This window comes from Erythranthe guttata, chromosome 10 (assembly GCF_056151865.1).
Source record: "Erythranthe guttata isolate IM_541 chromosome 10, IM_541, whole genome shotgun sequence".
NCBI lineage: Eukaryota > Viridiplantae > Streptophyta > Magnoliopsida > Lamiales > Phrymaceae > Erythranthe > Erythranthe guttata.
This window is the reverse complement of record NC_142542.1, coordinates 8324524-8396612: the sequence shown is the minus strand read 5'-3', so window position 1 is coordinate 8396612 and position 72089 is coordinate 8324524. Positions and strand designations below refer to the sequence as shown.

General features: G+C 35.3%; 3 protein-coding genes and 1 non-coding gene across 5 annotated transcripts; 1 reads left to right on the top strand and 3 right to left on the bottom strand.

Annotated features, from left to right (window-relative positions):
- Window positions 1-19380: 19380 nt before the first annotated feature.
- LOC105969261 (uncharacterized) lies at window positions 19381-24431 on the bottom strand. The gene is made up of 7 exons (XM_088824790.1): window positions 24163-24431; window positions 21839-21949; window positions 21635-21733; window positions 21407-21517; window positions 20460-21312; window positions 20231-20370; window positions 19381-20147 (listed from the first exon to the last, which is right to left on the bottom strand). The coding sequence occupies exons 1-7, from the start codon at window positions 24307-24309 to the stop codon at window positions 19602-19604; spliced, it is 2007 nt and encodes a 668-aa protein (XP_088680916.1). The 5' UTR covers window positions 24310-24431; the 3' UTR covers window positions 19381-19601.
- A 3685-nt stretch (window positions 24432-28116) lies between these two features.
- LOC148767434 (uncharacterized) lies at window positions 28117-29573 on the bottom strand. Of its 2 annotated transcripts, XM_088824279.1 has the most exons (3): window positions 29494-29573; window positions 29029-29381; window positions 28117-28658 (listed from the first exon to the last, which is right to left on the bottom strand). In XM_088824279.1, the coding sequence occupies exons 2-3, from the start codon at window positions 29374-29376 to the stop codon at window positions 28269-28271; spliced, it is 738 nt and encodes a 245-aa protein (XP_088680405.1). In that variant the 5' UTR covers window positions 29377-29381; window positions 29494-29573; the 3' UTR covers window positions 28117-28268. The 2 variants fall into 2 exon arrangements, with proteins under 2 accessions (XP_088680405.1, XP_088680406.1); XM_088824280.1 differs by lacking the exon at window positions 29494-29573 and having other exon boundaries at window positions 29029-29484.
- Window positions 29574-33091: 3518 nt separating this feature from the next.
- LOC148767433 (protein ANTAGONIST OF LIKE HETEROCHROMATIN PROTEIN 1-like) lies at window positions 33092-39971 on the bottom strand. Its single transcript, XM_088823855.1, has 4 exons — window positions 39669-39971; window positions 39428-39579; window positions 33662-33738; window positions 33092-33549 (listed from the first exon to the last, which is right to left on the bottom strand). Exons 1-4 carry the CDS (start codon window positions 39954-39956, stop codon window positions 33092-33094), a joined length of 975 nt encoding a protein of 324 aa, XP_088679981.1. The 5' UTR covers window positions 39957-39971.
- Window positions 39972-63421: 23450 nt separating this feature from the next.
- Window positions 63422-67282, top strand: LOC105969289 (uncharacterized). The gene is made up of 7 exons (XR_016033802.1): window positions 63422-63732; window positions 65124-65234; window positions 65339-65437; window positions 65538-65648; window positions 65732-66395; window positions 66493-66632; window positions 66722-67282. It is a non-coding gene; the product is annotated as an uncharacterized LOC105969289 (transcript).
- The last annotated feature ends 4807 nt before the right edge of the window (window positions 67283-72089 follow it).

The following is a 72089-nucleotide window of genomic DNA, read 5'->3' as shown; positions in this document are numbered from 1 at the left end:
GAACTTCAACATGAACAAGCTCGATCCACCATTGGATGAGTTGTTGAACATGTTGGTCAGCTATGAGTCCACAATCAAGAAGGAGAAATTTGTTCTCCTAGTTGCTCCTTCTGTGAAGAAAGGTTCTTTGCAGAAGAAAAGGAAAGAAAGAAGTTTCGGCCCGAGCAAGAAATTTGAGAAGGGCGAGTCGAGCGGAGTAAAGAATGACAAGGTCATCAAGCAAGTTGATGACGCTTGCCATCATTGTGGAAAGAAGGGACATTGGCGACGCAACTGCAAGGCTTACCTCGATCAGAAACGTTCTGAAAAGGGTACGTATTTAGTTGAAGTTAACTTGTCCGTTAAATCTTCTGCTTGGGTATTGGATACTGGTTGTGGCTCACATCTTTGTAATGATTTGCAGCTCATGACAAGAAGTAGGAGGCTTAATGTGGGTGAGACCTACCTAAGAATGGGCAACGGAGCAAGAGTTGCTGCTGAAGCCATTGGGACAATTTATCTTTCTGTTTTGGATTCTAGTTTTTCCATTGTTTTGAACAATTGTTTATTTGTTCCGTCACTTATTCGAAACCTTATTTCTATTCCTGTTTTGGATAATGAAGGTTTTACTTTTGTTTTTGGAAATTCGATTTGCATTATACAAAAGGAACAAAATATGATTTGTAAGGGACAACTTATAAACAACTTATATGAACTGAATCCAAGTGAAATACCTATTAACATTATATCAGCAAAACGAAAAGATATAAGTCTTAACCCCGCACAACTTTGGCACGCTCGACTAGGTCACATTTCCTTGAGAAGGATGAACAAGTTTGTTAGTGAAGGAATGTTCTCTTTGGAGGACGTTAAATCACTTCAAACTTGTGTATCCTGCCTTAAAGGAAAAATGACCAAGACTCCCTTCAAAGGGAAGATGGAGCGGGCCGAGGGTCTTTTGGGTTTGATTCATTCAGACGTGTGTGGTCCACTAAGCGTTAGTGCTAGGGGTGGTTTTAACTACTTCGTTACCTTTACCGATGATTATTCTAGGTATGGTTTCGTGTACTTAATGAAGTATAAGTCTGAAACTTTTGAAAAGTTCAAAGATTTTAGACACCAAGTAGAAAACCAACTCGGTAGACGTATTAAGAAACTACGATCCGATCGTGGTGGCGAATACTTGAATACTGAGTTTATAGACTATCTTAAAGAGAATGGGATTCTGTCTCAATGGACTCCTCCTGGAACTCCTCAACTTAATGGAGTTTCCGAACGTCGGAATCGAACACTGTTAGACATGGTTCGATCTATGATGGGGTTCACCGAGCTACCGGCATACCTGTGGGGTCATGCACTCCTAACTGCCGTGTATTTGCTGAATAGGGTTAATACCAAAGCAGTTAACTCCACACCTTATGAACTTTGGCACTCCAAGAAACCCACGTTTAAACATATTAGGATATGGGGTTGTCCCGCTTACGTGAAGCGGCTAGTGGGAGATAAGTTGGATACAAAATCCGACCTATGCTATTTTGTGGGGTATCCCGAGGATTCCATGGGATACGAATTCTACTATGTTTCCGAGGCAAAGGTGTTTGTCTCGAGAAATGCCGTGTTCCTTGAGAAGGAATTTCTATCGGATAGAAAGGGCAGTGTAGTTGATCTCGAAGAAGTTCAAGAACCACAATCTGAAGTTCAAGCACAACAATCAGATAATGAACCAATTCAACAAACCACTAACATACCTCCTGAACCGTCGCTGCGTAGATCCGAAAGAGTTCGGAGAGCGCCCGATAGGTTATTCCTCGTTGATGAAGTTGACCAAAGATGTGATCCTAGAACTTTCAACGAAGCTGTATCGGATACAGACAAGGGACATTGGCTAAATGCCATGAAATCCGAAATGGACTCTATGTACTCCAACAAGGTATGGACCTTGGTAGATCCACCCGAGGGAATCGTTCCCATAGGCTGCAAGTGGATCTATAAGAAGAAAATTGGAGTAGATGGAAAGGTATCGACCTACAAGGCTAGATTGGTAGCGAAGGGTTATACTCAAAAGCAAGGAGTTGACTATGAGGAAACCTTCTCTCCAGTTGCTATGCTTAAGTCCATTAGGATTTTGCTGGCCATCTCTGCGTGGTATGACTACGAGATATGGCAAATGGATGTGAAGACCGCTTTCCTTAATGGGGACATTGAGGAAGAAATTTACATGGCGCAGCCGGAAGGCTTCATATCTTCTAGAGATGAGCAAAAGGTTTGCAAACTCCAGCGATCCATTTATGGATTGAAACAAGCATCCCGTAGTTGGAACAAAAGGTTCGACACAACTATCAAAGAGTTTGAATTTGTGAAAAACCCGGAGGAACCTTGTGTCTACAAGAAGGTTAGTGGGAGTGCAGTGACTTTTCTTGTACTTTATGTTGATGACATACTACTCATTGGGAATGATGTAGGGATGTTGCAGTCGACTAAAGTATGGTTATCCACACGTTTCTCGATGAAGGATTTGGGAGAAGCATCCTACGTATTGGGAATACATATCTATAGAGATAGATCGAGGAGATTGCTTGGCTTGTCCCAATCCATGTACATAGACACCGTTCTTAAACGGTTTAGCATGGAAGAATCCAAGAAGGGATTCTTGCCAATGTCCCATGGGGTTCGTCTCTCGAAATCCATGCGTCCTCAAACGCAAATGGAAATCGAGGAGATGAAAAGGACACCTTATGCATCCGCTATAGGAAGCATAATGTATGGCATGCTGTGTACACGACCTGATATTGCGTATGCTGTGAGCGTCACAAGCAGATATCAGTCTGACCCCGGCCCAGCCCATTGGAAGGCTGTGAAGGACATTCTCAAGTACTTGCGAAGAACTCGAGATTTGTTTTTGGTCTATGGGGATACCGAGTTGAAATTAGAAGGCTTCACGGATTCTAGTTTTCAATCGGACGTGGATGACTCGAAGTCAAACTCGGGGTATATATTCAAAGTCAACGGAGGTGCCGTGTGTTGGAAGAGTTCCAAACAAGGCACGACGGCTGATTCCACCACCGAGGCTGAATATATTGCAGCATCAGATGCTTCAAAGGAAGGGTCATGGATTAGGAAATTCATCCAAGAGTTGGGTGTATTTCCGAACGCTAGCGATCCAGTACGGCTGTACTGCGATAACAACGGAGCCGTAGCGCAAGCTAAGGAACCAAGAGCTCATCAGAAGTCGAAGCACGTGTTGAGAAAATACCATGTGATCCGAGAGATCATAGAGAGAGGTGAAGTCAAGCTAGACAGAGTCACCTCGGAGGACAATATTGCAGATCCCTTCACCAAGCCATTGTCAGGATCAGTCCACGAGAAACATCGAGAGTTGATGGGACTTAGATTTATGAGTAGTTGGCTTTAGGTCAAGTGGGAGATTGTTAGAGTAGGTGACCGGCAAGCCAACTTGTGGCTGTGGTCTTTCTCTTTTCTTTGTAATAAAACAATCGTTTTTCGTTCGTAATAATAAAATATCTTATTTGGCATTCTATATCTGTTATCCCATGCAAGCAGCATAGATATAGTCCTAACGAGTTACTCTATTACTGTGAGTTGATCTGGTAGAATCGTGAGATAACTCAGCAATGTAATGTAACTGTTAAACCTTGTTCCTAGTCGATGGGTTACGCCAATAATGAGGATACCGGCCTTTCCCTTTTGAGACTAGCACTTAGTGTATGTGTACTGCGTCTCATCAGTCCTCGGTGTTGTGACATCGGCATAGTTGAGTGGGTGCTCATACTGGATGAGTTCACTGAACTCCCTCGCCCTAGAAATCTATAAGTGGTTCTCATTCATCGAGTAATAGGTTTCTAAGATATAGTTGTACACCATTAGTCCTTAAGACCCAGACATCACCGTGACTTCACTAGAGGACCGATTGTATCGTGACCTGTCCCTGAGTCCCACCGCGGACCGCTCCAAGGGCCAACGTTCGTGCAATCCGAAATCTAGTGTGAAGTCTGTGCATTGTAGTAGGGGATTCGAGCGCTTGAGTAGTCATGGATGTCCTGTGTGTTCTGACGGTTTATAATCCATGGAATCTCTGGCCAGAGTTGATAGTGGGGTGATTAGGGAAATGTGTTTCCCTAAGTCGCACACGAACGGATTTATAATACCTAGAACGTTCGCACGGTTATTGAACTTTATAAGAGGTCTCGGTGAACCAATGCCTCTAGTTCAATCGGGACATGTGCTACGAAGGGATCGTACTGTACGCTAACTATATCATAAGGTTCTTGCAGGCACTTCATTTGTATCTAGGGAATCATGATGCGTAGTTGCTAGACGCCAATCTTGATTCGTTGGGCACCGATTTGATCGGGATTAGGTAAAATGAGTTCTACTCTAATCGGGACTCTTGGGAGGAGTTCGTATAAGAACAATGTGTTGTTCGAATCACAAAGAGTTGTGAGCCCACGGCTAGCATACACCTGAACCATTGAGGGTCACACTTCTCGTGTAATATAGATCCTTGATAACAACAAGCATAGATTAATGTGTTAATCTTTGAACGATTGGATGTCGATATGATTGAATCCAAGATTCGTAATTGTGAATTGCGAATTGGAATAAACGTGGAGAAAAGGAGAAATGCGGAATTTAGTGAACTTTCTAAATTGGGAAGTTTCCCGATTTAGCAAGTCCACTGAATTGGAAGTTTCCAATTTTGGAAATTGGAAATTTCGAAGAGGCACTCGTATCGACGAGGACTTTGAGCTCGTCACAAATATAATTTTGTTATAATTTTGTGGACGATCGTTTATTAGAAACGAGGCCGTAAAGGGAATGGACTTAATGCATCAGTGGGTCAAGCCCAATGACTTAAGCCCGCTAGGGTTGAAAACCCTAGATATAAATAGACCTCAAAAGGAGTTTTGAGATCAGATTTTTCAGCACCAAAACCCTAGCCGCTCAGCCCCTCCTCTCGGCCGTTGCATCTCCGCCGCGCCACCGCCGGTCTTCGCCGGAAACCGCCGGTTTTCTCCCGTTTATTCCTTCTTTTATTCTTGTTGTTTATCTAACTCGTTTACATCTAGTGCTGTAGTTCGAGTGGGTCAAAATATACGAGGTGAAACCTAATTGGAGAGGAGCTGCTGCCCCGACGAATCCGCGCACCGCCGCACGCGCCGCACCGCCGCTCAAGCGCCGCCGCTGCCGCTGCCACGCGCCGCCGCTGCTGCTGCCGTTCGTTGCCATTCGCCGCTTGCTGGATCAGCTTATTCCAGCCGTGAATTGCAGCCCGTGGATTGGTAATTTGCAGCTTGTACGTGACTCGTTTTAGGATTTCGATTCGTCGAAATCTCACGCTACAAGAGGTAATAAATCGGAACTTTCGTAATTCGATTCGAACATGTTTGTATGATTATTAATTTGCAAGCATGAGTAATACGTGATTACATGTTTCGATTTTGTGAAATTAAAAATAAGCATGTTTCGTAATTTTCGGTTTTACGCGTTTTTCAATTAAATCGATAATTACCATATGTATGGCGGAAGCGTTAAGGTACGTTGACTATGTGATTAGTTTTGCATGTAATCGAAACTAGTTCGATATAAAATTTTTAAATTCCGCTGCGTATACATGCACGATCCCCAACAGTGGTATCAGAGCCACGGGTTAATCGTTTATTTGTCAACGTGTTTATCGTTTTCGAAAGCATGCTTCGATATGTTGAATTGTTGAATTTTTGGTGTTATCAAATTGGGTGGTTTAATATTAATTAAATATTTTGAATATTTCAGAAAATATAAAAATTTTTAATTTTTGAAAAAACTCGTTTTTCTGCTGTTTTTCCCCAGCTGACCGAACCGGTCCGGTCGGACCGGTCCGACCGGTCCGGTCAGCACAAACAAAAAAAAAAAAAAAAAAAAAATTTTATTTGATTTTCTGAGAATTAATATTAAAATTAATTGATTTTTAATTTTTGAAATTATTTATCAATTAAACCCAATTAGATAATTGATCCATTAATTTAATTTGAATTCAAAAATAGTGTTGGATTAATTATTTAATTTAATCGTTAAATTAGTTTAATTAATGGAACACAAATTAGATGGCAAACAATTAATGGACTTCATTCTTATTTGAATGATTTATGAATGAAAGGAGCGTGAGGTAGGAGCGTTTAGCACGTCGAGATTGCTACGGAAACCAATCCGTACAATCGGGGCAGCAGCGGTGCAGCGGCAGCAGCGGCGCGTAAGGTCACGGCGGCGCGTGAGTTTCACGCGCGGACTTCCGGGGCGGCGCGTGGGGCAGCGTGCGGCTTCGGCTCGTGCGTTGCTCCTCGATTCTTCGATCTACAGTCTTCCTTCTCTCGGATTTCACCTCGTATACTTCGATCTACTACAACGTGGCACTAGACACGAAGTAGTTAGAATAAAACGGAAGAAAAAGAGAAGGAAAAACAATACCGAACCAATTGACCAATGAATGGCCGATTCCGGTGGAGCTCCGGCGACGGCGGCGCGGTGGCCGAGGAGAGAGGGGGCCGAGAGAGAGAGAGGTTGAGCGGCTAGGGTTAGGGTTTGTTGTGTATTTGTGCAAGGCCTATAAATCATGTATTTATAGTCCCTTGCATAAAACCCTAGCGGGCTTAAGTTGGACTGGGCCCAACAGCTTAAGCTCGTTAGTTCCTTTACTTGCTCGTCTCTCTCAATTCAATGACCGAAAAATTGCAACGATTGCATTTTCGGAATCATCATAACTTCCTCGTCATTACGAGTGCCATCTCTTATTTTCCAACTTTCCAAAAGTGGAAACCCTAGTTCAGTGGACTTTCTAAATTTGGAAACTTCCCGATTTAGAAAGTTCACTAACACGTTCGCCTATTCTTTTCCTTTTCTGATTCTCATTCATAATTCCAAATTACGAATGTTGGACTCAATCATATTGACTTCCAATCATGCAAAGATAAACTATTTTATCTCTGACCGTTTACTCAAAGATCTCATGTGCACGAGCAGTGTGACCCTCGATGGTTCAGGTGTAAGCTAGCCGTGGGCCCACAACCCTTTGTGGTCAAAACTCGTCCCCTTCGAGTTACGATTAAGATGAAGCTCGTTTCACCTTAATCACCCAACGAATCAAGATTGGCGTCTAGCAACTACGCGTCATGATTCCCTAGATACAAATGAAGTGCCTGCAAGAACCTTCAGATATAGTTAACGTACAGTACGGTCCCTTCGATTCATATGTCCCGATCGAACTAGAGGCATTGGTTCATCGAGACCTCTTTATATGTTCGATGACGGTGCGATCGTTCTAAGTGTTGTAATCGTCACGTGCATGACTTAGAGAATCGAATTCTCTAATCATCACTTAGTCAGCTCTGGCCAGAGACTTAGAATGATTACAAACTTTCAGAACACACAGGACATCCAAGACTATTCTAGCGATCGAATCCCCGACTACAATGCACAGACCTCCCACTAGATTTCGGACTGCACGAACACTGGCCCTTGGGATGGTCCTCGGTGGAACTCAGGGACAGGTCACGATACAGCTGGTCCTCTAGTGAAGTCACGGTGATGTCTAGGTCATAAGGACTAATGGTGTACAACTATACCATAGATATCTCTACTCGATTATTGGGAACCACTTAGAGATTTCTAGGGTGAGGGAGTTCAGTGAACTCGTCAACTTACGAGCACCCACTTATGCATGCCGATATCACAATACCGTATACTGATGAGATGCAGTACACATACACTAAGTGCTAGTCTTAATGGGAAAGGCCGATATCCTCATTAGTGGCGTAACCCTTCGACTAGGAACACGTTTAACAGTTATAATACTTAAGTAAATATCTCATGATCCTAACGATCAATTACTAGTACTTGTAATAACTGTAAGGACTATATCTATGCTTGTGACAAAGGGACAAAGATATAGAATGCCAAGGTGTTTTATCATTAATACGAATAAAGGTTCGTTTATTACAATAATAAATACGAAAGACCACAGCCACAGGTTGGCTTGTTGGTCACCTACTCTAACAATCTCCCACTTGACCTAAAGCCAACTACCCATGAATCGCAATCCCATCGACTCTCGATGTTTCTCATGGACCGATCTTGGTAAAGGCTTCGTGAAGGGGTCTGCAACGTTCTCTTCCGAGGTGACTCGTTCAACCTTAACTTCACCTCTATCAATGATCTCTCGGATCACGTGATACTTCCTCAGAATATGCTTCGACTTCTGATGAGATCGTGGCTCCTTAGCTTGCACCACGGCTCCGGTGTTATCACAGTACAACGGTACTGGATCACTAGCATCAGGAATGACACCCAACTCTTGGATGAATTTCCTTATCCAAGTCCCTTCTTTTGCAGCTTCAGACGCTGCAATGTATTCCGCTACGGTAGTGGAATCGGCCGTCGTGCTTTGCTTGGAACTCTTCCAACACACGGCACCACCATTAAGCGTGAATATAAATCCAGAATTCGACTTTGAGTCGTCCACGTCCGATTGAAAACTAGAGTCAGTGAAACCCTCTAATTTCAACTCGGCACCCCCATAGACCAAAAATATATCCTTAGTCCTTCGCAAGTACTTGAGGATATCTTTCACGGCTTTCCAGTGAGCCGGGCCGGGGTTAGACTGATATCTGCTTGTGACACTCACAGCATACGCAATATCGGGTCTCGTACATAGCATGCCATACATTATGCTTCCTATTGCAGAAGCATAAGGCGTCCTTTTCATCTCCTCGATTTCACTAGGTGTTTGGGGACACATAGATTTCGAGAGACGAACCCCATGGGACATTGGCAAGAATCCTTTCTTGGATTCTTCCATGCTAAACCGTTTCATAACGGTGTCTATGTACAGGCTTTGGGATAAACCAAGCATCTTTCTTGCTCTATCTCTATAGATGCGTATTCCTAATACATAAGATGCTTCTCCCAAATCCTTCATTGAGAAACGTGTGGACAACCATGCTTTCGTTTGCTGTAACATTCCTACGTCATTCCCAATGAGTAGAATGTCATCAACGTAAAGCACTAAAAATATCACTGCCCTCCCACTAACCTTCTTGTATACACAAGGTTCCTCCGGATTCTTCTCAAAATCAAACTCTTTGATAGTTGAGTCGAACCTAATGTTCCAACTTCGGGATGCTTGTTTCAATCCATAAATGGATCGCTGGAGCTTGCAAACCTTTTGCTCACTTCCAGAAGATATGAAGCCTTCCGGCTGCGCCATGTAAATTTCTTCCTCAATATCTCCATTAAGGAAAGCGGTCTTCACATCCATTTGCCATATCTCGTAGTCATACCACGCAGCTATGGCCAGCAAAATCCTAATGGACTTCAGCATCGCGACTGGTGAAAAGGTTTCCTCATAGTCAACGCCTTGCCTTTGAGTGTACCCTTTTGCTACCAATCTAGCTTTATAGGTCGACACCTTTCCATCCACTCCAATTTTCTTCTTATAGATCCACTTGCAGCCTATAGGAACAATTCCCTTAGGTGGATCTACTAAGGTCCACACCTTGTTGGAGTACATGGAGTCCATTTCGGATTTCATGGCAGTTAGCCAATGTCCCATGTCCGCATCCGATACGGCCTCGTTGTATGTTCTTGGATCTCGTCCAAGATCAACATGATCTTCATCATTTTCGAGGAGGAATAACCTATCCGGCATTTTCCGAACTCTTTCGGATCTACGTACCGTAGGTCCAGGAGGTATATTAGTGGTTTGTTGTATTGGTTCGATTGCTTGTTCTTGTGTTTGAACTTCACTTTGTGGTTCTTGAACTACTTCAAGTTCTATCATGCTGCCCTTTCTATCGGATAGAAACTCCCTTTCCAAAAAGGTGGCATTTCTCGAAACAAACGTCTTTGCTTCTTTGACATAGTAGAACTCGTATCCCATCGAGTCTTCGGGATACCCCACAAAATAGCACAAGTCGGATTTACTATCCAACTTATCTCCCACTAATCGCTTCACATAAGCGGGACAACCCCATATCCTAATATGTTTGTAGTTGGGTTTCCGGGAATGCCAAAGTTCATACGGTGTGGATTTAACTGCTTTGGTGTTAACTCTATTCAGCAAATACGCGGCAGTACGAAGTGCATGACCCCATAAGTATGCCGGTAAGTTTGTGAACCCCATCATTGATCGAACCATATCCAATAAAGTTCGATTCCGACGTTCGGATACTCCATTAAGTTGAGGAGTTCCCGGTGGAGTCCATTGGGACTGTATCCCATTTTCTTTTAGATAGTCAATGAACTCGATGCTCAAGTATTCTCCACCACGATCGGATCGCAGCTTCTTAATACTTCGTCCGAGTTGCTTTTCTACTTCATGTCTAAAATCTTTGAACCTTTCAAATGTTTCAGACTTGTACTTCATCAAGTACACATACCCATACCTAGAATAATCGTCGGTAAAGGTGGCGAAGTAGTTATATCCACCCTTCGCACTAACACTAGTGGACCACATACGTTTGTATGGATCAAATCCAAAAGACCCTCGGCTCGTTCCATTTTCCCTTTGTAGGGTGACTTGGTCATTTTCCCTTTAAGGCAAGATTCACAAGTTTGTAGTGATTTCATGTCCTCCAAAGAGAACAATCCTTCACTAACAAAATCGTTCATCCTTCTTAAAGAGACATGACCTAATCTAGCGTGCCAAAGTTGTGCGGGGTTTTGATCTATCTCCTTACGTTTTGCTGATATAACATTAATAGGTATTTCATTTGGATTTAGTTCATACAAGTTGTTTAATAGTCGTCCTTTGCAAATTAAATTCTCATTCTTTTGTATAATGCAAATCGAATTTCCAAAAACAAAAGTAAAACCTTCAATATCTAATACAGGAATAGAAATAAGGTTTCTAATGAGCGACGAAACAAATAAAAAATCGTTCAAAACAATAGGAAAACTAGAATCCAAAACATTTAGGTAAATTGTGCCAATGGCTTCAGCAGCAACTCTTGCTCCATTCCCCATCCTTAGGTAGGTCTCACCCGCTCTAAGTCTTCGACTTCTTGTCATTAGCTGCAAATCATTGCACAAATGTGAGCCACAGCCCGTATCCAATACCCAAGAAGAAGAGTTGACAGACAAATTTACGTCAATGAAATACGTACCCTTTTCAGAACCTTTCTGCTTCAGGTAAGCCTTGCAGTTGCGGCGCCAATGTCCTTTCTTTCCACAGTGATGGCAAGCATCATCAACTTGTTTGCTAACCTTTGCTTTGGGGCCCCCACTACCTTCACCCACTTCGAACTTGCTGTTAGGGAAAAGAACTCTTTCCTTTCTCTTCTTTTGGAAAGAACTCTTCTTTCCAGAAGTAGCAGCAACGAGAACAGACTTCTCTTTCTTAATGGTGGACTCGAAGCTGACCAACATGTTCATTAACTCATCCAAGGGAGGATCTAGTTTGTTCATGTTGAAGTTCACTATGAACGATTCATAGGAACTAGGAAGAGACAACAGGATCAAATCCAACGAGAGCTCGGCCGGGAGGGTGACATCAAGATTCACTAGCTTTTCAAGGAGAGTGATCATTTTGAGACAGTGCTCGTGGACCGAAGTCCCTTCGCGCAGTCTCGCTGTGATCAACTCCTTTGTAGCAGCGTACCTCGATGCCCTAATATTCTCACTATACATGCTATCGAGATGAGCCTTTATATCGAAAGCATGCAAGTGAGACTCATATTTCCTCGCTAGCGCGGGCTCCATGGCGGCTATCATATAGCACCTAGCATGGGTGTCATCTTTCTTCCAAACTTCATAAGTTTCCTTTTCAGCATCAGTCGCTGTGGCAGGTATAGTGGCGGGAAGCCTCTCGTTCAAAACATAGAGACGCCCCTCAACAGTTAGCACAAGCTTAAGACTACGCAACCAATCTAGGTAATTAGGGCCATTGAGTTTATTGTCGAGGATTGACATTATGGGATTCTTAGACATGATTATCTGAGACATATAGAGAAGAGGATTATTAGAGATTCGCGTTAAATGATTGTTACAATTAAATGTTTGGACTTGTGTTATTTAATTGTTCTCCCACTAATTTTATCGAGTTCCACTTCCCTCTAGTAGACAAACGAGAAAACTGATTTTTCTTAATGGGCTTTAGGTCCAATAGACAAATATAACCCGTAGTTAATCTAGCCCGATTATATTTGCCCAAAGGTAGATCACAATCAATCATATCCACAATATGACCCTAAATTAATTTTCCTCACACTTGATAATGACCTAAGTTAATCTCGCGAATATCAAAATCGTCGTGTGTCAAGTCTAACCTACCAATCAAAGATGCTCATAGAACTCGATTATGCCAAACTAATGCAGTCCCTAGTTAATCTAGCCGACCACGTTAATTCAACATAACCCTTTTCTATGGCTACCTTCATCATTATGTCAATTGAATTACAGCTTACTCTACCATAGCACTCCCCGCTAACACGGCTTACTGCACTATAGTAAAGGGCTACACATAATCCAACCGTTGGCAGAAGGAAAGAAATAACTCAACAGATTGGGTATTTCTTTATAGCTTGAAATGATTCTTAATTGAATTAAGAATGAGGGATTTTATTTAAAAGTTTTATCTCATCAGAAGGTTTTGGATTGGTCTATGTGATTCCTACATCTATGTTCTCTAAAGGTATATGGAAGCGCATATTGTCCTAAGAGGAACATACGACCTAATTACATAATTAATTACATTAATTAATTATCGAGTTTTTCAAAATAATTATAGAACCTCAACTAGCATAAATCATTCAAATAATGTTGAGGTACTACTAATTAAGTTGAATATATAATCAATATTATATATGTGTTCTATAAATTGAAATCAATTTAACAATTTAAATTAATTAATTAATCTAACACCTATTTACTAAAATAGATGATTGTCGATCCAATTATCTAATTGGGATTAATTGAAAATAATTTTCCAAATATTAAAATCAATTTGTTTTAAGTTTAATTTTAGAAATCTGAAATTTTTTTTTTTTTTTTTTTTTCAGTGGACCGGTTCGGCCCAACCGGTCTGACCGGTTCGGACCGAAGCGGTCCGGTTCTGCCCGGTCCAGCTGACCCAAATCAGTGGGCCGGGTCAGTCGGACCGAGAACCGGTCTGACCGACCCGAATCCACATGGATTCGGTCAACTAGATCGCACACAACCATCGAACCGGCCGGTTCGACCGGTTCGATCCGAACATTTAAAAACCGACATTTTTAAAACAATTTCAGATCCGATTTTCCAATTTTAAACAATTTTAAAGCTGGAAAAATTCTAAACAATATTTGAAAAATATTTTAAACTTACGAAAACTCCCAATTACATAATACGACAATCACTACTTTAATAAATCGAACATGCATAAAATCATATCATATAAATACGAACGCAATTAATTGCGCAACGAGCTCTGATACCACTGTTGGGTTTCGGGCACGCATACACAGCGGAAAACAAAAATTTATGCGAATTAAACGAGTTTAAAACGCACATAGTACATGCCCGATAATTTAAATCAATTAATCGCGTACCTTTGCGCTTCCAGCGAAATTAAAAACAACATACATGCTAATAAATTCAATCGAATTTAAATCAACTAACATGCTCGCGTTTAAACCAAATAACATGCTTACAATGATTTAATCGATTACACATAATCACATAAAATCATACGAAACAAACATGAAATAATAGTTTAAACATAATCGAATCGAAACTAGGGTTTCGCGTGTTTACCTCTTGAAGCGTGAGGTAGGAGCGTTTAGCACGTCGAGATTGCTACGGAAACCAATCCGTACAATCGGGGCAGCAGCGGTGCAGCGGCGCGTAAGGTCACGGCGGCGCGTGAGTTTCACGCGCGGACTTCCGGGGCGGCGCGTGGGGCAGCGTGCGGCTTCGGCTCGTGCGTTGCTCCTCGATTCTTCGATCTACAGTCTTCCTCCTCTCGGATTTCACCTCGTATACTTCGATCTACTACAACGTGGCACTAGACACGAAGTAGTTAGAATAAAACGGAAGAAAAAGAGAAGGAAAAACAATACCGAACCAATCGACCAATGAATGGCCGATTCCGGTGGAGCTCCGGCGACGGCGGCGCGGTGGCCGAGGAGAGAGGGGGCCGAGAGAGAGAGAGGTTGAGCGGCTAGGGTTAGGGTTTGTTGTGTATTTGTGCAAGGCCTATAAATCATGTATTTATAGTCCCTTGCATAAAACCCTAGCGGGCTTAAGTTGGACTGGGCCCAACAGCTTAAGCTCGTTAGTTCCTTTACTTGCTCGTCTCTCTCAATTCAATGACCGAAAAATTGCAACGATTGCATTTTCGGAATCATTATAACTTCCTCGTCATTACGAGTGCCATCTCTTATTTTCCAACTTTCCAAAAGTGGAAACCCTAGTTCAGTGGACTTTCTAAATTTGGAAACTTCCCGATTTAGAAAGTTCACTAACACGTTCGCCTATTCTTTTCCTTTTCTGATTCTCATTCATAATTCCAAATTACGAATGTTGGACTCAATCATATTGACTTCCAATCATGCAAAGATAAACTATTTTATCTCTGACCGTTTACTCAAAGATCTCATGTGCACGAGCAGTGTGACCCTCGATGGTTCAGGTGTAAGCTAGCCGTGGGCCCACAACCCTTTGTGGTCAAAACTCGTCCCCTTCGAGTTACGATTAAGATGAAGCTCGTTTCACCTTAATCACCCAACGAATCAAGATTGGCGTCTAGCAACTACGCGTCATGATTCCCTAGATACAAATGAAGTGCCTGCAAGAACCTTCAGATATAGTTAACGTACAGTACGGTCCCTTCGATTCATATGTCCCGATCGAACTAGAGGCATTGGTTCATCGAGACCTCTTTATATGTTCGAAGACGGTGCGATCGTTCTAAGTGTTGTAATCGTCACGTGCATGACTTAGAGAATCGAATTCTCTAATCATCACTTAGTCAGCTCTGGCCAGAGACTTAGAATGATTACAAACTTTCAGAACACACAGGACATCCAAGACTATTCTAGCGATCGAATCCCCGACTACAATGCACAGACCTCCCACTAGATTTCGGACTGCACGAACACTGGCCCTTGGGATGGTCCTCGGTGGAACTCAGGGACAGGTCACGATACAGCTGGTCCTCTAGTGAAGTCACGGTGATGTCTAGGTCATAAGGACTAATGGTGTACAACTATACCATAGATATCTCTACTCGATTATTGGGAACCACTTAGAGATTTCTAGGGTGAGGGAGTTCAGTGAACTCGTCAACTTACGAGCACCCACTTATGCATGCCGATATCACAATACCGTATACTGATGAGATGCAGTACACATACACTAAGTGCTAGTCTTAATGGGAAAGGCCGATATCCTCATTAGTGGCGTAACCCTTCGACTAGGAACACGTTTAACAGTTATAATACTTAACTAAATATCTCATGATCCTAACGATCAATTACTAGTACTTGTAATAACTGTAAGGACTATATCTATGCTTGTGACAAAGGGACAAAGATATAGAATGCCAAGGTGTTTTATCATTAATACGAATAAAGGTTCGTTTATTACAATAATAAATACGAAAGACCACAGCCACAGGTTGGCTTGTTGGTCACCTACTCTAACACAATATGCCGAGACGCCGCCGCAAAACCACCGACGCATGCGCCCAGGGGCGTACCCATGCCTATGGCTGGGGTGGCCCCCGTCCCCCCAAGATTTTTTTTAAGCTGTTTTTATTTTATTTATTTTTATTTTTTTTTGGTATTTGATGCATTAGTTAATGCACTTTCGCCCCCCCCCACAAACTTTTAATTTTGTACACTTTAGTCCTCAAAAACAAAAAAAAAATTATCTCTTAAACTACCCCTATATTTCAACCCCCCCCCCCCCCCCCCCCCCCCAAAAAAAACCCCCCTAGGTCCACCCCTGCATGCGCCCTCACGCGCCGCCCGGAGACAGCGCCTGAACTGCACGGATTGATTTTCGTGGCAGTTTGCTTCAATCCGAGAACTCGCCTCATGCTTCAAGAGGTAACTTTTCGGATCCGTTATGAATTAGGTTTTAATTTAAATAGATTAAATTAAACATTGAATGTTTTCATGAAATTGTTTATGTATGATTTTGCTAGATCGTTTTCGTGAAATCGTTTGTATGTGAATTATGATTTATTGCGAGCATGCTACATGTTTTAATTATCGATTTAATATGCATATTGTAATTTAAATTTTGACGGAAGCGTCAAGGTACGTAATTAATTGTTATCATCGAGTACGTGTTTATATGAATGAAATCGTTTTTCATATAATTTTTTTGTTTTCCGTTGCGTACACGTGCCCAATTCCCAACATCAAGTTACAGTTTTCAACAGACTATATACATTATTGTGCATTACTATGCATTACTATACATTACTAGTAACATGTAGTTACATATGCATATATTTGTGTATTTTCGATTTATATTTTATTGGTTATGAGGTGATTTATAACATAAATATTGAAATTTGTAAGTTTTTGTTGTTGGGATTTATGAATTTCTTTTGTATAAGCCAGTATTCGTGTGTGTAAATAATTGGTCGATTAAAAATATGGGGTAAAAAAAAAAAGAACTACGAATGACTATAGTTTACTACAGTTACATGTAGTTACATATGCATATATTTATGTATTTTCGATTTGTATTTTATTGGTTCCGATGTGATTTATAATATAAATATTGAAATTTGAAATTTTTTGTTGTTGGGGTTTATGAATTTCTTTTGTATAAACCAGTATTCGTGTGTGTACATAATTGATCGACTAAAAATATGGGGTAAAAAAAAAAGAACTACGAATGACTATAGTTTAATTATATGTAGTTATTTTCAGTACTGTAAACATGTTGATTTTCAGTACTGTTAAAAAAATTAAAAAAATAAATAAAATAAATTAAATTAAATAAAATTAAATAAAAATTAAATAAAAATTAAATAAAAAAATAATAGAAAAATATGTAAATTAAACAAATATTTTTAATAAAAAAATCAAAAAAAAATTAATAATAATAATAATAATAATAATAATAAATAAATCAGGGAAAATGATAAATGCAGGACCAGAAATTGTGAAAGCAGTTAGGCCGAAAATTGCATATGAGGGTAGTATAGTACTTTCCCCTCTCCAGAGGATATGTCAAAGGAAAAATCCTGTTTGGATTTATCCCTAGTTTAGTAGCCAGTTAGTGGGTATATAAAATAAGCCCTAATTTAAAATGTTTGAAGAATAAGAGGTTTTATGAGTTAGTCTCTACAAACGATCCATGTATGTATTTAAGAATGTGATATAATCACATTATTGAATACCTTGTTGATGGAAGGTATAACCATAATTATAGTGGTCTATATGAAAGACCCAATTAGTTTCGTGGAGACTCATGAATAGCTCACAAAGAGAATCAACTATTTGCTAAAATAGTTTGAGATGAAAATTCTTGAGAAGTAAATTTTGTCTCTAGTTGCAGATTGAATATTAATCAGATGGAACATGTATCCATTGGGTCAACTATTCAATCAAATGATTTTATATGATAAAGCTCATTCACTAACTGACCAATATTTGGTTATAAGATATATTTTCGACTTTTGAGAAGATAATGATAAAGTATATAATAGATACAGCTCAACACCAACACATACATTAGAATAGTGTTGACCATTGCAAATGTGGAGTTGGTTATTTCAAAGGTGGCAGAACATTACTAAAGTTTTTCTACGCTCTCAAGCTAAAGCGACAAGGCAATCTAGACATTCATTTGCTCCAATAAAATAACAAGCTCGCAACTTCATACATCGGAGCTTTTCCATTTACATCATTCAAAGGATGACCGAATTCAAAAGTCTCGTGTCGAAATCAATTGGGAGCATGATTACTAAATATAACACTGTACTATTTTTCATTTGTCCAAGTTTTTCTACCAATGAGTTTTACTTGGTAAGGTTTTAGCTAACAAGTCTTGTTTTTAGCTACATAGTTTTATTAATAAATTAATAAAATATTATATTATCATTTTATGAGTATCTGCACAAGGGTACTCAGTGCGTTTGATTAATTGTTTATCAATTAATTAAATACATAAGTCTAATATTCTAATAGTATTCGAAATGGTGTGCTACGGCGCACAAAAAGATCATTTTGAAAGTTCGCTTATAATATAAAATAAATGTTCACAATCTAGATGGAATTGGACGAACATTTGGTAAAAGATTGTAGCACAATAATTGAGTGATTAGTCTTGATCACGGCAAACAGAGAATAACTTTTGTATTTATTGTTTTAACTTATTGTACTAGCACACCCGACATGTGTTGAATCGGATAAAGTGAAATAATTGTTTCAGCATTGTTCAAAATGGAACTGTATTATTTATAACTGATATTCTAAAGATTCTTCCATATCCAATTTAGGGTGTACAGATCATGAACAATTCTATTTCCTTAGGATTGATTTCTTAGGAATCAAGTTAGGTTTAGGATGGTGAATTTCGTGCCTATATAAAGCCCTCAATCGCAGATGAGTCTCATGGACCTTTAATCGAAAAATCCCAGCATAAAGACTTTGAAAGGTGTAGCCTGTGCTGCAGCCTTGTCTGCACGTCTGGTATAGCAACAATACGAGTTTCTTCTACCAAACCGTAAAGAAGATCGGCGTTTCGGGAGAAGTGCTTAAAAGATCTCAGGAGAGGTCGATCGGCCGTCTGAAGGGAGTTCAGCATTGGAGGGAGTCCAAAAGTGCAGATGGAAGAACTGCTATGAAGAACAACAAGTGCGAGTCGTGTGCAAGAACGGCATATAACATAAAGAAGGAGTCTTTAGTGTTTTTATTAAGTCCAATATTGTACACTTTAATATGAACTAGTGAAATCTTGTTTGCAGGTCCTCGTGGGTGTAGGGCACATTTGTATCCGATCACATTAAATTCTTATATTTTTTATTATACTATAAGTAGTTTAATTCTGTATACACATAAGAATTATGTTGCAGACACCTAGTGTCTTAACTAGAAACTTGTTACAACTTAGAATAATTGATTTTTATAGGCATATAAATCAACACATACGCATGGTTGTCTGAGAGGAGTGATGTACAAAAAGATGGCAAAGTTCACCAGCTCAGCCAGTTACTGCTATATCCACACATATGTCAAGCATGGCCAATCTATTAGTACGAGGGGAACAAAACGAACAGGTTGCATCTGAAAGTACTTCAAACGTGACACCGAGGTGTAGGAACATAAACACTATATGAACAACCTATTCAACAATAATATCCAGGCAAACCAGACCCAAACGGTATGAGTAAATAATAGATTGATCAAATTGATGGAAAATAATGTATTAACTATCAAGTAGAAACAACAAACATAAATCCAAACTTAATCATAAGCATTAAAATCAAAATCAGAAAAGATAATTAAGAAAGAGAAAACTTATAGATGGATACGAACATGTCTCTTTTTACATAATAAACACCTGCATTGCTTCACACACAATCGAACATGTCTCCTTTTACGTCTTGATGTTCTTATATTCTTCCTATCTCAGTCGACATTCGCTTGTTGTGATAACATTTTAAGTCCAGCCTCCAAATCACTTGATGTGATTGTAAATAGTTCATCACCTTTAGAGTTAAAATTGAGCCTCGAATCCAGATTTTCCCTAGCATTATTTAGCATGTGATCCACCAGACCTCCGTTCATTTTATTGCGCAACTTCTCTGTGGAGTTATTCTCTATCACTTTGAGAACAATGTCATGGGTACACGAAGGATGCAGCTTAAATCCGTACAACGCGCTCTTCTCATTTTGCTTGGTCATCTTTATCATCAGCATCTCTGCAAGATCTTTGCATGTAAAATCTTCAAACTGAAAAAAGTGAGTCACTCTTCTGCAGAATCCTTGATTTGAAGAGAAAACACGCTTCATCGGCTCGGTATAGCCTGCAAAAATTACCACGATATTCCCATCTTCCAAAACAGACATGATCTCTTCCAATGCCTCCACGCCAAAGTCTTGGGAATCGTTCTTCTCAGGTACTAAACGATATGCTTCATCGACGAACAAAGTCCCCCCCATGGCCTCTTCGATCTTCACAAAAATTGATTTTCGGATATTATAACACGAAAAAAAAAACATTTGACGATAATTCAAGAGTCACATATTTTTCATACCTTTTTTCTAGTTTTCGGTCCAGTTTGTCCAGTATACTCTCCTACCAAATCTGTTCTTTGTACTTCAATTACCTTGTCTGAAGAGAGTACACCAACAGACTTAAGTAGTTTGCCTAAAATTCGCGCTACAGAGGTCTTACCTGCGCAATAAATACTCAAATCGAGTTAGAAGAAAAACTAAAAAATAAAAAAATTAATGAAAATAATGTGCCGTTCACAACGAAACTACCTGTCCCGGGGTTTCCAAGAAATGCCATGTGAGGTGCTTTTCTGGGTCCAAGATTTATCCCCGCTGCTCGGCGTTTCTCATCCATGAGCATTCCCTTTGCCCATTTTTTGAGCTGCAATTTAAGCTCATGCAATCCCACTATCTTCGCTAGTTCTTGATGGAACTCTTCCATCTTTTTTTCTATTCCAATTTCATCCTTCTTTGGATCTTCAATCTTTTGGAACCCATTAGGATGTCCAGTAAATGAGTGTCCTGGTGTATTTGACTGTCCCGTGATGATGTTTATCAGTTGTTCGTAATTTTCAAGCCCAGAGTTGCCTGTCGCATTAGTCATCATTTCCATGCATTGCTGCATGTATTCTTCGTAATTATTTCCAGGCCCTGATGAGCTGCCTGTTGTGTTATTCATTTCCATGACTTGTTTTAGGTAATCTTCATCGTCATTGTTTCCAGGCCATAATGAGCTGCCTGATGATGTATTATCCATTTCCATGAATTGTTTTACGTAATCTTCGTAATTGTTCCCGGGCGAGTTGCCTGATGATGTATTAATTACTTCCGTGAATTTTTTGAAGTATTGTTTGTAGTTTTCAGGCATTGAGCTGCCTGATGCACTGATTATTCCCATGATTTTGTTTATTTTTTCTTCGTAATTTCCAGGCCTTGAGTTTCCTGATGAATGAATCATTCCCATTATTTTGTTGATGTGATTTCCAGCCCTTGACTGGACCATTGGATTGTAGGCCAGTTTTGCAGAATCATCAGTTTGATCTGGAACATTAATTCTCAGAATTTTCACCAATTCTTCGTTTTGTAGGCCTATCGGGAGATAGTTGAAAGGAATCATACCCTCCTGCCCACATCCATGATAAATAAAAGTTCATTATCAATGACATCAATATTTATAAAAAAAAAATTGAATATGAATAGAAGAATATGAATTATACATGGTCTTTGGCGGAACAATCGGCATTATATTCTGATAACGTTTTCACAGTCGAGTTGTCTCCAGATCGAAGTGCATAACCAACTGCAAGATGTAATGGAGTCATCGAGTTCTGCAAGAAATTAATTCGGACAACAAAAACAATCGTAAAAATGGTTGTGAAATCCGGATACGACAAGTATACAATAAGAATCAAAAAGGAAAAAAAAAAATAAAAAAAATATTGTACGTTTGTTCTTGCTTCAATATTGACACCAGAGTCGAGAAGCAACTTGGCCGCCTCGTTGCATCCATTCTTAGCTGCAGTGTGCAATGGAGTCTCGCCGTACTGTGCATACAATGGTCAGCAAAATGGAGAAATATATAATATTAAGATGAAAATATAATTATGAAACCGTAATACATTAATTATTTGTTTCGTCGACATACGTACCACATTCTTAGCTTCTAACTCCACTTTCCCCGGTCCTTCCCAGTTAAGCAAATACTTCATTATCTCAATTTTATTGACACTAGCAGCAATATGCAATGGGGTTTGTACCATCTGCACCCAATAAAAATAACAACCCATATCATCAATATAGCAAGGATTATTGAATTTAGGTGATTAACTATAAGGACTCGAACTTTAGTTATACTTCAAAAGCATACGATGCATTCCTAATATATATAAAGTCGAACATGTTGATCAACGCATTTGTTATCCTACTATATGTTACATTTTGATATGTTTCTTTGTTTAGTACATGTTATATTTTACCCGTAACTTTTGCATACGAACTTCGATTGCACTAATTCAAGTTCAATAAAAATATTATGACAACTTCTACAACTTTTTTTTTTTTTTTTTTTTTTTTTTTTTTTTTGTACTTTATGATATTTTATTTACGTCTTTATGCTACATGTTTTGTTTGGGTCATTACTTTTTACATGTTCTTCTAGTTATTTTGTTTTTATCATAACTCTTGCTTACAAACTTCGATTTCCTTCATTCAAGTTGCATTACAAAGACGAAAATAATCTCTACACGTTTAATATTATTTGTTTGTGATATTTTATTTGGATAAGGTTTAAACATTGTTTTGGAGACTACAGTTCTAATCTTACTGTCGGGATTCGACATCGACCTGTTTTTTTGTATCATAACTTTCGTATACGAACTCTGATTTGTTGTGATTAAAGTTGCATTAGAAAGACGAGAATAAGTTCTACAACTTTCACATCTTATGTTTTATGAGATTTACTTTGAATCTTATGTTAATTAATCTTGTCTGTAGTATTTTACGCCACAACTTTCGCATTCTACGTACTGTGATTTGGCTGATTCTAATTTGGTTGTAAAATTGCCAAATACAACTACAACATTCATCTTTTCCAAATAGGGAGATTCAAATTAAAAATCACCGTACGTAATACGAATTTTGTAATTTATTTTGCTCGTAGTTTTCTCATACAAATTTCAATACTGGTTCAAATTGCGTTGGAAAGCCGACTTAAATATCTTCAACTTTGGGATTTGAAAATTTTCAAGATTCATCTTGTGTCATATTCTAAAATACACGAAGAATTTTAATAAACAATAAATAAAACGGATCTCATTTTTTGTGATTATTCACGTAAAAAAATAATGAATTTTGAGTGACTTGGATAAAATTATTTTAGAGAGAAGTTAGAGAGAATATGAGTAGAGAGAAAGAGAGAATTTCTTTTTTTAATTTATTTGTGGAATTTGGTAAATTTTAGTGTGGGGTTTAGCACGCCCCAACAATAATATATACATGTATGTATAATTAGGTGTTTATTGCATTTACCACCCTTGTTTTAATCCAATTATCGAAAAAACTATCTATATTACAAATATTAGCAAACACCCCTCTATGATTCAATTTTTTTTGGCAAACCACCCCTTATAAAATTCACCATCTAGGGGATGTGAGCTAAACAAATGTATGTACAATAAATGCAATCTGATAATTTTCTAATTTTATAATACGATTATAAGTTTTTTAGCAATCTCATAAACAGGGTATTAAATTAAGTGCAATAAACTTTATAGTTAATTGCATAACCAAGCCAAGAATGTCAAACACTTCTCCCAACTTATGTTGTTGGTGAATTACATACATTGATTTGGTATGTATATATACAGGGGCGGAACCAGAATCAAAATGTAGGGGGGGCTAACTAAAATTTCGGAGTTCGGGGCAGCGCCCCGAAAAAAAAAAAAGGTTCACAAGACATTGCCAAAATACGTTTATATTGATAATTTTTAATTAAAATAACATATTTATATTATAGTTTTATCATATTTTAAGCATGACAAAAAAATCTAAATTAATTCAAATTATTCTAATAATGTATTGCACTTAGTATTTTGGGTATTCATGGCATCGTCTCATATTATTTTTTAGAGTCATTGATAAAAGAAATTAAAAAATAAGTAAATATTCATAAATTTTATCTAAAAAAATGAAGAGTTAAAACACATATTTACAAAAACATTAGGAGGGCCAAAAGCAATATCCAAAAAATATACTACCAAAATACCAAAAAAAGATTTTTCTTTTTTTTATTCTTGGGGGGTCAACAGCCCCCCCATGCCCCTTAGAAGTTCCGCCCCTGTATATATACATATATACACACACAAAGTTATATATGTATATATAAGAGAGAGAGAGAGAGAGAGAGAGAGAGAGAGAGAGAGAGAGAGAGAGAGAGAGAGAGAGAGAGAGAGAGAGAGAGAGAGAGAGATCTTACAAAGGCAGCACTAGTTTGATTAAGAAGAGAAGGATTTTGGAGAAGTAATGTGTGCAAGGCAATGAGATTTCCGGCCTCTGCGCATTCATGAATGGTGATTTCTTTAGTAGACAACAACTTTGATTTCTTGTACTCATCAATCTTCATCTCTCCTCCCCAATCTAGATTACCGGCCTCTATCTCTTGTTAAAATTAGAAAAGAAAAAAAGACACTCAGAAAGTATGGGTATTTATGGAGTTTTTTTTATTTGGAGAAAACGTAGGTTGTACGTGCAAGATTCTTTTATGAGAATGAAGAATGAGTCTGTCGTCTCTGCTTTAGTCTTCGACTTTGCCCCCTGTCCTAACAGTTATAAGAAAATTGTTTGGAATTTTTTGGACTGCTTATCACGTTCATACATTTTGACATTTGTTGTATTATTGGCTATTGACATATGTATTTCATACTATCTATATATAATATAAAAAGAGGATCTATGCCCTCAATGATTGACATGTGGCGAATGATGATGTCATTTATCAAAATTGCTTAGTTGGAGTTCAATTGATGAGGTGGATTCTTCAATTGATTAGTTGACATTTTTATTTAGGTATGTTTTTAAGTTTTTTCCTATTTTACATTTACACAATCATTTAATAATTCCCACATATTTATATATAATATTTCATGAATTCAATATCCTATCATTTCTAAAAATATTATATTTTTTATAATTTTAATTTTTTAACTATATTTTTCGCCGGTTCTTTTTTAAAAATTCAGAACACTCGATTTTTTAACGAGTATTCGATTTTTTAAATCATAGTTTACACACTATTTTTTTTATAGTGAAATAATCATATTTATATTTAATTATTTATACACGGTTAATGAATTATTTTATCTCACGTTTTAATTTAATTTTCCGAAATATATTTTTTGAATGTCTTTTTTTTTTTTAAATAGAACACTCATTTTTTTATGATATATATTTTCGAATTTAGTTTTTTTAATTATAATATTCAAAAATAATAATAATACTTATAATTATTATTTTTACAAATTATTAATAATTCAAATGAATATACTAATAAATTAATTAATCACCATACATGGTTTTTTTTTTTTAAATATTTTGCCAACTTAATGTATATGTAATAATTTAATTTTATAAATATCAATAACTAAACAATATTTAAATTTTGAAATCTAAATTTTCGGATTCCAAATTTTGAATTTCAAATGTTTTTTTTACTATAAATTGTCGATCAATTCTCCAATTTTATGTCATATAATTTGATTTCTTACCTATTAAGTTGATTGGTTTTGATTCATATGGTTAATTCATGGAAAATATCTAATCAACAATAATTGGTTAACATTATAACATTAAATGTGTATTTCCATAATAACTTACTATTTACTTTTTTATAATATAAAACCCAAGTATAAATACCCCTCATTCCAATCAATTTCACTCACTCATACTCTCCACCCGAATTTTACACTCACATAAAACTAAAAAAATAGGTTATGCCCGAAATGTTAGTTTTACGTTTTATTTTGGTCCACTAATCTTTAATATAATTAATTAAATTGTGGGTGATTCAAATTATGGTATTAAGGTGATTTATGGTATTTACTTTGTAACGTAATAAGACAATAAAAGACAGGGATTTGTCTTCTGCTGTTACAAAGAATTGTGGCCCTCTTCTCTTGTCTATAAAAGCATCCACAACTCTTCTCCTCAATCCATCAGACGCAATTTGAGAATTCCATCAATTACAAAAATATTTAGTGAGTTGTGATATTAGAGAGATAGAGAGAAGAAGGTGTGCTACGAATAAAGTTCTCAAGGAGATTCGAAGGAGGCCTGGCTAGGCTCGGCTTGTAGATTGCTATCATCCTTGTTCATCGTCTCTATCGGAATCCATGGCGAACGGTATGTCGATAATCTCTATTACGTGATTATATTCTTAAGATGAATTTGATTTCAAGATTCTGTGATTAAGGTTTTCCGCATAAAATTAAATAAAAGTCTTTCAATTGGTATCAGAGCAGGGTTTTGAAATCGATTCATCTTAGACCTCAAATTTGTTATATGTTCATCTTACGGCTGTATGATTTCGTGGATTTAAATCTTGAGATAAAATAATTGTTTTGTTGTCTGATTATAAATTAATTAATAACACGATCTTTATTGATATACGTGTTTTGATAACCGATAAATTTTGTGTAGTTATCTGTACCCTTGGGGCCCTTTTGGTTCGATAGTTTGGATAGATAGCTATTGATGGGATACGTAATACGGGACTAAATTGTTGATTCACAGTGATTAATACTTCCTTTGGTTCGAGTTATACACATGAGACAAATAATCCCTGACAAAAAAAAAACATGTTTTGTTCGGCTGACTTTAGGGATTATTGTGTGTTAATTAGTTAAATTACTGCATTGCCCCTGAAATATCTTATTTTATATCATCTTCTTCACCTTCTTTACTTCAGAGAATTTCCCCCTTTTTTGAAAAACCGATGAATCTCTCTCCACACCTTATCTTCTGACTTGTTTTTTTTTTTTTTTTGCCATAAAGCTTGTTCATCGACTGTTTGTCGTTGTATTCTAGTTTGTTCTCATGAGCGCTGGGAGTACTACTTCGCGACGGAGTTCGACCGTTAAGAACGGGGGGGGGGGGGGGGGGGGGGGGGGTTCGATTCAACTGGGCAACAACGAGATCTATGTCAATGCGGAAACCAACTACGCATACACACTTCCTGGACCTCGGCTAACCCAGGGCGCCGTTTTAAATGTTGCGCAAACCGGGTATGAGCGGAGGGAGGTTCATGTAATTTGATTTTCTATTATTGTTTTTGGAGTCATCGTTCGTTGAACCGTTTGTTGATTTCGTTTGGATTTGTGTTTCTGAGTCTCAAGTGCATATTTACCCATTAATGTGTCGGACCAACGGTGTTAATGTTGACTGATTTTTTATCCAATTTCATAGTTTTTCTAATTTTACGATACTTCCCCCTGCAGATCGGACTTGAAAAATACATGTTCTTGCTGCAATTTAAATGCAATATAAAACTCTGTAAATGGGTCCATTGTTTTTCACCGATGTGCTGATGCAAACTGTTTTTCATCAATTGGTTTGGGTGGTTGAAATTTTGCATTTTTGTAAAACATGTAATAACTTAATGTGGGAATTTAGATGTATTGCAATTTCATGGTGTAGGTACATGGTTGCCAAGCTTTCTATTGGTATGATTCGGCAATGTGCGAGCGATCGAAAAGCATCATTCCTGGCTTGATCAGAAAAATTAATGCCCTTGAGTCCCAAATACCATTGGAGATTCCCGTGTTGGTACATAAAATAGCTGATTTGGAGAATCAATTGGCCTCAGGGGCAGGTGAAGCGAGGCGACCCTCAAACTCTTACCTGCGTTGTGGAATTAGTGTAGTTTCAGTTATTTTTATTGTTGTTGTGTTGTTTTTTTTGGTGTAGACAATGCTGCAATATGAGGTACTAAATTTGGATCTTTGTGAATTATTCGGTCCTTGTAACTTGTAACAATCTTCATATTTATTAACGTTGTTTTGGGCTGTAGATATTGTATGTTGCATTATTTGCTCGGTTCATTAATTAAATAAATCTTGGCAGTTGAGGAACGTAAGTTTGAAACAGTTGGAGACATGAAATATCTGTGGGGTTTATGCATACAAAATGTTTATGAAATAGGTATTTACGGAAACAATTGATACGAAATGTTAATGAAACAGGTATTTACGGAAACAATTGATGTCAACGTTCAATGAGGTGTAGTATTTTTTTAGTAATAGAGATTAAACAAATCCACATATAATCATAGTTATACACATAAGTAAACCAAATTGGGAACTTAGAAAATTAGGGAACACTGGCCCTTCAATATGTTCGAAACAACACCCGAAAGTAGTCACCAATACGAGTCTTTAAACATGAACACAATGACGTCAAACAACAAGACAAAACAACATTACACCACAATTACTGAACAAAACAAAACAAAACAACATACGAGTCTTTAAACAAAACATTGAACACAAACGAGTCTTTAAAACAGTACCGAAATGGACAAACAAACTTTCAAACACCGTCCGAGTCATTTGCTTCTTCAATGTCGTCACTGAAACTGACGGCTGGTTCGTTACCTTCATTCCCAGCCTCTTCATTTGCGTTGTTGTTGTTAGCAACGTTCCCACGACCTTCGTTTCGGATTCGATCGTAGAGATCGTCTAAGTAGATCGCATAGTGGGGATCCACAACTTGGGGTGGATTTGGCTGAGGAGCAACAACCTGAGGAGCAACAACTCCGTCATCAGCCACGTCATTACCGATGACGAGCGGAAGTTCTGGATCATATCCCACGAGCCCGCGAAAGTTGACTTCCGGGGCCTGTTTCACGTCAAACACGAAGTGGCAATCTTCGTATAATGGAAACCGGTTGATTCTAAAGGTCCTCTCTTCCTCCGTCTCCTACACATCAATACCATCGAATAATACGATCGAGTACTAATAAAAAATATTAAAATTCACAAATTAAGATTTTTACACATTGAAGAAATGTACAACGAAGGATTGTCATAAACCACAAACTTCCATATGCAGAATTCGAAAACATATAAGAAGTCCACATACACTTTCATCTACCAAAAAACGGTAATTACAACAATCATCCAAACGAAATAAAAATCCATGAACAGAATAATTAAGGACTCTCATAATGTTCATGAATTATTTGTGAGCATTTATTTTGTAAATAGGAGTTGCATGCATTCAAATCAGTTAAAAAAAAACGACATACGATACGAGAACAGTTAAAAAAACGAATAACGTTTCGTATTACCTTTCGATCCAGTGGCCACATGCTCCTGTCCACCGTCAACGACCCCGTTCGAACATCGTAGGTTACTCCGTCCTGTGCAATGTAATCTTTGAAGGCAAAGTACCGGTTCCTAAGCCTGTTCATCCTACACTTCGTAGCAATGTCGTCGAAGTTACGTGAGAATTGGAAGCACAAAGTGATGTAGACTTCGAACAAGCATTCTTCATACACCTCGGGGTCCTCCAATGTTTCAACCTCCGAAGCAAATGTTGCAGCCGCGTCGATCATACACTCGTCGTACTCGTACGGCCATCGGGCATTGTTGATTATTTCCAAGCTACGTTGATTCCTTGTTCGAGGCCTCGACATGGTACCTACAACAATGGAATAACAAACACAACTTCAAAACATTGAACTGTATTAACAAGATTTAGAACGCAGACTTTCGAAATTGAAATAATGAAAATGGAATCACAAAATCTTAACAGTTGCTTCTGAAATGTGGAGGGTTTTTTTTTCCTTTTGATATTCCTTTGCAGCAGAATATGAAGCATCTAGGTCACACTCTTACTTATTTTCACCAACAATTTTCGATTATATTTCCTCATTAAATGGTGCACCAATTGGTCTACCTACTCACCAACTAGTATGCATTAAATGGACCACTTCATTGCAGCCATTAAGAATTGGACGGCTACTTCTCTCAAATGTATCACACTTAATTCCATTCATCATTGTTTCTTGAACCATACAAATGGTGGTAAATGGTGGTAGATGTTAACAACATTCAATACTTTTGTAAGAAAGATTGATGTATGCTTGCACACATTAATGAAGGTTGCCTAGGGTTTCGTTATTACATTTTCCAGGTCCTTTAATTTGTTATGTTTATTACTCCATTTCATTTGTTGAACACGGTTTCACGGTTCCTTTAATAATATTACGGCCGGTTGTATATGTAGTTGACATGTTCTTTTTATATTTTGTCAGAGTGAGTGCACTATATTTTCTTTCAACATTCTTGTCAGCCATTAATTGAACAATAAAATATAACCGATACCTACAATCATTAATTATTGTTTATTTATTTTCATTAGGTAGGGTTCTATTATTTGTATAAATGTGGGTTGAGTAGGAGCCAATGTGAAGTGTGGCTGCAGCAAATCATTACCAACACCGTAATACAGTAGAAAACCATGGCCCCAAAGAAGAAGCCCATTTTTAGGCGCGAAGATTTTATGTACGAGTTGGACTGGAGTGAGAAGATCGATGATTATTTCGTTGATCTGTTGTGCATGGAATCGTTACGGGGCTGTTTCAAACGTGACAAGAAAAATACGCTTGCCCTATTCAGTTGTCAAGAAGGTATTCAAACTAAATTCAACTTGTTCTTCTCTTACAAGCACTTGATGAAAAAGATGACGTTGTTGCGCAAAAGATTCACCACCTTTCACTGGATTCTAGCTCAAGAAGGTGTTCGCTACAATTCTACAACCAACATCGTTTCAGAATCCTCCGAGATTTGGGATCATATGTTGAAGGTTTTCATAAGCGTGGCTAAAAATAATCCTACTATTTTATTTTGTCTTTCATGTTTACATTTTACTTAGTTAGTTATTGAACCTAAATAAATTTGAGTATTTCACGAATATGCAGACTAGTAAGTTTGCGTTTTTTACCGCCACGCCGGGGAGCCCAAATACAATGCATTAAAGTGCATTTTCGGAGCAGAGCCTGTGCAAAACCCCAATGAGGCTGAAGAAACTATTGTGGTGGTATCGGACGACGATGAAGCACAACCTCAAACAGGTGAAGGATCTGATTTTCCAAACCATGCTATGCATGCGGATCGTCTAGGACTGAACGCTCAGGCTTTTGAGATGGTTGCCGAGCGAGAATTTGCTTACGCAAACAGTAACGACCCACATACCGTAATAAATATTTCATCGAGTTCTTCCGAAAAGAATGATTTCGACATGCTCAACCATCTTAACTATGTGTCTGATTCAGAAGGATCAAGAGACACCGAGGTTAGCACGGCAAACTCCCACTATGCTGACAGTTTCGACGATCTTCGGGGAAGCTCTATTTTACGGTCTAAAACGGGAAGCATGAGGAAATTCAAACCTTTCGGAACTCCTAAGAGCTCAACGGCTTCAAACAAGCCTACTACAGTTGAGTTCTTAACCCCAACAAACAATTAATTTGTTCTAGGTCTGCCCTCAAGTTTAAGTAGTAGACGTTTTGTGCATTAGAATCTACGGTATGATTTATGCATTGTTTGGGCTATAATTAATATCTACTACACGTTATATATAACGTGTGTATTCAGGCTATAATATATATATCTATGTATTATATTTTTGTATGCTAAATATGGAAGTATCAACGAAAACGAACGGATGTGAAGAATCTTCGGTCTAAGTAATTTGTAATGTTGTTAAAATCTTAATGGTTTGTTACTGATGTATTCACTATTTTAATTTGTAATTTGGCATTTAGTAATTTTGTTCAATGTCGAAGCTTATGAAATTTCTCCTTACATAGGACGGATGTTGGAGTAAGTAAGATATTATTATTAAAACCTAAGTTGTTTTTCACCTTTGTCCAAGTAACAACAATTTACAAAACTAGATAACTAACCAGCAATTCGTAAGTAAATTATGGCACGAAAACATATTTAAAGAAACAAAATTAATAGCAACCTAATATAAATTTGTTCTCGAAATACCATCGTTTACTAAAGCTACATTATAATATGAAATGTAACAACCTCGTTCGTGGTTATAATTAAACACACGATAATGTGAATATCTGAAAGGAGTACACTTCGTGAATGTGTTACTAGTAACGTCCGTCCAATATCAATTGGACCATATTTGCCTTGTGATCATCACTCAAGCAAAAGAATATATCAAGATATTTGGGGTTATCGCAAATGCGAGAAGTTGCTTTAAGCCTCTCCTCAAAGGTAAGGTGTTGCATGTTGGCTAGTGCGTCAAAAACTTGCTTCCTTGCTGCCGACACATCTTTCTCGAACCCCATGCGACTCACTAATTCAGCCATTTGTGCCTCCATTTTCTCGAAGAATTTTGAAGCCATCTCGGCGTAACCACCATCGTTGGGGTCACTACGTGATCGCTTTTTAGTCTTTGATTTACTCTTTGTGGAGGTTGCTTCATCAGCCCGGCTGAAGGACATGTATTGAGAATAACTGTCTGCATTTGACGGATCTAGCTGAGGAACTTCGTCATCATCGTTAGACATGTGTTCTTTCCCTTTGTTGGAGTTCGACACCAAATCATTAATGGCCTCAGTGAATGCTTCAGCATGATCCCCCGTGGCACGATCCTTACCAAATATTTGAGTCCAATCCTTGTAAAACGGCCATGATTTATACCGCATGGAACGGGCGTTAACATCGGTCTACGTGCAAACACGGAGCAGCAGCAGCAAGAAGTTTATACAGTTATCAAAAAATTCCAAATTCAAAGAATGGATATGAATTTAGTATGATAAAAGAATACCTTAATGTAATCTTGCCACACTTGGTCATCAACGACGTCAATGGTATTGTTTGAGTCGTTCCAACCAAAGCCGGACCTTGACAACATGGTGCTTAATGCTCCATAATGTTTTTTCCACACATGTATCTCGAATGGATGTGGGGAGAGGCCTTAAGATCGGTTCCGGGAAATTTTTGAACCATATATTGTTCAAGGGTACCTAAATAACCGGTTTTAAAGCCATTTTCGCATTTCCAACCTCTTGACACAATATCTTCCAAACCTAAAATTAACGTTTGCTCTTCGAGGACTGTCCAACAGCGCCTGCTGTTGGAGACACAGTTTTTGCTTGAACTGCATTTTTTCGGTGCACCAATACTTTCCATATTAGCTGAATTAAATGCAAATTAAACCAGCCATTGTAACTACATATATAATGTTCACATCACAATACGTACAAATGGGAACAATAAAGCATTACAAATGCAAGACACATTAGTATCCATGTTGCAGTCGTATATACAAACAATGAAATACATTTAAAGTACGGAATTTATTGTTTTTTTTTTTAATTTATACTATCGAGACGATAACCACTGATTGTACATGTTAATCGCAATTGTATCTCGCCAGTTCGTCCACTCCTCCGAAGTCTCAACAGTATTGATGTAATCCTCGCCGTTAATAATGCCTGGATTTTTCCTCAAAAATTCGTCTAAAGTTTCCTCTTCCGGATCAAAGTCGTTGGTCGTGCGTATAAAATTATGTAGGAGACAACACGCCATTACGATCCTATTTTGAACCTTGATGGGATAATATGTTGGACTACGTAATATGGCCCATCGTGACTTCAAAAGCCCAAAAGCCCGCTCGATGATGTTTCTTGCCTTGGCATGTTTCATGTTAAAAAATTCTCTAAAATTTCTAGGTGCGGTTGGACCGTTTGCATATGCATCGAGGTGGTATCTACAACCTCTGTACGGTGCCAAAAAACCTTCCCCGTTCGTATAACCGTTGTCAATCAAGTAGTAGTTACCTGTAAAGGTGAATGATTTACTAAAGTTGGAATCAACTACAGTGCGGATCCTACATTCTGGCACTATGTTAACTATTTGACTTTATTTGGTACTCTACCAACTAATACTTACCCGTGGGGACTCGAAAACAATTGTCTCGGGTTACTGCATCACGAAGTATTCTACTATCGGCTGCAGACCCTTCCCAACTGTTAAGTGTATATTTTTACACTTTATCATATCTTTTTATTTGAGCTTTTGGTGTGTTTTAACGATAATTGGTGCTTAAAAAGTTGATTTATTGTATTTTAGGTACAAATTGAAGAATTGGAAAAGTATGGGGTCAAAACTGCAATTTTGGCGAAAATATGGGTCAAAAGTGAAAATATCAAAATTCTGAAGATTTAAAGCTGAGACCCCCGTCCCAGTTTTAGTGCAAATTGTGAGACCCCCGTCCGAGACTCCGAAATTGCGCAGTAAAGGAATTTTAATTGCACAAGGAAACTGCCTTCTTCCCCAAATTCTTCACCCTATATAAGACCAAGCCAAGCACACAATTGGGAATCAATCTTGGGACGCAAATTCAAGAGCAAAGAAGATCAACGAAGATTCAAGCATAGTTTTTCCTATTTATTTATTTTATTTTCTTTATCATAAGAATTACGAGTAGCTGAGTCTTTATTTCTAGGATTTTATTTGGAACCCTATGTGGGATTTATGAACCCAATTCTATGATTTTATGCAAGTTTTAATTCCGGATTATTTCTTCTACTTGTTTTATTAAGTTCATGAAACTGGCCACTTTATGCGCTTTTATGTTATTGTTAATCGCATGAATCGGAAGATCGGGTTAATAATTAGAACTGTGGTAGAAGAGCCTTTGTGGTATTAACATAGGAATATAGTTAATCTCTTAGGTAGCCATTATTGAGATTTGTGCTTAATGCTGTGTTCTAGAATTAATTGCATAGGAATATAGTAATTGAATCTAGAGTATTAGAATCGTAATACACGCGGAAGCGGGTTATGATTATTTTAGCATCTCAGGTTAATAATCCGGGTTAATTGCTTGCATAATTGAAGGAATTGGGGGAATAATAATCACATAGGGGGAAGAATAAAATCCTAGGCTTGTTTACTCTGATTAAACCTTCGTTTTTTATTGCTTTCGTGTTCTTGTCTTTTTAATTTGCTTTTTAATATAGTTTAATTTAGTTAATCTTTTTCAAATTCGACTGTGTAGGGTGGGCTTGAAAACAATTGGTAGAATTTAGCGTCTAGGATTAGATAATTAAATATTCTCTGTGGGATCGATACTTGGACTTAAAAAATCCACTTTATTACTTGTACGATACGTGCACTTGCGTGTAGGTTTTCGACCAACAAGTTTTTGGCGCCGTTGCCGGGGAATATTTTAATTATTTATTTTATTCTAGCTCTAAATTTGAACAATTTTCACGATTCACCCAAATTATTTTTTTATTTTTTCGTTTTAATATATTTTTTTTTTCTTTGGTTACATGTCAGGTTACAATTTTCGCGCAACTCAAACGGGATATGAATGGCTTCCGTCTGGCGAATACCTCCAAAATACCTATAATATGCCGTTGCTTTGTTCAATATGTGGTGGAGAACATTACGCTAACCAATGTTGGTATGCACCGAAGGCGAATAATTTCATAGATAATACCAACAGAGGTTACTTGAACACATACACCAACACGTACGAGCAGAGCAATTCAAGCCAAGATTTCCACAATTTTCAACATCGTGAGCCGCAATTTGATGATTTTCAAACCTATTATGCAAAGCCACGAGAACCCACTATTGAGGAGTGTTATAGGAAATCCATCCTTGAAGATTTTATGAAATCCACTCAAGCATCTATCCGAAGACTTGAAATAATGTTGGAAGAGATGAAGCTCAAGAGGTCTCTTGAAAATATTTCAGACAATATCGAGAATGGTTGCAACAAAGAAAATTCGTCTGAAACTTGTGATGAGAAAAATCCTTTAGACCTAGAAAATAGTGTCGATGAGAGGGAAAAAGAAATTACGAAGACACTTGAAGATGATGAATCAGACAATGAAATCGAGCTCAACTCCAAAGATGTCTCGGAACAAGAGAAGAAAGAGATGGATGTGGTTAATGCAAATATTCAAATTGATGATCCTATTGTTATTCCTGACGTGGCTTTGAAGGCATCAATAGAGGTTGATAAGAAGGCGAATGTGTTTGAAGTGGAGGTTATACGCGGACGTGAGGTTTTTGTTTACCGATTTAAGGGAGCGGGTGATGAAGATCCCTACTTGGCTTCGTACCGATTGATTACAACTAAGAAAGATTACAAGCTAAGGTGGACCCTGACATATTGCAATCCTATCCCTGTATCGGTTGCAATTGAAGTGACAAAGCTCATGGATGGATGCGCAATCTACAAGGCTTTGGATTGGACATAACAATTTCAAGAAGCAAAGTTCGGCTGAAGACTTAAAATTTAGCGCTTCTCGGGAGGCAACCCGAGCTTTATTGTTTTTCGTAGTTTTCGTTAATTTTTTCGTTTCGTTTTTTTTTATTGTCATAAGCATGCATTCTAATTCACTATTTGAATTTTAATTTTCAGGGTCGAAAACGTGATCGAGGGTCGAGTCGGCCGTCCGGAAAAAAAAAAAAAAAAAAAAAAAAAAATTTGCACCACTGCCTGTGGGACAGCCGTCCCACAAATAGGTGTAAATGTGGGACCCCCGTCCCACAACCAGTAAGGAGAAAAAAATTTCGGACGGCCGTCCGAAATTTAGCACAAAAACCGGGACGGCCGTCCGAACCTATTTGGGGCGTTTTAAATGTTTAAAAATCATATATTCTCCCCCATTATTTCCTAAACCCTCCTCATTCCTTCTCTCAAACTCCCACACACAAATGGAGGCAAGAGAATCGAACCAAAATCTTCAAAATCTACTCTTTCAAGACACGCCCACAAGGTGTTCGATAATTTGCTCCAACCAAATTTTGAGTTCGATTGTCAACCAATTCTTAACGAATCTATTCCAACCTCTCTCCCAACTTTCTTGTCCAACAAAAGAAGCCGCACGAGAGAAGCTTCATCTTCTAAATGCAAAGGAAAAGGCAAGAAAAGTGCCACCAAAACGACGATTCCTCTTCCAAAGCCGCTTCTCAAGCCCGAGACGACCCCGAAGCCTCAAGCTCCCGTACCGATCGACGATTCCGAATGAAGATGGAGCGAGAGAGCTTTCCGATGATGAGGAGCATGAGATAGCTAGGGAGGAACACCCCGATCACATCGACTCCGACTAAATCAGGTGTTTTCTATCCTTAAACTTTGTGCTAATTTCGTTGAGGGCAACGAAAATTTTAAGTTTGGGGGTGAAAAACATGTTATTTTTGTGCTTAATTGTTTTAGTTTGCATGCATTAGGTTTTATTCGTTTTTATTGTTTTTCTCGTTTTTCCGGAATATAAAAAAAAAAAAATAAAAAAAATAAAAAAAAAAAAAAAAATTGCTTGAGTCGAATGCATCGATGATTTATGATGATGAGAGATGATCAATGTTTGATGATGAAATTGCTTGTGCTTGTGTGATAAAGATTTGATGTTTGTTTAGCTTTCGATTCAACGGAACTTAGAAGCGAATTATTGCTAGGAATCACATTTTGTGCATTGCTTTGGTTGAATGTTTTGTATTTTAAATTTGGAATTAATTTGTGCTAGATCATGCTATGTTCGGTTTTAGAACTCACCTTAGGAAATTTATGATACGAAGTATTGAGTAGTGAGTGATTTGGGATATGATTTGGGCCTTCTTTGAACCGTTTGAGCCTTTCAAGCCGACCTTTTTATCGAAATTATCCTTAGAACCTTGATTTGAGCCTCGGAGAAAAGGTGTTCTTTCTTTTAGCCAATGTGTAAGGTAGAATAGGTGGAGATTCTTGAAAATTACCCCTTGGAGTTCAGTCAAAAAATTTTATAAGGTCCTTCTTCTTCTTCGAAAAAAAAAAAAAGAAAAAAAAAAGAAAAGAAAAAAAAAAGAGATAAATATATATGCTTCTATATATATATATTAAATAAAAAAATAAAAAAAAAAAAAAAAAAAAAAAAAAGAAGAAGAAGAAGAGACTAGAAGGGAGAAATAAGGACTAGTTGGTGAATTATTTTTGAAAACTCGACCCCTTGCCTCAAAAGAAAAAGTGGAGACCTTTGAACTTTTGAGAATCGAGTTTACTAAAGTCCGTAGAGGTGAATTCATTGTTTCAAACGCCTATCTTTCAAATTTTGGCGTAATCACCTAAATTCAAGAAGAATAGCCACACATACCCATATTTCCTACCTCGAACCAAAGAGCCTAACAATTGAAAGCCACAAAGCCCCAATGATCCCAATAGCTTAATGTTCGATATTAGTAGAGTAGAATAATTTGGTGAATATTTGGAGTCAAGCATATGCATGTAAGTATAAATTCTTTCTATCTTTAATTTGCAAATATTGGATGCTTGAAGCAATTGTATGAATTGTGGTTTTTGGTAATGGTGAGTGACTAAGGGTTGTTGAATTTTGAGCTTCCGAATGCCTAAGAATTGTCATTATAATTACAAGTTCTGAAAACGTGAAGTTGACCATTGATCTATGTGATGAGATGTTATCGTTGAGTTATTTGCTTATTGGTAGATTTTGCTTGAGGACAAGCAAAAGTTCAAGTTTGGGGGTGTGTTAAGTGTATATTTTTACACTTTATCATATCTTTTTATTTGAGCTTTTGGTGTGTTTTAACGATAATTGGTGCTTAAAAAGTTGATTTATTGTATTTTAGGTACAAATTGAAGAATTGGAAAAGTATGGGGTCAAAACTGCAATTTTGGCGAAAATATGGGTCAAAAGTGAAAATATCAAAATTCTGAAGATTTAAAGCTGAGACCCCCGTCCCAGTTTTAGTGCAAATTGTGAGACCCCCGTCCGAGACTCCGAAATTGCGCAGTAAAGGAATTTTAATTGCACAAGGAAACTGCCTTCTTCCCCAAATTCTTCACCCTATATAAGACCAAGCCAAGCACACAATTGGGAATCAATCTTGGGACGCAAATTCAAGAGCAAAGAAGATCAACGAAGATTCAAGCATAGTTTTTCCTATTTATTTATTTTATTTTCTTTATCATAAGAATTACGAGTAGCTGAGTCTTTATTTCTAGGATTTTATTTGGAACCCTATGTGGGATTTATGAACCCAATTCTATGATTTTATGCAAGTTTTAATTCCGGATTATTTCTTCTACTTGTTTTATTAAGTTCATGAAACTGGCCACTTTATGCGCTTTTATGTTATTGTTAATCGCATGAATCGGAAGATCGGGTTAATAATTAGAACTGTGGTAGAAGAGCCTTTGTGGTATTAACATAGGAATATAGTTAATCTCTTAGGTAGCCATTATTGAGATTTGTGCTTAATGCTGTGTTCTAGAATTAATTGCATAGGAATATAGTAATTGAATCTAGAGTATTAGAATCGTAATACACGCGGAAGCGGGTTATGATTATTTTAGCATCTCAGGTTAATAATCCGGGTTAATTGCTTGCATAATTGAAGGAATTGGGGGAATAATAATCACATAGGGGGAAGAATAAAATCCTAGGCTTGTTTACTCTGATTAAACCTTCGTTTTTTATTGCTTTCGTGTTCTTGTCTTTTTAATTTGCTTTTTAATATAGTTTAATTTAGTTAATCTTTTTCAAATTCGACTGTGTAGGGTGGGCTTGAAAACAATTGGTAGAATTTAGCGTCTAGGATTAGATAATTAAATATTCTCTGTGGGATCGATACTTGGACTTAAAAAATCCACTTTATTACTTGTACGATACGTGCACTTGCGTGTAGGTTTTCGACCAACACCAACCCGTAAGTAGGTATATAAAATTCATGTTATCATCGCAAACAGCTAGAACATTGATCGACACATTGCCCTTGCGATTCTTGTATCTTGGTTTATCAAGATAAGGAACCCGGCACCCTATGTACGTCCCATCTAGTGCACCGAGACATCCCTAATAAATAATCACCGTAATAACGTAGTTATTTAAATAAATAACAGTTGTGTAAGACAACATTGACACAATATATTTTATTATGTTACCTTGAAATGAGAAAAGCGCTCATTTTCACAAAGTTCGTCGACGGGTTTTGGTGTTATCAGTAGCATTTCGTGTAACTTAAGTAAGGCCAGTAGAACGCTATTAAAGTGTTTGCTTACCGTGTACCCAGATCTGTTAAAATGACTCCGAACAACAACGTTTTTTGTGTGATGGGCTAAAATTTGAAGAAACATTGCGACTTGCTCTGGTATAGACACATTTCTATTTGCTTTAAGACCGCCCACATTTTCTAAAATATAACACAGCCGGTAAAAGGACTGTATGTTCATTCTAAGATTATCACGACACGTTACATCGTTCAACCCAACTAACGAACGCAAATAGTCAAGGTGTGAAGGTGTTCGTCCTATTAAACTGTAAGATTGGGTGTTATTCTGAGAGCAAGACAACTGACGACGATTTTTTTTACTAAATATGTGAACGGACATCAAGAAAAACAGCCGAAGATTAAACATGAGTTGATGTAAAACAACAACATCTTCTTCCTTTTTTGAAAATCCATCGCAGTCCCACAATTTCCTACATTCACAGCAATACCGCATATTATTCGCGTATTCAGTACATACATATTGTGTGCACAATCTCCGGTTTATTTAGTATGGAGTAAGAACATAACTGATAGTCGTTCATTGGTCACCTATGTTAGTAGGTGCATAATTTATATTATACATTTATAAACATCTTAAATAAGCTACATTAAACAGCTTATGTTGAACAAGTAAAAAACATTTGTAGTATACGAGTGGCATATATTCAGTCTGTGTGAAATCAAACCTGATTTTTCGTATTAATAGCGAAGCAAATACCTGTGGGTAATGGCAGTTAACTGAAGCAGTAATGGTTGCGTTGGTGGATTAAATCTGTTGTGATGCTCAAACCCGAATAAGAAACGTTACTGACAAGGTTGAAAAATAAGGAGTCAACAGATAGATATATATATAGCTTAAATAACAACAAAATAACAATTGGGTATTGTAATGCTCTGTTGGTGAGGAGTTCTAGCAATAAACAGAGCCCTAAATTTCTCATTTCAAACTCAACGGAATTAAACTAAGATTTAAAATTCAAAGACAAACAGGAACCTGCCACAATGACGGACACCGGAAAGTGTCAAAACTTCAAACCGAGGTTTCTCGTCGGACCCGTCTTCTTCTTCGATTTTATCTGCCAAAGTACAAATAGTTAGTGGGCATTTGAAGAAGTTATTGAACGGATTAACCACTAAAACAAATAACAAATCTAAAAATTGCACATACGGTGTAAGATCTGATTTCTCCCCTGGGACGATTTCACACCTGAGAACCTAGGGCTGCATCTGCGAGGGGAAGAAGCTGATTTTGTGAGTTTATATATTGATTTTTTTCGTAATTTAAGAAATAATGAGGGACATTTTCGTCAATTCACATTGGGCAGAAAGTGAGATTGTATAAATGATATACTATCAAGTCAAAATTGGGTGGATAATTAATAATTCAATTGGTTGATTAAAATGGTGGGGCCATTAGTCAAGGACGGCAAATCAACCGATCCAAACATTATACCCGGGAGTACAATTCATCTCATCCCTGCTAATAATGCAAACCAAAGATGCCCTTGATATTTGTAATCTATTGGATTATTATTTGGGATAGTCTTCTGCAAAACCCAACTTTTCCAACGAATTGATCTTTTGATGAACGTGTCAGAGACTTTTCTCTGAATTGCTTGACTGATGTATATTTTCATTTAATTAATTATCATATGTCTATCTTATTTTATAATAATATCGATTTGGGTGTTTCAAAAAAAAAAAAAAATATTCTCGGGCAAAATCAATGGTTTGTACTGTGGATGTAATACTGCACACACACACACGTGATTTTGCACGCACACATGAAAAGTATATTTAAAAAAGAAAAAAAATTAACCCTGAGTGGGTTTTATATGTTACGGCATCATGCATGTATTGTGTGCAATTATACGTAATTGAATTATTCTGTATGGATACATTTTTGAAGTACATGAATATATTGCAAAATTGTGTCTCTGTCATTATTTTATAAATTGTATATGCTGTTGTATAATTGACACGTGATAAGTGTGTGTGGGGTAATTATATGTCTGTGTGTCTTCTATCACTTAAATTAAAATGACGAGAATATTATTAGTTTTATATTTATGAAATTTACTAATCTTGTTGTTGCTAAAGTGACCTGGATTAGTAAAATCTAATAAATATAAGAACTATATGAAAGTTTAATCATTTACATGATATTAAAGATTATAATATTCTCAAATTGCAGTCATAATTAAGAAATTGAGACTAGTTCAAAGGATAGTCGATTTTAATTAATTATGAACTGGGTAGGGTATCATAATTTGTATTACTTAGCAATTAGAATTGTTTACCTAAAGGTAACATGAATAATTGACGAGTGAGACAAATTATGTTAGACCCTACTTAGGTGTTATAAAAGATCATTTACACCAACATAGAGTGAACAATAGGTATGCTGTATTTCACCCAAATTCGAACTTGTAGTGATATCGATAGTTCATCTTATTTGACTCAAGGTCTTATGTGAGCATGTTTTTATCTTTACCTTATATATTTGCTATATTTATTTCAGTTGCTATTCCTACTTCATTGTACTCGCATGCTTCTGGTATTAAGACACTCAATGGGTCAAATTTCTCCGAATGGTATGAACAAATTCAATTCACCTTGGGTGTTATGGATTTGGACCTAGCATTGCTTATTGAAAAACCTGGGGAAATAACGGATGCTAACAGTGAGGAAGAAGTTAGCCTAATTGAAGCCTGGACCAAGTCCAATAGGCTTAGTCTTATGCTTATTAGAATGACTGTTGCTAATAACATTAAGACTTCCCTTCCCGAGGTTGACAATGATATGGAACTGTTAACGGCTATTAAAGAACGCTTTAAATCAGCGGACAAGTCGTTAGCAGGGACACTCATGGCTGAATTGACTACCATGAAATATGGTGGTGATAAGGGAATTCAGGAACACATCCTGAATATGACTGATAAGGCTGCCAAACTTGGAGCTCTTGGCATGAAAGTGGAAGAGTCCTTCCTTGTGCAATTTATCCTTAACTCACTTCCATCAAAGTTCGGCCCATTCAAAATCCACTATAATACTCAAAAAGATAAGTGGAATTTGAATGAGCTGACTAGTATGTGTATTCAAGAGGAAGTGAGATTAAAGCAAGAAGGAAATCACTTTGCATTCGATGTAACTCATGGAAGTATGAAGAAGAAAGGGAAATTTGTGAAGAGTGGAAAGAAATTCGCACCAAACAAAAGATATGAACCTGGTGAAAGTAGTCATGGTCATGGAAAGGCTTTTGTTGTCACCTGTTACTTTTGTAACAAGAAGGGACACGTAAAGAAGGATTGTGAGAAACGAAAGGCTTGGTTCGAAAAGAAAAGGTATTCATCTTTCTTTTGTATGTTATGAATCAAATCTTATTGAAGTTCCTTCTTACATTTGGTGGCTTGATTCTGGTGCTACAACTCATATCACAAATTCATTACAGGGATTCCTTACAACTCGGAAACCGGAGGAAAGTGAAAAGTACATCTATATGGGGAACCGTCTCAAATCTAAAGTGGCGTTTGTTGGCACTTATCGCCTCATATTAGAGACGGGTCACAAGATGGATCTTGAAAACACTTTTTATGTACCTTCGTTTTCTAGGAATTTGGTTTCTTTGTCAAAACTGGATGTTTGTGGTTATTCAGCTTTAATTGGTTGTGGAAAACTCAGTTTTATGTTTAATTCAATAATAATTGGTTCCGGTATTTTATGTGATAGTTTATATAAAATATCTTTGAATCATGAGTTTGAACAATTATTATTAACCACTCATTGGGAAGTTGGCGTAAAGCGAAGCCTAAATAACGAAAATTCTTCTATCTTGTGGCATAAACGATTGGGGCATATCTCCAAGGAAAGAATCGAAAGATTGGTAAAAACTGGAATTTTGGAAAATCTAGATTTTACTGATTTTCAAGTGTGTGTGGATTGCATTAAGGGTAAGCAAACCAAACACAATAAAAGAGGTGCCACAAGAAGTAAAGAGCTTCTTGAGTTAATCCATACCGATATCTGCTCACTACCTATTCCATGCTTTAGTGGAGAAAAGTATTTTATCACCTTTATTGATGATCTATCTCGTTATGGTTATCTCTATCTAATTCATGAAAAATCTCAAGCCGTTGACATGCTTGAGGTGTTTGTTACGGAAGTCGCAAGACAATTAGATAGAAAAATTAAAGTTATACGATCAGATCGGGGTGGGGAATACTATGGTAGATATGATGAGTCGGAACAAAATCCTGGCCCATTTACTAAATTCTTAGAAAAGCGTGGTATTTGTGCTCAATACACAATGCCTGGAATACCACAGCAGAATGGAGTTGCTGAACGTCGTAATCGTACTCTTATGGATATGGTTAGGAGTATGTTAAGTAATTCAACTGTACCCATTTCACTTTGGAATGAAGCCTTGAAAACCGCTATGTATATCTTAAACCGGGTTCCCAGTAAGGCAGTCCCAACAACTCCCTACGAGTTGTGGACTGGTAGGAAACCTAGTTTAAGACATTTACATGTTTGGGGTTGTCCTAAAGAGGCTAGAATATACAATCCAAATGAAAAGAAATTGGATCCTAGAACAATTTCTGGATATTTTATTGGTTATCCACTAAAGTCAAAAGGGTATAGATTTTATTGTCCTAACCATACTACGAGGATAGTTGAAACTGGAAACGCCAAATTCTTAGAGAATGGTGAAGTTAGTGGGAGTGTTGAATCAAGAAAGGTAGAACTTGAGGAAATTAGGGTGGATATTTTACCATCTTATTTCCCTCAAGATAAAGTTAATCTTCAACCTATACAGCAGGTTGAAACAAATGATTCGCCACTCCATTCACCACTTCATGAAGATGTTATCATTGGCAATACTGTAGAACCACAACAACCGGTAGTTTTGAGGAAATCTCAAAGGGAAAGAAAATCTGCCATATCCGATGATTATGTGGTGTATCTACAATAATCTGATTTTGATATTGGTATTCAAAATGATCCAGTTTCATATTCACAAGCCATGAAAAGTAAAGATTCTAGTAAATGGATTGATGCTATGAATGAAGAGTTGAAATCAATGGACTATAATATTGTCTGGGATCTTGTCGAATTGCCTAATAGCAGTAAGAAAGTCGGTTGTAGATGGGTCTTCAAGACCAAACGTGACTCTAAACGTGACTAGTGGCCAAAGGTTTCACTCAAAAGAAAGACATTGATTATAGAGAAACTTTCTCTCCAGTATCTAAGAAAGACTCTCTTAGAATCGTTATGGCTCTTGTAGCTCATTATGATTTGGAGTTGCACCAAATGGACGTGAAAACCGCTTTTCTGAATGGGGATTTAGATGAAGATATCTATATGGACCAGCCTGAAGGATTTGCAAAACAAGGAAAGGAACACTTGGCTTGTAAATTAAAGAAATCCATATATGGACTTAAACAAGCTTCTAGACAATGATATATAAAATTCAATGATACCATTACTTCCTTTGGATTTAAGGAAAACACTGTTGATTAGTGTATATATCTAAAGGTCACTGGGAGCAAGTTTATCTTTTTAGTCTTGTATGTGGATGATATTTTACTAGCAAGTAGTGATCTTGGTTTACTTCATGAAACCAAGAATTATCTTTCCAAGAATTTTAAGATGGTTGATATGGGTGAGGCAAATTATGTCATTGGGATAGAGATCTTTAGAGATCGATCTCGAGGATTGTTAGGCTTGTCTCAAAAAGGATATATCAATCGAGTTCTTGAAAGATTTAATATGCAGTTTTGTTCAGCCATTAATGCTCCTATCACGAAAGGTGATAAATTAAATGAAAAGCAATGTCCAAAGAATGATTTGGAAAAAGGAGAAAATGAAATTGATTCCATATGCATCAGCAGTTCGAAGTCTGATGTATGCACAAACTTGTACTAGACCAGATATTAGTTATGCAGTGGGGAGTACTTGGTAGATATCAAAGTAATCCGGGAATAGATCATTGGAAAGCAACAAAGAAGGTTATGAGGTATCTTCAAGGAACAAAGGATTACATGCTTACTTATAAGAGATCGGACCAATTAGAGGTTATTGGTTATTCAGACTCCGATTTTGCTGGTTGTGTAGATAGTAGAAAGTCCACATCGGGCTTTGTATTTCTACTAGCTGGTGGACCAATCTCTTGGAAGAGCATAAAGCAAAGTATTATTGCTTCTTCCACAATGGAGGCTGAGTTTGTAGCATGTTTTGAGGCCTCGAGTCATGCACTATGGTTGCGAAATTTTATCTTAGGGCTTAAGGCTGTTGACTCAATTGCTAAGCCTTTGAAGATATATTGTGATAACACCGCAGCCGTTTTCTTCTCTAAGAATGGAAAGTATTCAAGTGGATCCAAGCACATGGATCTTAAGTACTTGGTTGTTAAAGAAAGAGTCCAGAAACAACAAGTGTCAATAGAAAATTTAATTACAGCTCTTATGGTTGCTGATCCATTAACCAAGGGATTGCCTATAAAGACATATGAGGAACATGTTATTAGAATGGGTCTTTTGAGCAATCCATGATTTGATGAGTTATGATTATGTAATTGACACTTAATTTATTTAATGAAATGTTTCTGTTTTCCTATTTCCAATTATGTGTGCACATATTATATTTGGAATTAATTTAACAGGATTTGTCCTAACAAGATAAAATTAAAGGGGCTATTATGGATTAGAATAGTAAGGGTTATTAATGGCGTGATACATAGAAGGGAATATGATAAATGAATCATATAACCGCTACGATTCACATTAATAACTCAAACTAGTTCTAGTATTAAAGTACTCTATTTACCTATTATGGTAATCACTTTAATTTTCTTTTATACTCGTGATCACGTGTCAAATATTTTGTATGAAGAACCCACCGAGTCAAATATTTTTTAAACTTATTTTTACTTAATCGATTCAGTGGACCAAGTGGGAGAATGTTAGTTTTACGTTTTATTTTTTTAACGTTTTATTTTGGTCCACTAATCTTTAATATAATTAATTAAATTGTGGGTAATTCAAATTATGGTATTAAGGTGATTTATGGTATTTACTTTGTAACGTAATAAGACAATAAAAGACCATGATGGGTGGGATTTGTCTTCTGCTGTTACAAAGAATTGTGGCCATCTTCTCTTGTCTATAAAAGCATCCACAACTCTTCTCCTCAATCCATCAGACGCAATTTGAGAATTCCATCAATTACAAAAATATTTAGTGAGTTGTGATATTAGAGAGATAGAGAGAAAAAGGTGTGCTACGAATAAAGTTCTCAAGGAGATTCGAAGGAGGCCTGGCTAGGCTCGGCTTGTAGATTGCTATCATCCTTGTTCATCGTCTCTATCGGAATCCATGGCGAACGGTATGTCGATAATCTCTATTACGTGATTATATTCTTAAGATGAATTTGATTTCAAGATTCTGTGATTAAGGTTTTCCGCATAAAATTAAATAAAAGTCTTTCACGAAATGGCTGCAAAGAGGAAATGTTGTATTTTTTTGTAATTTTTGTTGTTCATATATTCATAGTTTTATACATGTTCTTTATTTCATTATTTTGATATAATGAATGTGTCTAATGGTTATTTACACATATACATGTATTTAGTCTAACATGTTATTTGTTGTTTGTTTATGTTATTTTTGTAGATATTATGGATAACATCGACCTATGTGCTATGTGTGACGACATCGGTTGCATCAAAGTATTAGAAAGAATTTCGTGAATCTCATATGAATTGTGCGAGAAAAAATACTCATTACTTTCATTCCTTAAAAGACCGTCATCGAAGTGATAAATGTAAAAACAATATGCAATTACCAATTTTATATTCTTTATATATATATGTGTGTAATTATTTTTAACATTGTTTCATCAAGCTCATTAGTATATGGTTATATATGCAATTTCGCTATTTAAAATTTTACATATTTCATTTTTTAATTTGTGTAAAGTTGGATCACCTGTTCGTTTTTTTTGTTTTGGAAACTTATTGTTTTCGTTTTTTTTTCTTCTTGATTTGTTTTACTTTACTACATTGAAATGTTGAGTACTAATATATCATCACTAATTTATCATAGTAATTATATTGTTTTATAATTTTACATTAATTTATTTTATTAATGTATTATCATATTAATGGAATGGTAATATGTCAATTAATGGAATACAATGTAGTATCGAGTTGTCCTTTTTAGATACTCAATCTTAGAAAATTATACAAATATTAATGGAATAGTAATATGTCAATTAATGGAATGAAATATATTCAAATTGTCATAAATAATTTAATATTTGGTATATATAAATAATATATTTCAATATTATTCCATTAAGTATTTAATGAATTATTTAGTTAATAAAATGTATTATTAACTAAATTTTTATTTTTATTACATTTATCTACGAATTAATTATTTTAATAATTTTTAATTATATAAATTACATTATTTATTGAATTTTTCTCGCATCTTTCATTATGATGTTTTTTTTATATTTTCGATAATATTGTAACATAAGTATTTGTAATAATTATTTTGCATATCAACTTATACTTTAGAGAAAAAAAAATAATGTCTTACATTAACATAAAATAATAATTTGATTTGATTTTTTTGATATTCTTATGAAAAGTATTGATTTTAAGGATATGATTAATGACTTGATTTAATTTGTTTGATATTCTTATCAAAAGTATTAAATTTAAGGATATGATTGATCACTTGATTTTATTTGTTTATTTATTTTTTGTTATGTTTGCCTTTGTTATATAAAAATTGATATTATTTAGGTTTCTAATTATTACTGTATCAAATCAATATGTGTATTATGCTAAATAAATAATGAACATAATATTTTGTACCTAATAAATACGTAAAAGTGGTAATTTTTTAAAAGCCATGCTTTCATATCTTTAATTTGACTTTGTTATATCCATTAGCCAATTTTTACGAGGTAGATTAATTGATTTGATTGTTTGGTTATTTTTGGTATGTTTCCTTGGTTATGTTATTTCTGATTCTGTTTAATACATTACTATTTAATGTTATTATCAAATCAATACATGATTTGAATAATTTTTTAGTACCCCTAACAATCGCATTCATTTATTATACATCTCAATAATTTCGGATTTTTTTATTAATTCTAATAGTTTGATTTGTTCGAACCGAGTGACACAAAAAATAATAAAATATATTGTTTCCTTAAAGTTATTTTATTAACTTATTTAGTATGTCAAAATTAAGTATAAATACCATCAACACAAACTCATTTATCTCATTCTTTATCAACACATTTTGTTATGATCATGCTAAACCAAGGTCCTCAGCTTAAAACTTTTTTTTTCATCTTTATGTTTTGTAATTTCATAATGCAATCAGTATTGTGCGATGTGCATGCTCGCTTTGAAGTATTTTATTTATCGCCAAATGTTTATTATGTTATCAGTTTATTATGTATGCGTATGTATAATAATCTAACGAATCGTTGTTTTGTTTTCCTTTTAATTTTAATATCCATGGATAACATCGTGTGTGTTATATGCGGCGACGTCGGTAAGAGAGAAACCTTGTCGCGTTGTGTAGAATGCAAAGATATGGTTTAGATATATTATATGGATGGATTTTAAAAACTTTTACTTTTGGTTTTCCATCTTTGATTATACATTCAATAATTGTAAGTTTAGTTTCGATGAAGAAGAAGTTGAGTTTAATGAAGGTGATATTGTAATAAAAAAATACTAAAGTAACTCATGTATGTATTTCGTTATTTGTAATAGAGATTCTTATATGATTTGTTGAATATATTTAAATAAAGGGATAATTAGAAAGAACCCCCTCATCTAGGAAAATGAGTTAAGAAAACACCTCCTCCCTATATAATTAGAGAAAACCCCCTTAGCTAATATTCCACCCATATGATATTTTCATATTTCCAAAATTACCCTTAATTGTCTATTATACTCTTTCAAAATCCTAATCTTATTTTTATTTTTTTCATCAGCCGTTTTCACGCTCCAACGTTTCTCTTCTTCTTTGTTTTTTTTCCTCTGTTTTCTCCGTGACTTCTCCGCCACTGCCGCTGCCGCTGCCGCCGCCGCCGCCGCCGCCGCCGAGAGATGGAGAAAGAAAGAAGATGAAGCACCCATCAAACATTATGAATGATTTTGATAGCAATTCTGAATTCGAATGTCAGGAATGCTACATCGGAGGCGAATAGAGATAAGATTGTCGATTTGTCGCCGGAATCTGATTTTGATAGGTGGCGGTTCTGATTTGGTTGGTGGTGCGAGTTGTGATTTTATTTATTTATTTGTAATAAAAAACCGTCATAATGTCAAAGTAAGGTGGTGATGGTGTGTTGTAGCGGCGGTGTGGTGACGATGAGGAGGCAGATTTAGGGTTTTTTGGTGGATCGGACGGAGGACGGCGCCGGTAGAGAATTTCGCGTGTGCTGAAACCTTAATCGACTATGTACATGTTCATTGTCGATTAAGCTAATCGACTATGCTCTGGCAGTCGATTAAGGTTGATCGACTCCAATTTTTTTATTTTTTTTGAACTTTTTGTTTATTGATTCCAATTGTATAAATCATTTATAATATTTGTTTATTTTTTGTTTTTGTAATATATAGTTGATTTTGTACTTTTTTCGCAGTTGTGATTTGTTATTTTTAGTAGCAGATTTTTAATCGACTATGCTTGACATCATAGTCGATTAATATACCTGATATAGAAAAACAAAATTTTAAAAAAACCAAAAAAAAATTAAAAAATTAAATAATTTCCTTAATCGACTATGAAGCATAGTCGATTAAGGTAATCGACTACGAAGCATAGTCGATTAAGGTAATCGACTATGCTTCATAGTCGATTAAGGAAACTGATACAGAAAAGACGGGAAAAAAAACGAAAAAATAAAAAATAAAATCGCTGAGCGCGTGACCTAGTGATGATGTGGCGGGCGGGGGCAAAACTGGAAAACATAATGGCTGAAAATGGGTGTGGGCTTTTCTCAAATGGACTAAAATATTTTGGGCCTCCCTCCATTAAAAAAAGTAGTGAGGGGGTTTTCTCAGAGAGCCCCTTAAATAAATCTTCTTTAGTTTTTATATTTTCATGTTACAATATTAATTTGTACGTATCGTAATAATTCTTTTATTTTTATTATTTTTTTAATATTTACATAAAATATTATTAGTTTGTACGTTCATAATATTTTTTTGCTATTAATCTTTTGAATCTTTATGTACATGACATTAGATTGACCCTTCTTCATTCACTGTAATTCCAATATTATGATATATAACAACGTTGTGCCTAGATGTATTTGTGACAATGTTTGATTTTGTATGTTTTGAAATAGGAATAATTATTTGTGCAAGCATATTAGAATTTAGAAGTACTGCTTTTGCAGGAAAACCTATACTAACTAGAGAAATATATAAATTATATAGCAAACAAGTCTACATTGATGAGGGAAGAAAAAAATACATTAAAAATAATGTGCGAAATATACAGGAAAATATACATATGTGAAAATGGATGTTGTCAATCTAGCGAGGACATTATGTGTGTGTATTCTTTGGATCATTAAAAAACATTTTAGATAAATTATCTCTTTCCCTAAAACAAAATGGTTTGATATTCCAATGAAAAGAAATCGACGTGCAATTTTACGAGATTGATTTTTATGAAGTAGGTCTCGATTACGGATTTGTTGAGATTGCAAACTGAAATTTGAGGATGATCTAAAATCTCATTAAATAAAAAAAATATTAAATGTATATTAATATTAATTTTCATTATATATTACAAAATAAGTGTATAAGTAATTAATAAAATCGTGTTTACAGTTCAATTAAAATATACCATATATGCCAAACTTTGTACTTTGACCATACTTATTTTTTATAGGTTTTGTTTTGATAAAGTTTTTTTTTATATATTGATCGAAACAATTTTTTTTTTCTTGGGAATTAGAATTTAGTTTTTATATCACATATATTACATTTTATCAAACATTTTGAATTTGAATTTTAATTCTAAGAGTATGCATGATTATTAGAATCTTAATTTTGAAGATAAGTTTGTAAACATTCATATATTAGATTTTAATATAGTTGAAATGTACTTAAATGTACATAAAAATGCACTCAATATTTACTATTCTTTATGTTTATCTTACTGTCGACTCCAATGGAATTTTATTTTTTTAATTAAGGTCATTTAGAAAAATTGTATTTATTTCTTACACTTTTAAGTGATTCATGTTTCAGTAATGTGTATCACTGATTGTATTTGAAGAATAAAAAATGTGCATGTTATTCGCAAGGAATTAGACGAGTTATAGGTGATGTCAATGCATGTGTTGTAAAACACTACTTTGATAATTAAGTTTCATGTCAAGAATTCGAGTGTCTTGGACGAGATAGTTGTACCATTTGGGTCAAATAATGTTTATATTTTTTTATCACAATTTTATAATTTTTTATATTTTATTTTAGCGTTTATTTTGTTTAACTCGGTACTTAAATCAAATGAAACATATATTATGTTTTAAGTTTTTGGATTATATTATATTTTCATTTCTTTAAATTGTCCCCATGATCGTATTAGCACACCCTCTTTTCATTCATAGAGGTATTCGATTTACATCCTCGACGTGTTTTAATCATTAATATATTTTTATCTTAGAATAGATTCTCGTGCATCGCACAGGTGAGTTACTAGTTTATTAGAATGATATGTCTCGGCCCTGGGAATTTGAATGCCTTGGGAAATAATTATAAATTGGACCTTAAAAAGCATTTACAATATATAATAGGTCGAATGGCAAATAGGCTCATGACAAGGGACTTAAATGCACATTGATCCACACAAAAAAACAGTCTTTCAAATAAACTCATCCCCATGTATTTAGTTTAAAATACCCTCCATAATATAATTCTTATCAATTTCATCCATTATGATCTAACTTCCTTAATATTACACATTGACCCCGGATTTAAACAAATATATCACATTAACCTCATTTTAATAATTTTTTGAAAAAAATATTTTTTTTTCTGAATTTTTTTTTCCAGCCAGATTCCGGCGTTGACTTCTTTTTTTTTTTTTGAAATTTCTTTTTTCTGAAATTTGTTTCCGGCCGGTCAACCACTGTTGACCGCCGGTCTCCGTCGTTGACTTTTTTTTTCTTAGAAAAAATATTTTAATTAATATTACTGTCTTGGCTGCTAAATAACTGTCAAAGACAATAATATTACTGTTTGGGACAGTAATATTATGAATATTATTTTCCCGAACAGTAATATTATTAATATTATTGCCACAAAGAGTAATATTATTGCATGAGACAGTAATATTACGGTCGGAGACAGTAATATTACAATCGAACACAGCAAAAATGCAGGCCGAGACGATAAAAATTATTAATACAATAATATTACTGTCTCAGGCAGTTAAATTACTGTTGTAGACAGTAATTTAGCAGCCAAGACAGTAATATTAATTAAAATATTTTTTTGTAAGAAAAGAAAATTTAAAAAAAAAAAAAAGTCAATTAACATTTAAATTATTGTCCCCGACAGTTAAATAACCGCTGGAGACAGTAATTTAGCACCCAAGACAGTAATATTAATTAAAATATTTTTTTAAGAAAAAAAAAAGTTAATTAACAGTTAAATTACTGTCTCCGACATGGCACAAACCACAACTCTAAAACATGCAAAAAGAGGAAGTTTGCACAGGTTCAAGAAGGGAGCAAGGGTGCTGGTATGAGTGCTGAGCAAGGAAACCAAAGGACTGAAGTTGAAGCTTCAACTCAAGCTTCAGTTTCAACTCCACAACTACCACAACCACCAATTTATACTGCAAAAAATAAATAAAAATTACAGTTTTATAATTGTATTATTTTTATTAATTTCAGTATCTCAATGTATATAATATATAAAATTTAAGTTATGCAAACTATTTGTTGAAAATTGCAGGTTAGAAGACCTCATAAGAAAATGACAGTAACATGCAGAATGAACATAATTGGATCATTTATGGTATTTAAATTAATATTTTCATAATTATGTTTTTTTTTAATAAGTTTTTACTTGAATTTATATTTTTTTTCTTATTAATTACAGCCAAGTCAATCTTCTCCAACAATCCACGCTCCAATGATTGTGAATGGAGGTGTTAATTTCATAACACTATCCAATTTAGCATCATCAGTGACCAATCAACTTAAGGGAAATTAACTCAAGCTCTGAAATTGGTACAAGTTCTTCTAAATCAGCCTCTGCATCCATCACAAATTCCAAGGCATCTTCCAAGTCAGTAGTTGGTTCCATGTTAGCCCCTGTTTCTAAGTCAGCTCGTGGTTCCAAGTCAGCCTCCAAGATGAAGAAGTGATCAAGTTTGATCAAGATTGTACTTTTGTTGTTTTGTATGTTTGAATGTTTGATGTTTGGATTTGATAGCTAGTTTGATGTTTGTTTGAATGTTTGAATGTTGGATGTTTGACTGTTTAATGTTCGATGGTTTGTTAGGATTTGAACACAGTTGGTTTGTATGAGATGTTTTGATTTGTTTGGATTCGAACATAGTTGGTTTGTATGGGATGTTTGATGACAATTTCAAGTTATTGAATGTTTGATATTTGAATTTCAAGTTAATGAATAAGCTTCTGTTTTTGAATTATGTATATATAAGTTCCATAATTGATCAATACATACAAGGTACTTGATGGAAATCAACATAATAGCTAGCAAATGAAAATTGACCAATACAAGAATTACTACCAAATTCACCAAATTCAAAAATTATTACCAAATTACCAAATTCACCCTTACAATAACTACAAACAACTGAAAATTGACCATATAAGAACTACTACGAAATTCACCAAATTCAAGAACTAGTACCAAATTACCAAATCCACCATTACAAGAACTCCTAACAACTGAAAATTGACCATAAACAAAACATTACAAACAACATCCACATACAAACAAAACATTACAAACAATATCCACATACAAACAAAACATTACATATACCCTCTTTATGTGCCAATTTTCATGACAAATATGGCAATGAACAGAAGTATGACCATAAAGACTCCAACTTGCAACTTCATCCTCTTATTGTACATTGCAATCAAACCCTCCAGTTTCTTGGCTCTTTTCTAAATAATCCTTCTTTCCTCTGCAAGTTCACCTTCTAGCTTGTTCATTTTTTCTTCTTTCTCTTTGTAGCAAGCCACTTCACCTTCTACTTGGTTCAATATTTCTTCTTTCTCTTTGTAGCAAGCTAATTCACCCTCTAGTTTTTTCACTCTCCTACAAAGTCCGGGGATAATCATCTTGGATCTACCACATATTTCAGGATTCAACCACTTGAATACAACATAGTAGGTTGGTTTCTGTAACGAATCCCAAAATTTAAAACAAATGAGCGCATTTTACCTCATAATTTGGGAAAGCTTGAAATAACAAATTCAATATACAGTAATGAACAAATAAAAGGAAAGCATTTTAACCCATAATTTGGGCAAGATTGGTATCTTCTCCCTAGATTGTCTGGCGTCCATGATGTAATCATTGGCAAACGAAATCCACATTTACAATTGATTGTGTAAAATGTTGAATGAGCTTCAGAGCTCGTTGAGGATGAGCTCCGACAGCCATAATTAGATCTTTTACTCATATTTTATGCTACATCGAAAACATTGAGGTGAACTTCCATCGAAGAGAAGCAAATGAAAGGCTTTCATAAAAATTCTCGTAGAATCGAGAATGAAGTTTTCATTTTGTACATGCCAGATCAAGAATTAGTAACTGCATCCAATTTCAAAAAAAAATCCCAATTGTGTCTAACTTTCCATTTTTGGAATGGAATAGTATCAAGATCAAACCTTATTCCATGGTATTTACATGAGGTTCCTCTTTAAGAAATCAACACTACAAGTAGACTAATTACCAAAATCGAAAATAGTTCAAAGATAACAACTTCGAGGAAACTTACCAAATCGAAAATTGTTTTGCAATTGTGACGCTTTAACTACTCGGACATTCAAAAACTCGAGAACACGATTCTGCTATTTTTGAATTTCACCTCAATTGAAGGATTCAAAATGAGATTTTAGGGATTGGATTTACGGGTTCATTGGGGATATGGAGAATTGGGGATTTTAGAATAGAAACAGGGGAGGAGATTGACGTGTCGCTCCACATCACGTTTCATCGGCCAAGTAGACACTGGGTGTTGTCCAGCTCGACATTTAACGGCCACATAGACATCACGTGAGCACGCGTGCTATTTTCGTCGAAGTTAGCTGACGACGTTAACGACAGAATATAAAGTGATCAAAAGTGGCAAGTTTGAGGACATATTTCGTGGATTGAAATATTTGAGGACATAAATCGTTTTAGTGGTAAAGTTTAGGGACATAAAGTGTAATTTTCCTTGTCGAAATAGAAGTTAAATTGAGGTTACAATTATGAATTGAGTTGAAAGGATTGGGGGTAATTTTGTCAAATGCATTAATTTTGATTTTATTTATAATACATATTAAATGGACGAACTTATTGGCTAAAAAAAGTCCATAAACCTATAATAATAAAGATGGTTGGTCAGATACTTATGCATAAAAACCCCATAATTAATTAATTATAAGATCAATATTGAAACACTAATGTTCACTTGAAGGTTAGTTTCACAGTTATACCCTTTCTTATATCAATTTTCTTTTTATTTTATATTAAGTTATTCCTGAAACCCTAGATCTTATACTTGCATCACGGCGGTTCCTCCTATCTTCTCACCACACCCACAACCCCGTTGTCCCGCCGGACGACGACGCCCTCTCCGTCCTCCTCCTCCTCGACGAGACCTCCTGCTCCACCAGAGATGGAACTGTCCCTGCCATCGCTCCTCACATCCGCCCTCGCGTCGCCGGCCCCTTTCTCTTCCCTCTCCACCGTCTCACCCTTATTTCTTCTCTCTCCACCGCCGCGCAGCCTCCCCTATGAGATGAAATTAGCAATTGTATGTTCCATTCTTGTGTTTTTTATCGGTAATATTGGAATATGTTTCGTGAGTGTTGATTATTCGTGATTTAGATGTTAAGGAGGGGGCATTCACGAGTTGTTTTGTGAATCATTAGTATAGATATCAACAGGTGTCATCATCAGTTGATGATAATTCATCTAGAGTCTGTTAATTCGTGTCTAACTAAAGTCTGGCACGTTTCATGCGTGTGTATGTGATTTCGAAGGTTGCAACGCTATAAGCAATGATATGGGCGAGGCATGATTCTTAGTGAGTTATGTTATTTTACATAATGGATTATGATATGTTTGCAATAATTTAATTTTATATTGGTTTTCGATAAGTTTAATAGTCGATTTCGTAATGGAATACATTAATTAAATAGTGGCCGTGCTTAATTACATAATGGTTTTCGTTATTTATATAGTGGTTTTCGTTAATTACCTAGCGATTTTCATTAATTACATATCGATTTTCGTCAATTACATAGTGGTTTTTGTTAATTACATACTGGTTTTCAATAAGTGTATAGTGGATTTTCGTAACCGAATACGTTAATCACATAATGGTTTTTTTATAAGTTTATAGTGAATTTCAATTTGTAAAAACTATTTTTTAAATGAATTTGAAAACTAGAAGCAAAATAAATTAAAAAATAAAAAATCAGAATTAAAAAATGAAAATAATTTTTTTTAAAAAGAAAATCCAACATTTCTTCTTAAATATTCGAAAATAAAAATAATATAGAAACCAATTTCTTTAATCGAAATTCAAAAAACCAATTTTCTGAAGAAAAAAAATACGAAAAAAGAAAATTACAAAAAAAGAAAAAATTGAAATGCTATGAGATTTTTGAGGAATTTTGGGGAGTGTGCGGATATTTAAAGGAGTTATTTTTTGAGGAAAATATGATTTTCTTTTTCCTATTTTCGGATGAATAATTAGGGGCATTTTTGGAAGTTACAAGTAAAAGGGTTCTCACTAATTGTTGATTTAAAATTTGTCTTATCTTAATGAGAAAATTCTACGGGGGACTTTTGTCAAATAGCCCCTAGAATTAAACTAGGATTCTTTTTAAAGCCTCAACTAAAATGAGAATTAAACCAGGGTCTTTTTGAAACAATTAGGGGTCCCCCAAGTAATGTTTTCATAGTCATAATATTAAATGATATTTAAAATTTAGAAATAGTTAAACAATATGAATAACCATGAACATATCATATTACATAGTTTAAGTATTTGTTGAGAATTTTTACACTTATTCTTGCAGTTGACGTGAATAAAATGCCTCAATCGATTACAATTAGTTAGATATTGAGTTCTTCTATTAAATTTTATAACTCTTTTTTCCAGCAATCTTTGCATTTTTTAATAACTTCAAAGAGTTTTGGCAAATTGAAATATACAATATTTTATTTTATTATAGTTAAACAAAGGTTACATATTTTTACTTGTTGAATAATATTTTTATACTATATTCAAAAAAGATTCCGGGGCTCTGCCCTGAATCCCATCAACTTTTCATTTACCTTAATATCGTCAATATTTTAGTCATATTTTCCCCAAAATTCTTAACTGCTAATCAAAAATCTTGTCCAGTTGTGCTCGTTAGAATGAATTAATGTGTATATTATATAATACAAATATGGGCCCATTTTTTACAAATGCTTAAAACTCGCCTAGGGCCCCCAATTTCTCAGGAAACAACCTTGAATTGAATTACAGTTAAACCTTTATAAATTAATACAGTTGGGAACATCAAAATCCCATTAATTTAGTGAAGTATTAACTTATCGATAAATTAATAATTATTAATTTATACATTAATTAATAACTTATTAATTTATGAAATTATTATTATATTATTATTTTCAATAATTAAAACTACATGTATATTATTCATTGTACCTATAATTCAATACACTATAGAACCCGTTTCACGAACGGAAGCTTTTAGAGCAGTAATGGTATTGAACATTTTTTGTTGAGTTATGAGAAAACTATACGAGAAGTACCTAATCATGTTAAGAAAAGTGAGGGACGAGATTGATGGTAATGTGAACTTCATCAAGAAACAAGCGCCAGTTAAATTATATTTTATTCATTCTTCATAGATCTATAAAATATACTGTTCCATGTAATTTAAGAATTATTTTTATGTATTATTAATTTATATATTATACGGGGCTTCTTAAATTTTTGAATGTCCATTATCTTATAAATTTAGCGAATTATTAATTTAGCACGTTGTCCCCGAGTCGGGACCGCAAAAGTTTATTATTTAAGCGAACTTATTAATTTGTCGGGTATTAATTTATGGAGGTTCTACTATAAGATTTTTTTATGGGGAAATATGCAATGCCCCCCTCAAATAAGAAATATTTTGAACTAAATCCAATTGAATTTAAAGTCTTTTGCCTACACCCAAATTTCATTCTAAATTAGTGAAAACCTGTTGGACTAGTGTGAGAAGACAAAAATACCCTCAACTAGTATAACTCTAATCCCTCAACCTTCTCCGCCTCTCCACCTAAATCCCTCAACTCTCTCCGAAAATTCTGACCTTCCACCATCGCCGCTCGTTGTCGCCTCCGCCTTTTTCGTCTCCCCATAAATCTCTTTCTCTCTTGTTCTTAATGCTCTCGATTTCTTTCTCTTCTTTTTCCAGATCTGTACACCACCACCGACGCCGTTGTTGTCGCATCTTTTGTCTCCACGTATATCTCTTTATATCCTTTTCATTATCTCTCTCCATTTCTCAATTTTTTTTCCAGATCTGTACACCACCACCAGCGTCGTCGCCTCCCTTGCTCTCTCTTTCATTCATCGCCACCACCGCCGTTGTCGTCGACCGCCCCTCATCCCTTTCGTTATCTTTCTATCTATATATCAATTTCCTTTTTTTTTTTTTTTTTTTTTTTTTTTTTTTTTTGAACATACAGTTTTAGATTTGAGCAGCAATAGTAATATACACGACTACGGGTCGGGTCGGTTCCGAGTCCGAGCCGGGCCCGGGTCCGACTTTTAGGGGACCCAAAACCGACCTATGGGGAGGCGGATCCACTCGGGTTCAGGTCCGGGTCCAAAACGATTTTTCAATTTTTTTTCCATGTAATTACAAGAAAGAAAAAAAATAGTAAATTGAAACTTGAAAAAAAACTTGAGATTAACTTTAAATTCAAAATTAAAAAAAAAAAAAAAAAGGAAGTTGAATTTAAATACTAAATAATTTTAAAAAAATTGAAACTATTAACACCTTGAGATATAATCTAAATAAAATGAAGGTTGTGAAGATTATATTAGGGGTATTTATAAGTGAAAATAATAATTGAGAGATTTTTCAAATTTTCAAAAGTCAAATAAATTCAGAATTCAATCTTTTTTTTTAATTACATGGGTTGAACCGTAATTTTTTATATTTTTCTAAATTAAATATATATGCATTTTTGTTATTAGTGGAGATTTTTAATATTAATAATAGTGAATATGACAATTAATAATTTATTAAACATGAGTTATACAATTATTATAATCGTTTTACAGTTTTATTTATATTTATATGTTTATGGTTAGGACTATTATCATAATTTATTTTGCCCGAAAGGTTAGTACTCTACTAAACTACTTTTGTAAACCTGGTTCAAGTCCCAAACCATGCATTTTTTTGTGATATTTTACATTAAATTCGGGTGGACCCTCCTCTGGTAGACCCGTCGGGTCTTGGTCCACAAAAACAAGAATCGAAACCGACCCATGCAAACTCGGGTCCGGGTCCTGGTCCACGGTGGTCGGGTCGGCATGACTATAGTCATATTCAAATAACAAGTTCTCTCTTCTCATTTCAAGTTAACTTGTATTAACAACATTCAAATTTTAATTTTTTGTGTGGATGTTGATTGGATTGTATTCGTGAATAATAGACAATTTTCGTTGTTTTCTATAATTTGGTAAGCATGACTCTACTATACTATATAATCAGAATTTTTAAGTTGAAATGTAAAAAAGGGCAATATAAAGGAATAATAAGACTTCAGTTGATATAGTCACATATAGTCAGTCATATTAGACTATAGTCATATTTAACTATAGTCATATTCAGCGTAGTAAACTTATCGGGAGAAAAAAATCAATTTTTTGTTTAAAAAAAAATTAATTTTTTTTAAATATTCAAAACATGTTTAAAAATTTAATAAAAAATGTTAAATGCAGTCAGAAAATTATAAAATGCACTCCAAAATTGCTAAATACAATCCATATAATTACTGATGCAATAAGTAAATGAAAAGTATTTTAGGTATAAAAAAAGCTAGGGGTATTGCGAATGATGAATTTAGGGTTGGGTTTTATGTCTATATCTTATCGGTTTGAGGGGTCTATAGCTAAATGCCCCTTTTTTATTTAGGGAAAATTTCACTTTCCCCCTTATACTTTGGCTCGATATCACTTTATCTCGTTTACTCTCGATTGCATCGATTTGACCCTGCACTTGAAAAGTTTTCTTAATGTGGTCCTCGTTGTTAATTGTCAGATATTTGACCTTAACACATTTGGTCTAAGCACTGAAATTACAAAAAAACGTCACCCCTCTGAGTTTAAATAATTATTAAAAAAACAAAAATAAAATTAAAAAATTAATTATAAAAAGGGATTATTTTAGAGACCCCTCATATGGAAATTATATGTAACTAACCACCAAGCTAATTACATCCTTGTGCATACCTCCTCCATTTTGAAATTAATTTGACAGACTCCCTCGCCCATCCTGAAGTACCTGAAATGCTCTTTTAAAATCTGTTTTAAACCCTAGCCACTCACAGTCGTCTCTCTCTTGCTCTCTCAACTCTCAGATTCAAATCCCGCCCCCATAGATCTCCAACCGGCGAAGTTGCTTCCCGGAGTCATAACTCTCTCTCCGCTTGTCGGAATTAGATGGTTTTAACTACCGTCAGATTCTTCTCGTTGAGCTCCTTTTTTTTTTTTTGGTGATTTCATTCAGTTTGGAGCGTTGTATCTGTTTTTGCAAAAAAAATTCAGTCGGTGCGTATTTTGACGACGGTGGGTCTTGCCGGAGGTGTAATTTGTGTTCCGCCAGTCAGAATTTGACGGGCTACCCACCATTGGATTCCTCTCGTTGAGATCTATATTTTGATGGCAATTTTGTTCATTTTTATATTGTCAAATTTATTTCTATATTTTTTTCATTTATGAGCGTGGAACCTTGGGTGGTTAATTATCGGCGGCTAGGGTTTTGGTAGGATGTGATTGGGGTGAGGAGTCATTGGCGGTTTGGTCTAAAATTCGTAGCATTTCGCAGCTATGTCATTTCTCTCTTTATCTCTCGATTTCTTAGTGTTTGTTGATTTTTGAGTATTTTGATGTTTCTTCAATTTTTGTTGATTTGCACTAAAATAATTTTTTTTGTTTTGATTTTGCTATAGCAGCTTAATGAAGGCCAATGATCCTATTCTTGAAGGTGTCAAAAATTTGGTTGAAGTTAAATTTGCAGTGTTCAACAGATTGTATACATTATTGTACGTTACTATACATTACTAGTTACATATGCATATATTTTGTGTATTTTCGATTTGTATTTTATTGGTTCTGATGTGATTTATAATATATATATATATATATATATATATATATATATATATATATATATATATATATATATATATATATATATATATATATATATATATATATATATATATATATATATATATATATATATATTTGATATTTGTAAATTTTTGTTGCTAGGGTTTATGAATTTCTTTTGTATAACCAATATTCGCGTGTATATATAATTGATCGACTAAAAATATTGGTTAAAAAAAAAGAACATAACTACGAATTGCGACAATTTACTACAGTTACATGTAGTTATTTTCTGTACAACAAACATATTAATTTAAAAATAAAAGAAAATAATAAAAAAAATAAAAGAAAGAAAAATTAAATAAAAAAAATTAATAAAAAAAATAATAAAATTATATATAAATTAAACAAAAAAATTTACAAAAAAATTAATAATAACAAATAAATCAGCGAAAATGCTAAATACATGACCAGAAATGCTAAATGTAGTTTGGCCGAAAATTGCATATAAGGGTAGTATAGTACTTTCGCCTCTTCAGGGGGTATGTCAAAGGATGAATCTGACTTGGGCTTATTCCTAGTTTATTTGATACCTAGCGGGCATTTAAAATAAGGCCTAATAAAAGTTTAAGACAATGAGAAAGCATAGTCCACGACGACAACCACAATTTATTATTATTTTTTTAATAATTATTTAAACTGTGAGGAGTGGTTTTTTTGTAATATTTATACTTATATCAAATGATGTTAACGTCAAAGGTGTGAAAACTAATAACGAATGCCACATTGAGACAAAATTTTAAGTACATAGAACAAATCAATGCAATCGAGAGTATTAAGGGGTCAAGCGATATCAAGCCAAAATATAAGGGAAATTAGAATTTACCCTTTTATTTATTAAAGCATCCAATTGCATGAATGATTGAATGTGAATAAGCTCAAAATTGCAAGGCAAAGAATGAAGTTGACTTTTTTCATATAACAGCAGACAAAGTCAAAAACTTAACGACAGAGACGACCAACTCATTCTTGATCCCGATGAAGAATCCACAACTCTAAACCCAAAAAGAAGAAGAGAGAGAGAACTCCTCCATCGAATATCCGATTCCCCTTAATTTTCTTTTTCTCTTTTCTTTTCTTTAAATAATTTTAAGGTCTTCTAAATCAAAGATGTCTACTGAAGAAATCACGAGCATTCATGAATGCGCAGAGGCAGGAAATCTCGATGGCTTGCAGAAACTACTTCTCCAAAATCCTTCTCTCCTTAATCAAACTAGTGATGCTCTTGTAAGATCTCTCTCTCTCTCTCTCTCTCTCTCTCTCTCTCTCTCTCTCTCTCTCTCTCTCTCTCTCTCTTACATTTTGAGTTAAATTCTGCAAATACGCACTTGATTTGGTGCTATTATTTAGAATACCTTTCAAAAATTTGGCTATACTATCATTTTCTAGCTTCACAAATGAAGCAGTCCAATTCCGATCACCCTAATTAAATTAAAAACTTGGATTACCCACTTTCTTCGTCTAGGCAATTCCGATCTCCCTAATTTTTGTTTCTTGTTGTTTGTTGATCTTGGAAACAGTGATAAATGGCTCCACTGTTTTGAGGTTTTTAGCTCTTTCCCATGGTGTACTTCTTTTTCTTTTTCTTTTTTTTTTTTTTTTCAAACTAGTAGGTGTGCTGTTTTTTGTAATTTTCAGTACTTAGACGAAATGGTGTTAAGGTTAACTGTCTGAAACTACCGGCGAGGGCCTTTTTTAGTGTTTGTTTTCAGTGTAGTGTGTGTAATGTTTTTTAGTGTTTCGGTGTAGTGTGTGTATATTTTTTAGTGTGTGTTTTCAGTGTAGTGTGTGTAATTTTTTTTATTGTGTGTTTTCGATGTACTGTGTATTATTTGTGTGTGTTTTCGGTGGTGTGTGTATATTTGTTTACTGTGTGTTTTCGGTGTAGTGTGTGCAATTCTTTGCATTGTGACAATTTTTCAAGTACGAGGGGGTCGATTGTTGCAATCGATTGCAAAAAGGGGGTAAAGTGATCCCGAGTCAAAGTACATGAGGGGAAAGTGGAATTTGCCCTTGTTTTAATCAGGGTAGTTTAGTCGTTTCAACAATATCAACAACGAAATTTGATGTAAGGGGCGGTAGTCTAAATAGAACTCATTATAAGGGGTTAATGCTAACTTTTTTAACATAAGGACTTTTTCGTCAATTAAATAATTCATATGGGTCTATGCAGTTAACTCAACTTTTATATTTGAGAATTGAGATACTATTACTGTCTAAAATGGATTTTTATTAATTTCTATGCGAATTGCGTGTTTTATAATACCGATTCTTCTTTCATGATCAGCTAATGCACTATGGTTTGTGATCGATATTTGAATCTAAGGTAGTTCATTCCATCATTTGTTGTTACATCTTAGGAAAATAGACAAACTCTGCAAAATGTTAGACAAATATTATCAATAGAATCAGAAAATTCAAGATTTCCTCGTCATACACTAAATTTTCTGACAACTGCGTTCATAGAAATATGTTCGGCTTTTATGAATGCACCTTGTGCTTTTCATGTGTCCATATATATATATATATATATATATATATATATATATATATATATATATATATATATTATATTTCCTGGTATATTGACGATTGCTTGTTATTTTTATTGGGTGTAGATGCTAGAAACCCCATTGCATATTGCTGCTAGTGTCAATAAAATTGAGATAATAAAGTATTTGCTTGACTGGGAAGGACCAGGGAAAGTGGAGTTGGAAGCTAAGAATGCGGTATGTATGTCGACGAAACAATAATTAATGTATTAAGGTTTCATAATTATATTTTCATCTTACTGTAATATATTTCTCCATTTCGCTGACCATTGTATGCACAGTACGGCGAGACTCCATTGCACACTGCAGCTAAGAATGGATGCAACGAGGCGGCCAAGTTGCTTCTCGGCTCTGGTGTCAATATTGAAGCAAGAACAAATGTACAATATTTTATTTTTCCTTTGTGTCTTAATAAATACTTGCAGTATCTGAATTTCATAACCTTATTTACAATTTTTTTGCTGTCCGAATTTCTTGCAGAACTCGATGACTCCATTACATCTTGCAGTTGGTTATGCACTTCGATCTGGAGACAACTCGATTGTGATAACGTTATCAGAATATAATGCTGATTGTTCCGCCAAAGACGATGTATGATTCATATTCATTTTTTATTTAATTTTAATATTGATTTTCATTGATAATGAACTTTTATTTATCATGGATGTGGGCAGGAGGGTATGATTCCTTTCAACTATCTCCCAATAGGCCTACAAAACGATGAATTGGTGAAATTTCTGAAAGTTGATGCTCCGACTCAAACTGACAATTCTGCAACACCGATCTACAGTAAAATGCTCCACTCAAAGGCTGGACATCGCATCAATAAAATAATGGGAATCGTTTCATCAGGAAACTTAAGTCCTGCAAATTACGAAGAAAAAATAAACAAGATCATGGGAATGATGAATACATCAGGCGGCTCAAGGCCTGAAAACTACAAAGAAAAGATAAAAGAATTCGTGGAAAAGGTTAATACATCAAAGACTGGACAGAGTTACGAAGAATGCATAAAACAGTTCGTATTGGAAATGAAGAATACACCAGGCAAATCTAGGCCTGGAAATAACGAGGAACACGTAAACGAGACGGGACAATCTAATACTTCGGGGTCCTCATTCACTGGAAATGGATCCCAAGATGATGAAGATGGAATAGAAAGAAAGATGAAAGAGTTTGATCAAGAACTATCGAAGATGGTTGGATTGCATGAGCTTAAACTTCAGCTCAAAAAATGGGCAAAGGTGATGCTCATGGACGAGAAACGTCGTGCGATGGGGATAAATCCTGGACCAAGAAAACCACCTCACATGGCGTTTCTTGGAAATCCCGGGACAGGTATTTTCGCTCAATTATGGCCCGTTATTTATATCGCTGTTGTCTCGTCTTTTTTTTATTTATTTATTAACTGGATCTTTGAGTATTTCTTGTGCAGGTAAGACCACCGTGGCACGAATCCTAGGCAAACTACTTCAATCTGTTGGTGTACTTTGTTCTGATAGTGTAACAGAAGTGCAATGCTCGGATTTGATAGGAGAGTCCATTGGACAAACCGGACCAAAGACTAAAAAAAAAGTAAAGAAATTTTTATTATTTTTTAAAGTTCCGTAATGTTCTTAAAGCTTCTTTCATGTTTTAATAATTTTGGATTGACGCTTTTATAGATCGAAGAGGCCATGGGGGGGATTTTGTTCATTGATGAAGCATATCGTTTAGCACCTGAGCATAGCACCAAAGACTATGGTGTGGAGGCAATGGAAGAGATTATGTCTGCGATGGAAGATGGAAACATTGTGGTCATTTTTGCTGGTTCAACTGAGCCGATGAAGCGTGTGTTCTCTTCGAATGCGGAATTTTGCAAAAGAGTTGCCCATTTTTTTAAATTTGATGATTTTACATGCAACGATCTTGCACAGATGGTAAAGATAAAGATGAGCGAGCAAAATGAGAACAGCAAGTTGTACGGATTTAAGCTGCATCCCTCATGTACATCCGGTGCTATTCTTAAAGTGATTGAAAAGAACTCCACAAAGAAGCTACGGAACAAACTGAATGCAGGTTTGGTTGATCAAATGTTGAACAATGCTCGAGAAAATCTTGATTCGAGGCTGAATTTGAAATCTAAAGGTGATGAACTATTGACAATCACATTAAGTGATTTGAGAGCTGGACTTTTAAAATGTTATCGGCGAGAGTGAATGTCGATTATTGAAGGAGAAAAGAAATGGAGATGAGAAGTTGGTTTGTGTGTGTATACATTCTTTGAGATGATTGTACAACTCCAAGATATATACATTCTTTGAGATGATTTTCTAATTTTCATTTTCTTATGTTTGTACGTAATTCAATGCACTTAATTAGTTATGTAATGAAATAAGTACGAACGGAACAGAACGTACGAATCATGTTTTAGTATAAGTCGTCCTCGGTATATTGGAGATGCGACTTTGTGTGCTATGGGGGCGGGTGGGGTTAAAGATGGCTTCAAAGTCGAGAACGATACTGATTTCTCATTCGATGTAGTCCTTTGTTCGAGATTTAGAGTTTTTTAAACCAACTTTTGGGATGAAAATTATAGCTTTGTAAAATCTACAAGGGCTCTTTTGAAGATAGATTTAGGGACTCAGTGTGTTAAAATATGACAACATTAGTGTGTATTCTGTTGATGGCGGTAAATGGAGGACCAAAAGTGAAAAACGTGCAAACTTGGTAGTCCAACACTTTAATTATCGGGGTCTTTACAAATAAGCCCATCAATGGGTACTTATTCATAAAGAGATTCAGACAATAAACTCATTTACAAAAAAAGTCCACACATAGTCCAGATTTTTGTAAAAGACTAAAATAGCCCCTCATACTTTAATATGCTCAAATTTCATCATTTAATTTAGGGTCCATTAGATATAACCCCCTTAGTCTTACAAATATTAGGTGTAGATCCAAACTCAAATTTGCCATTTTGATAAAAACCCATATTTTACTAAATTCCATCAATACCCTCAATCAAATCCCACAAATCCCGTTACTTTACCTTTTGAAATTATATCAAATCTCTCTCTATTTTCCCGTTAAAACACTATCCCACAAACCCACTACCAAAATCTGCAAACGTCCCAAAGAAAACCAGAAATTTATACACCGGCGATTGACGATTTTCTGCACTCCGAAATCCCTCCATATTTTCCCGCCGGGTTCGCCGCTTCCACCTCCGACCGCCGCCACCTCCGTCACCGTTGTCGCCGGTGGCCACCGACGATAACAACGATATTGGCCATAAGCAACACCTCCACCACCGCCTAGTCCTCCACCACCACCACATCCGACCACCTCCACCTCCAAGACCGCCAAAAACGACCAAGACCTCCGCCGCTCCCGCCTCCAAGGTCGTAACAATTAATTAGGAGTGATATCGTCGTTGGCCGCCGTCGCCGCCGCCGTCACTGCTCCAATCTAGGGTTACTCAAATCTAGGATCACTCAAATCTAGGGTTTTGATAATTCTTCGGCCCATAGTTGATTAACGAGATGCATAGTCGAATTACATCTGTATTAATAGACTATCCCATATCATTTAATAGACTATCCCACTGATATAATTTGACTATGGATCTCGTTAATCGACTATGGGCCGAAGAATCATCAAAACCCTAGATTTGAGAAGTGACGGCGGCGGATTTGTGTTTTAAAATTACGTTAACTATCTCATATCATTTAATAGACTATCCCATATATCTAATTCGACTATGGGTTTAGCTATTTGACTATTGGGCCGAAGAATCAACAAAATCCTAGATCTGATAAGTGATGGCGGCGGATTTGTGTTTTAATATTGTTAGACTATCCCATATCATGTAATAGACTATCTCATTGATCTAATTCGACTATGGATCTCGTTAATCGACTATGGATCCCGTATTATTCAACCACATAGTATATTAATAATTTCAATATAGTACATTAATCTGCTATGATAGTATATTACGGTTATAGTAGTGATATGAAATTGTGTTACAAACAATATACCACTGAAATGACAAGAACATTGAGAACAAAACCAACGCAAAGTATTCCAACATAACCAATAAAATAGTACATTAATAATCTCATAATTTCAATCTAGGGTTTTGATAAAATACTTAAAACACATCATAACACAATCAAACCAATATGTCGAGTTAAAAAACTCTAGTACATTAATAATCTCATAATAGTATAATAAAATGATAATGGTAGTATCATACGGTATTCATAATAGTATACTACTGTATTACAACGGTTTAACACTTAACCGAAGTTACCGAGCCATTACATCGTAAACACGACATTAATTAAACATATCAAATCTTAGGGTGGTTTGGAAAATAACAACCATCGGAATCATTTGAATCCATTGAGTTTATGTCCTCGTCGCTATCATCAGGAATGCAGTCGACTTCTTCTTCGAACAACTGCATAAAGCATGCATTCAATGCCTCACTTCCAGTGGCATCAACGGCTCCAACTAGTTCACCCCCACCCCCTGTTCCATCATCATCAGAAATAACAACTTCACCATCATATGAACCTAAAATCATGAAACGAACTTAAAAATGCTGAATACTAAAAATGATTAAATAGACTGCAAATACATTTGAATGACAATAAATTAACATCATCAAAAATAAACTTGAAAATGCATAACCCATACAATCAGTTAAAAAAAACTGCGAAAATGTATTTCAATGTACTACCGAGCACACTAAAATCAACTGTTATAAACAAATAAACCAACTATCACTCGATTATTGCGTAAACCAACTACGACACTCATATAAAACAACTCTGGTCCGACTGCGTGAACCATCCTCTGCCAACTCTGTGAATCCTCTTCCAAACAAACATCATCAGCCAAAATAAGGATGTATATGTGACGACGTAATTTTTTTAAGAAACGATCTTCTTTACTACCAATATAATCAACGTATCAACACAAATCTTAAAATGTCTACCCACCATAACAAAACAACCCCCGCACAAAAATACAGCGAAAATAAAAACGAAAAAAAAAGTTCATACCCGCTTAACGACGGACAACGATGAACGCTCAGATCCGAACCTACCTCCACGCCGGTGAAAACTTCTTCAAAGCCGATGGAAACGATGAATCGATGGAGAAATTCTTCAAAACCGATTGTACACGTTGTGATAATAAATACAGCGAAATTAAAAACGAAAAAAAAAAAAAACGAAAAAAAACACATTCATACCCGTTTAACGACGGACAACGATGAACGCTCAAATCTGAACCTATTCCCACGCGGGTGAAAAAATCTTCAAATCCGATGGAAAACGATGAAACGCTGGAGAAATTCTTCAAAACCGATTGTACAAGATTTGATAGAAACCGCTAATATACTCACGTAATTTTATTCCGTGATTTTAGGCAACGTATCAGCAATCTCATATCACGTAGTTAAGGAAATAAATGCCGTTCAAAAATAAAACAGGGGTATTAAAGGGAAATTACATAATATATTTTGCTAAGTTGGCAAATTTGGGTGTATCTCAAAAAGGGAAAAATTAATTGGATCTACCTCATTAGAAAATATAAACAAGGGGGTTATCCCTAATAAACCCTTTAATTTAATTTAATTTAACCTCAATTTGACCCAAAATTTCACAAATTATTCAATTTTGACCAAAAACACATTTTTATGGACAATTTCGTCCGTCACCGCCGTTGACCGCCGGTCTCCGGCATTGACTTTTTTTTTTCTTCTTGATTTTTTCGCCAGTTTCCGGCGTTGACTTTTTTTTCTCTTTCTTTCTTTCTTTCTTTCTGTAACATTTTTTTTTTCGTTTAAACAGCAATATTGTTGTGATTGACAGTAATATTAACTATATTACTGTTAAACACAGTAAAATTAACTATACTACAGTTTAACACAGTAATATTGCTATATTAATCTCTAGCACAGTAATATTAACACAACAAAACTCATTATTATTGTGTAATAGAGTAATATTACTATGTTGACCGTTCAACAAATGTAAACATAATAAAAAACCAAAAGAATTAATATTATTGTGACAATAATATTACTATAACAACAGTAATATTACCGTCAACCACAGTAATATTACAATAATCGACAGTATTATTATCACGATACTCCGTGAATAACTCAAACAAACAAAAAAACCCAAACAAAATAATAATATTGATGTGGTTGACAGCAATATTACTATAACAACAGTAATATTACCGTCAATCGCAGTAATATTATTGTGTTAACAATAATATTATAATAATAGACAGTAATATTACTACGTTACTCCTTGAATAACTCAACCAAAACAAAAAACCGAAAAAAATAATAATATTGATGTGGTTGACAATAATATTATTGTGTTTACAGTAATAATATAATTACGTTGACTTGTCAACAAATCAAACAAAATTAAAAAAAAAAATACCAAAAAAAATAATAATAATATTACGTTAATTTACTGTCAACGGCAGAACAATTACATAAATGTATTGTCAACGGCAGTACAATTACGTTAATGTACTGTCATTGACAGTATAATTACGTTAATTTACTGTTAGTGACAGCACAATTACGGTCAACGTTTAGCGGCGGACTTAAAAAAAAAAAACTAAAAAAAGTCAACGCCGGAGACCGGCGATCAACGCCGAAATCCGGCGGCGGAAAAAACAGACCAAAAAAAAAATGTCGAAAAGTCAACGTCGGAGACCGACGGAAAATTTTTGTTTTCGAAAAAAAAAGTTTTTGAAAAAAAAAGTCAAAATTGGATTTTTGTGGTCAAAATTGATTAAATTGGGGTTATAATTAAGAATTAAGTATAAAGGGTTGGGGGTAATTTTGTCATATATACATGAAAGTTTCCTTTATCTATAATAAATATTAAATGAATGAGCTCATTGATGAAAGATATATTGTCCCTAAATCTAGAATAATAAAGATGCTTGGTTATGGACTTATGCACAAAAAACCGTTAATTATCCCTAGAAACATGTATCAAATCCCGC

Bases quoted from the DNA above. Each gene is read 5' to 3' on its own strand.
- LOC105969261 (XM_088824790.1), bottom strand. From the start codon at position 24,309: ATGAAGATTGATGAGTACAAGAAATCAAAGTTGTTGTCTACTAAAGAA. The intron at 21,950-24,162 runs GTAAGATCTCTC...TATTGGGTGCAG, and splicing joins ATCAAACTAGTGCTGCCTTT to ATGGTACAAACCCCATTGCA. The intron at 21,313-21,406 runs GTATAATTCATA...GGATGTGGGCAG, and splicing joins ATTGTTCCGCCAAAGACCAT to GAGGGTATGATTCCTTTCAA.
- LOC148767434 (XM_088824279.1), bottom strand. From the start codon at position 29,376: ATGTCGAGGCCTCGAACAAGGAATCAACGTAGCTTGGAAATAATCAAC. The intron at 28,659-29,028 runs GTAATACGAAAC...ATTGATGTGTAG, and splicing joins TGTGGCCACTGGATCGAAAG to GAGACGGAGGAAGAGAGGAC.
- LOC148767433 (XM_088823855.1), bottom strand. From the start codon at position 39,956: ATGAACATACAGTCCTTTTACCGGCTGTGTTATATTTTAGAAAATGTG. The intron at 33,739-39,427 runs GTGTTGGTCGAA...TACACTTAACAG, and splicing joins ATATACCTACTTACGGGTTG to TTGGGAAGGGTCTGCAGCCG. The intron at 33,550-33,661 runs GTAAGTATTAGT...TCACCTTTACAG, and splicing joins TTGTTTTCGAGTCCCCACGG to GTAACTACTACTTGATTGAC.